At 37.9% G+C, this 72,089-nt stretch overlaps 1 protein-coding gene across 1 annotated transcript; it reads left to right on the top strand.

The window, feature by feature from the left end:
- Positions 1-24,904: 24,904 nt before the first annotated feature.
- On the top strand, positions 24,905-53,482 carry TNFRSF11B (TNF receptor superfamily member 11b). The gene is made up of 5 exons (XM_033202868.1): positions 24,905-25,489; positions 43,858-44,227; positions 48,225-48,416; positions 50,418-50,642; positions 52,278-53,482. The coding sequence occupies exons 1-5, from the start codon at positions 25,379-25,381 to the stop codon at positions 52,664-52,666; spliced, it is 1,287 nt and encodes a 428-aa protein (XP_033058759.1). The 5' UTR covers positions 24,905-25,378; the 3' UTR covers positions 52,667-53,482.
- The last annotated feature ends 18,607 nt before the right edge of the window (positions 53,483-72,089 follow it).

Below are 72,089 nucleotides of genomic sequence, written 5' to 3'. Positions count from 1 at the left end.
GAATAAGAATGATCTTAGGAAAATATAAGCAAAAATGTCCTGGAAATTGAAAATTTTTGAGTTTGATATTTGAGACCTTTTCAAATTTGGGTTAGATATTCGAGACTTCTAATTTGACAAAATGAAGAGGTCCTTCAATGGTTGAGGAAACGTGACACCATATTGACTTACTGTAACTACCCTATTATAACTTATTTAGATAAAATTGATGTTTTGTGACATCCCTTGAAATACTTAAATTATGAAACCAGAAGTTAAAAATCATATTCAAATGTGCATTAGAATGAAAGAAACAATAAACTTGATTTTATCTTTGGCTCTGTCCTGTCAGCTTATATGAAATTGGTATGAGTCTCCTCCATTCAATCCATTTTGTAATTTGTAAAATCAGTGTGGGTTAATTTTTTTTATGTCCTCCTAGTTCTTACATCTTTCTCTTAAGTACCCTAACTAGCGACTGGGGCTTTATGTTTGACCCTGGAAGGATTTGTGCAACCATAAGAGGGCAGCATTCCATTTGCACAATATCTTACACAATTTCCTGTAGATGCTCAGAACAGTGATATCACAGGAGTGTGAGACTGGTGCAGCACTTGCTAGTATTACAACCTAAGGGCTATGTTAGGAAAAGTAATTTGTATATTTTAAGTACAAGTATATAAATTTACCTCAACTACAGTCAAAGGAACGTCACATTACAATTTCTCTGGCTGTCAGATTTGCATTTATTTAGAACAAGGAGACTATTCTTTAATCCCATCAGTACTGTGGCATATTAAAACACGTATGTCAACCCAACTAAGTGAGGACATTCTAGGACTAGGATGTAGGCTTAGAAAGAGTTACTTTTTATGTATCGTGTGTAAACTACAAAGTACATGATTGCAACTAAATGTTCAACACCAGTGTTATTTTCCACATCAAAACCATATTTCAATGACTAGAGGTGAAGTGGAAAAATAAAAGAGGATAGTTATTATAATGGAACAAGAATTTATTTGGATACTATCTGGCTATCAGCACATTTTTAAAGGAGTGAAGGCTTAGAAACTGTCATTAAGGTATTTCAAACATTTAAAGAAACTGGGTATGTATTCCTGAAACAACAAAAGATAACTGATGAAAGATAGATTATCTATACAATGAGAGGGAGTCCAAATTTTTTGAATCAGTTTCCCAATTCTTAGCTAATTTTTCTACCTTAGAAGCTCAACACTTGACAAAGACAGAAGATGCCAGAAGCCTGGTCAGCTCAAGGTCACAGTAAGGAATTCGTGGTTTACAGAATTAACACCACCTTCTTTCCTTCTATTCTTAACAGTGGTTCACCATCACCTGGTCATTGTTCCTCTAGTTCAGGGTTGGAACGTTCACTTTTCTCTCTCCTTGACATTCAGTTCTTCCTTCCTAATACAATGTTGAAGTATCTTATCACTCTCTCAGGAAATAAACTCTCTCCTCTAATAGAGAGAAGGCAAGATTAATAGTTTGGAAAAGAAAAATCCAAGCCACTGGAAAACCCAGGAGACTTTACCAGTTATAGGATCTGTCCATGCCTAAAGGACAATCTGTCTCCCTATTGGCTTAAAAGAGTGTCTGAAATTCTGAAATAATTCATTTGACTCATTTCCAATAACTGAATTTCATCACATTCATTAAAATACACAGTGTCTGACAATAATGATGTGAATGACATTATGAGTTATATGCCTTTTCCTTGAAAAGAACATTTACACAAGAAACTTAGTCTGCAAAAATTGTCCATAAGATAACAAAGCAGAATTTACAAGTTGAGGGAATTTAGAAATGCTGTATAAGTTTGCACTTTAACATAAGACCACAGCAAAGCCATGCCCAAAAACAAAAAAAGTCATTTGATTACAGATGCTTTTCTAATTATACTCTGACTCCATTTAAATATTTAATATCTATTCTGATGTAGTGTTAGGATGTTAATAAAATGTAAATTGCTTTCATCCTGACCTTCTGTTTTATTGTTTCTCCTCAGATTTTATTACTGAATCATTATTGCTATGGAAATGTTAACTTCCTGTTTGTATTTCTGAAACCCTGAAGGGCATGGAAGTTGTCCAGTTTAGGCTTTATTAAGTAGCTACTTAGAGAAAAATTTCTGTAGCATTTTTGTTTTGTTTTGTGCAGTTCATCAAATGAAAATCTGTCCTTTAAAAGTAACCTTCATGGCCAATGCCACAGAAATGTCTCCCTTTTCCCCCAGCAACAAACCATAAACTTTAAGCTTATTACTTTGAAAAACCTGCAATTATTGCATTTAAACAAATATGACCTCCTTGGAATACCAGATGATAGTAATGGATAAGGTTGGATAACTTTTTTAGATGTGTTCTATGATGGCTGCCGCTTCTTCCATAAAAGATCACAGTGCAGAGTTGAGTCCTTGGCTTCTCAGATTTGGAATCTTGACTTTATAAGTTGATGTAAATTTAAGGAGAAATGCCACTATAAAGTTGAGAACAGTGAGAATGAACAACTGTAGTCATCAAAACCCTCATGCCCATACCCCTTCGTTCACAGTTGTTCCCAGAACAAGACAATTACAAAACTGAGTTAGTGACACAAAGTTGCTTGATAAGACAGCAGTAAAGGTAACTGAATGTCCTTGAATAAATTCTTATCTTAATTAAGGGAAAACACATCTCTTCCTTAGAGTCAGAGCATAGTACTTTGGTGTACCCTTTTGAATGATTACAGTATAATTATTAGAAGAAATCAGCACTCTCCTTTTTCTACTTCTTTAGTGCTTACATTTGTCCTATCATACTTCCCCTGTATTTTGACAAATAGGTCTCCATGTATTGCATGAATAAAACAGGCAGTCTTTGCTCCAGCTTTCCTTTTAGTGGTTAAAAAAAAAAAAAAAAAACCCACAGAATTAAATATGGTACATAATATTTTATGCAGTTAAAATAATAAGAATAAAAATAGAGAAGAGTAAGGAGGCAGAAAGCAAGGAAGGAATTGCTGTTTTAGATAGCATAGTCTAGAAAGGCCTCTTAGAAAGGTGACATTGGAGCAAAAGCTTGAATTAAATGAAAGACAGACCATAAATGTACATGGGGCAAGAGGGTTCCAAGTAAAGTGAATTACAGTGCAAAGGTCCTGAAATGGGACAGGGCCAGGTGGGTTTGAGGAATAAGAAGAAAGTCAGTACTTCCAGACCAAAGTGAGTATCAGAAGAGTAATATAAGTTGAGATGGGGATGATGCAAGGATATTGTGAAAAATTTGGAGTCTATTGTGAGTTAAATATGTAATAGCTGGAAGGTTTGGAATATATGTATGGCATGACCTGACTCATGCTTTAAAGGATTTCTCCAACTGCGACATGAACAAGAAAGAGTAAGAGAATGTAGCAGGCAATGATTCCTGTTTCTTGCTACTCATGCTCTTGTTTAATGCCTTCCACTTGAGTGTGAGCAAGATCTATGACTTGCTTATAACCAATAAAATGTAGAAAATGTAATGGGATGTTGCTTCTGTGATTAGGTTGCATAAGACTGTAACTTCTGTCTTGCTAGTAGATTCTCTTGTCTTTTTGACTTGTGTACTTTGATGAAGCAAGAAGCCATAGTGGAGAAATGTACATGTCAAAGAAGTGAGGGTAGCCTCTGACCAACAGCCAAAAAGGAACTGAGACCCGTTCAGGCCAACAGCCTTTGAGGAAGTGAATCTTTCCCCAGTCATACCTTCAGATAAAACCTTAGCCCCAGGTTGCACTTTGATTGCAGTCTTATAGGAGACCCTGAGAGAAGCTGTGCCAAGACTCCTGACCCATAGAAGTTATAAGATAATAAATGAATGCTATTTTAAGTTGCTAATATTGTGGTGAACTATTATGCATTAATACATAACTAAAACGAAATAAAGGCAGAAGCTGAGAGAACAGTTAAGAAGCTCAAGCCATGATTCTGGTGAGAAGTATCAGTTACCTGGTGATATGGTCTAGCTATGTCCTCACCCAAATCTCATCTTGAATTGTAGTTCCCACAATCCCCACATGTCATGGGAGGGATCCAGTGGGAGGTAATTGAATAATGGGGGTGGTTACCCTCATGCTGCTGTTCTCCTGATAGTGAGTGAGTTCTCACGAGATCTGATGGCTTTAAAAGGGGCTTTTCTCTCTTTTGCTCAGCACTTCTTGCTGACGTCATGTGAAGAAAAATATGTTAGCTTCCCTTTCTGCCATGGTTGTAAGTTTCTTGAGGCCTCTCTAGCCATGCTGAACTGTGAGTCATTTAAGCCTCTTTCCTTTATAAATTACCCAGTCTCAGGTATGTCTTTATCAGCAGTGTGAAGACGAACTAATACACCTGGAGTAGGGGTACAATAATGATTATACTAGAAGGCAGACGGATTTTAAAGGCATAGCTCATAGTTTTGCGGATGTATTGAATGTGGACTATGGGAGAAAGTAAGAAGTCAGGGGTAGTGTTGAGCTTCTTAGCCACAGCAACTCAGGTTACCAGGGAAGACTAGGAGAAAATTTTGTCAGTTTGTTTTACTTTTTAGGGAGAGGTGAGGGTACAGGTTGGAAATTGGCGTTCTACCTTGGATTGCCACATTTGAGACTCCTATCAGGCATTCCCAAGTAGACATTACATCTAGAGTTCAGGTGGAAAGCCCAGGTTGGATATACAAATTTAGAAATCACATGATTTACTCTCACCTTCTCCCTGGGAGATGGTAAGAGCAGGTACCCCCAGACCTAGAGGACAAAGGAGAAAGAAGAACATGGAAGTAGCTCTTTATTTGACTCTCTCAGAGCCAAGAATGGAGTAAAACCAGAAGTTGTTACATGTAAGCCCTGAAATTCCATTGCTCCGGGTCTCTGCTTCCTTCTAGAGACCTGGGCTTGTGGAAATGAAGTTAAACAAATAAATGAATTGCAGGATCAGAAAACTGGTTATAAGCCTAACATAACTTTTTCTACTCAAGGCACATATGACCATCAAGAGAAAAATTAGAGTTTTCAAATCACACTAGGTGCTATTTTTTAAGAAAAAACTTAGGAAGGAGCCACATACGTGTTAGCAGCAAACAAATTCATTCAGTTTGACTCTAGTAAGGGGATGAGCTTGGAGTAGGAGTGGGAAGCAGTAAAGTACGGATTAATCTTAAAATGATAGAGGTTAGAAGTCTGATTGCAGATGGGAGTGTGGCGCAGAGCTGTCAAAAGCTCCTGATACAATTCTCCTGATGCTACTGAAATAAAAAGAATTTAAGCAAACTGGGATCAAATAGTTAGCAGATGGTAAAACTGAGATTTTTAGCCAAGTGATCTGACACCACTACTCTCACTATATTATCTTCTGCTACCTCTGAAATCCAACTAGACTCCTTTATGAGGTTGTGTATTAAATATTCCTTACAATGTCCACGTAACCAGACTTCAACATTTTTTATGTATAAGGAAAACCAAATTAAAATGACTGCATAGGATACCCTTGAAAGAGAAAACAGTCATAAAAGGACACTGTGCAATTGAGGACTTTGATTTGGAGACAAGAAAAGAAACTGATATAAACAGCCATTATCTACCTAGGGTAGGTCTTCTTAGAACGATTTGGAGCTACCTATTTTATCACTCATGTTCCCATTTAAAAAGTAGGCTAAATTGAGGAAGATTTAATAAGCTATTGTTTACAATGGTGTGTGGTACCCTGAGTGTGTTACCACTCCTAATTCCCCCTGCCACCTTCCAAAAATTGAGATGATATGGTTATTGGAACCCAGAAAAAGAGAGTCATGCCTTAAACCCACCTATGACTTTCAGCATAGAAATTCAATCATCCAGAGATGACCTAGAAAGAAAGAGTGTAGTCTATGCCAACTAGCATGCCAAGGGTGGGGGTGGAGTTTGGGAGTGAAGGATGAAATGATAGCAAGCACAGTTTGTTGTTTTGTTTTGTTTTTCTCCTTTTGGTTGCTTGTCTGAAACCCTACCAAGATGAAAACATGGTTTCCCACTCCTACAGAATAAAGAGGCCACACTCAAACTAACACTAACCCAACTCCCCCTTCCTTGGTGAAGATTCAGCATACCTAGGGTTGACCTTAAGTCATGTGTTTTTACTGAGTGAAAATAGGAAGACTACTAGACAGAGATAGTCCTAACCTGGCTTGATCTTTGGCCATTACAAAGTCAGGCTCCCTTCAAATTTCAAAGAAAAAGCATGGACGGTGAAATGAAGGGGCTCTGAGTTCAATGACTTGAATGCAAGCCATATTTGTGACAAGTATTATGCTCGTACTCATTGATCAAGTTGCCTAATCTCTTTGAGCCTCGTTTTCCTTATCTATAAAATGGACATAATTATAGTACTTACTCATTATATTATTGGTATGATGAAAAAGTATGATGTGTGTGAAAGGGTATTATATCATTCAAAGAGTCACAATGCTTTCTAATGATCTCCCAGAGATACAAAAGCAAAAGCATGTATTTAGTCACACTTGCATTTGAAAAAAAAAAAAGGCAAAAACATATATTGAGATTCCACTATGCATCAGACACTGCTAAATACTTGACAGCTATTATCTCATTTGATTCTTTGAACACCACCTAGAAAATAGATGTTAATATTACCATTTACAGTTAAGTTGATCAAGGAAGTCAAATAGTGGAACCTGGATTCAGTTTTAATCTTTTAACCAACCTGTTGAATCTTGCTACTATCAGAGACTGTCAAAGTCAGAAAGGGGGAGACAGAGTAAAGTCTCAAGTGTGTCTGGAACTACAGTCATCAAGAGACTATTTGCAGAGTCATTGGATGTACCCCCACAGACCTGTGCCCATACAGGCAGTGGCTCTGCTCTCTGATTTGTCCTTTCTCCTCCCTACAATAACTTGCTACTCCTTAAATAGGATTATGGCTACTTATTAAACTCAAGATATATCTGCCATCACACCTTTCTTGGCTATTTTTAAAACTTATCCAATAAAAACAACCTTCTTATTTGTAGATGACAGGTAATGCTTACTGAAATTATTGAGAAATTCATATTTATAATGAAATGATTCTATCCACAACACATTTTAGCAGCTCAGACATCAGAGGATTGCAAATGCAGTCTGTGGCTCACATTCTTCTTTCCACATAGACAGAGAAAAATATTTCCCAAATGCTGAGATGAGGGTGTGGTCTTGGTTTGCTGGGGATGACAACATCAGTTGGTTAGTGACCTGCCAATTATTTCTGTGGAATAAAATGCCCTTTGTAAAAAGAAATCATTGATCTAAACCTCTCATAAACCTTTGAAGTGATCAGAGGACACCATTAACTGATTATTTAGATAATTTTCTACAGTGAGTATAATAAATACAGAGATCTACTCTATCCAACTTGCATAAATGAAGGAATTTATTATAAGGAGCTGAAGAAAAGAAAAGAAAAGAAAGAAACCAATTATCCAGCCTCTGGAGGGAATGGAAAGAGTACAGCTCTGGGGATTGGGTGAACCATCATTACAATCCATCAGCTCCAAACATCTTGCTTCTGGGGGACTCTCCATTCCAGATTCTAATTCCCAGGGTCCTGAGAGAAAGATTCAGAAAAAGGCATAGTATAGATCAGATGTTTACTGCTAACAGTGCCTGGCAGATGTTAGCAACTGAATAAATTATTGAATGAGTGAATAAATGCACACCCAAACTCTCTGGACCTTATATCACTTAATCAAAAATGAGTAGATTGAATGTGATGATCCATGAGTCTCCATTAGTTGCCTATGTTTGCTGCAATATTATCACACATTTAGTGGCTTAAAGAAACACGAATTTATTATCATTCTGGAGGCCACAAGTTCAAAATAAGTCTTATGGGTCTACAATCAAAATACTGTAAGTGCTGGTTCCTTCTGGAGACTTCAGGGGAAAATCTGTTCCTTCCTTTATTCGCTTCCAGAGGTTGCTGGCTTGGCTCTTGGCCCCATCACTCCAAACTCTATTTCCATTGTCATAATTCCTTCTACTGACTGATCCTGTTGCCTTCCTCTTATAGAGATCCTTGTCATTGAATCGGGCCTGCCAGATAATTCAGGATAATTCCCCTAACTCAAGATCCTTAATGTAATCAAATTTGTGAAACTTCTTTTGCTATGTAAGTTAACACATTCACAGTTTCTGGGTATTAGAATGTGGACATCTTTGAGGGAACAGTATTCGTTCGAAACCATCATTCTCAGGAAACTAACACAAGAGTAGAAAACCAAACACCGCATGTTCTCACTCATAAGTGGGAGTTGAACAATGAGAACACATGGACACAGGGAGGCGAACATGACACACTGGTGCTTGTTGGGGGTGGGGGGCTAGGGGAGGGAGAGCATTAGGAGAAATACCTAATACAGATGACGGGTTGATGGATGCAGTAAACCACCATGGCACATGTACACCTTTGTAACAAACCTGCACGCATTCTGCACATGTACTCCAGAATTTAAAGTGTGTGTGTATACACACACACACACACACACACACACACACACACACAAAGACTCCTTTGATTCTGAAATGTGGGATGTTCCCACTGCTGATGTGGAGCCTAGGGACCATGGAGAGTGCCTGGTCCTGTTGCTGTGGAGCTTACAATCTATTATGAAGTTAGTAAAGGAGTTCTATGGCAAATCAGAGTTGCTGAAAGAGAATTTTTGTGAGGCGACTCCTGTCTATTGTATAACCAGATGGTTTAGCATCTATGCCATATATTTAGGGATAAGAGCAAAGATTTTAATTACAGAGTTTCTACTAACTCCACTCCCAAATGACATCACTGCAAGAAAACACTGTCTAAAGAAATTACTTACACGGAATTCACACTCAGAATTCCTAGAAGTGAATCTGACTCAGGCCCAGACTAAAAGCTATCAGAGACCCCCAAGAACTGAAAAAACATTTTGTGTCCTACTCTTATTTGTATTTTAAAAAAAAAAGACCTCTAAACACAAAGTAAATATAAATAGCTAACACAAATATCTAATTTTATTTTAATGACTAATTAAATGCATTTCTGAAACATCTATATTGAATAATTTCATTTAAATAACTGTCATTTTCTTGTCACGTCCTCTTCTTGCACTAAATGCATTCTTAATCTTCTTATTGGATAATCCAATCCAAAATACCCCTAGCCTGCAGGAAATAACACCGTCCTTAATTATCCACCCCAGTAATTTCTATCACGTTGTGATACTTTAGGGTTTTACTAATGCCATTAAAGGGGACTGCTCTGGCATTCTCAATGCTAATATGATTATTTTAATGAAAATATGGACTTAACATTTATACCAAGGACCTAAAACAAAATCCCATGTGGATCTTAGGTTTTTAAATGTTCCAGCTACTAAACAAAATTTCTTTGTTTACAATTATTTATGTTTTTATTTTCTAATAAAACATATTATTAACTTCCAATCTGAGCCTCTGAGCAGCCTGAAATAACAATTGACATTGTTTGAGCAATTAATTTATGCCGGTCAGAAGGTACTTTATAAGTATTTAATCTTATACATGATATATAACTTAATTTCAAAATTACTTCAGACATTATTATTGTACTTATTATACAAGTAAGTAAACGAAGGCATAGAACAGCTACAAGTTTACTTTGATTCAGGTGACAAAGCAGAGCAGAAATTTGAATCTAGGGCATTTGTGTCCTCAGCATGATACTGTGTCAATTTTCAGTATTACCATACTATGAAGGTGGCATATTAGAGGCAAGAGCTCCCTATGCAGACTTTGGTTTTTCTTTCCATTTTTTTCTTTTCTTTTTTGATGGTAAATTTATTACTTCAAATATGCCAATGTCTCTGAACCAGACTTGTACAACAGAATAAATCAAACAAGTGTTTCCAAACACTGTTGCCAGACCTCTACCCTAGAGATTTTAATTTGGCATGCCAAGCCAAGTAGACCCTGTATAGATAGAAAATCTCCCTGTGTTATTGTAATATGGATTCCTGGGGTAAAACCATTTTCCTGTGTCTTATTAAATACTGAAAGTGGTACAGAAACCGCATCATTACCTTTAAAGAATTGGAGGAATCTAAGGACTCCAAGTGGTGTTTAAAAAGTTGACCAACAAAAGTATATAATAACTCCAAAAAGATTGTGAATCTAGTCTGGGTGGAAAGACTGATTTATAATAGAAATATGGTACCTGGCTTGACACATCACAGCAGATGCTATGCAATTAGAAAAGCTTAAACATAAGCCAACCTCCTATGATCCGTTGTGGCCCCTTTTCCTGTGTTTAAATGCCTTGGCATTCAATAAGAAGAAAGACAGGATGAAGTGGAGCTGAAGAGTAAAATTCCAAATTAAGAAACCACAGAAAATACATTATGGTTGCAGTTAAATAGTCCCAGTCATTTAAAAAACCATGGAACAATTTCATCCAAGAAAGAGCAGTGGAAAATAATCTATATCTTTTTTTCATCTGTATTGTTTTCAATTCTTTAGGCAAGCTCTCACAATTCTGCAAAAGGATTTGACAGGCTTAAAAGACATGAAGAAAAGATATTTCAAAGGATCAGTGTGCTACAACAAGTTCATATTGATACTGAAATCTCCCTGCATTACTTCATACAAATTATTTAAAATAATTCACCCCTTCCAAAAGAATGACTCGTTTCTTCTTTCTGAATGTAATATTCTTTTCGTTGTTGTTACAGTAGGAAAAAACTTCACAGCTTTCTGTTTTTTCTGTAGTTGTGGAAAAGGCAAAGGCAATTTTTCCAAAAAATATTAGTGTCTGCTTTGTATATAGTTGTTTTTTTTAAAAAAAGAACTAATGTGGTGTCCTCTTTTGCTTCCTTCTTGTGAGTTTCCATGTATAGTCAACAAACAATCCTTTCTAAGGACCTACTAAATTTTTTCCATATTCCTGGGATCATTTTAAACTCTATTGTTTCCATTAAAACCCTCCACATGGTGTTTTCAGTAAACTTTCATCTGCTAGGATCTGGTCTTTTTCCATTTAACTTAGATTTTCCCCTGATTTGCTTTTAGTTTATTAAACCATTGCCAAATTAGACATGGTTTAAGAAAATGCCACCACTACCTCTCTTGATGTTGAATTAGTATTTCAGTTTAACCCCTCACTAGAAATATCAACAGCCATCCTTTCAAATAACAGAATTAATTTTCTGTCATCTAGTCATGGCCTGGAAAGAATAATTAATTTAACTACTCACTTGCCTGACCTGACATTGATTTTCTATTTCCATGATAATGATTCCAAAATCAAAAAATATCAATTGAATGCCTGCAATGCAGAAAGCAAAGCACCGTGCCAGATCCTGAACATGAAATCCATGAATAACTCCCCTTTTCTTCTCTTCTTGTTTTGAAAGACTGTGTTGGAGGCCCACCCAGCAATCACTCAACTTACTTCTTCCCTGCTTTTTATCCACACTTCTTCCTAGCAGACAGAATTTGCCATCTCACATGGAGACTGGAAATGCCAGGTACACACTTTCCCAACCTCCTTTGCATTTAGAGCATGGGTATGTGGCTCAGCCTGGTCACCAGAATCTACCAGGAATCTTGTTGAGACTGGGGTGAGAAATGAGGAAAATGGAGCAAGAGCATGGTTATTATTTTTGGTAAAGAGAACTTTGAGAAAAGTTGCCACCTTTGAGCCTTTTAAAAAATAAAGTATAAAAGTATTATGCCAAGAGACTTGACAGTCATCTTGCAACCACTAGGGAAAAACTTAATAAAACCCAGCATTCCTAGGAAAGGTAGAAAGAGCCTGAGTTTTCTACGATATTTTGAGTTATTTAGATTCCATTTGAGCTTGGAATTTCCCCGCCTCTGTATCTTACAATACAGAGAATTTCCCTGCCTCTGTATCTTATAATAGTAGAATAGTCTTAAATAATAGAATAGTCACTGCACTTCTTATCAAATCCACCTTTAGATGGGTAGTCTGTATTTTGAAGTTGAAAGCATCCCAAGAAAGATACCTGATTAATCCCTTCTCTTCCCTTAACATTCAGCTGAGACATCAGTGCCCTATGATGTCTCTCTCTTTGACCTCTCTACAGCACTGCCACCTTCACCTAGGTAGAACAAGGTGACCCTTTGCTTTCAATTCCCATGGTACCCTGGCTTATACTTATTTTCCTACAAATAACTTAGGTTATCAGACCTGCCTCTCATCCATTAGTTCTAAAACTTAATGCAACAGTATCTAGTCGATGCGACCACTTGTACCATTTGTTGGTGGCAAGCAGAGTTAAATGCCTTTACTTAGAAGTTCAGGGTACAGGGCTGACTTTGGTCACTCCTTGAAAAGACAATTATAATAGTTGAAAATTCAGAAGCAGAGGAGATTCTGTGCTACATTATATTGAAGTCATCAAAGTATCAGTATCCTTCTCAAGATCATAAGCACCTTAAATAAACAGATCATATCTTTCTTTTTATTTCATCTTAATTTCTTCAGTGCCCTACAGAAAGTTTACCAGCTTAGTACATAGTAGTTCCTCAAAACTGTTTGTTAAAGTGGACTAATAATACCGAATTTAAATGTTAACGCTCATTGACACCTTAGAGATTCTCTAATATAACCTAATTGTACAGGCAAGATACTGAGGACCAGAGAGTTTATCTAACTTCCTCAATTTGTAAAGGAGGGGCAAAGTTGGAACTACCACCCAGACCTACTGTCTTCTAATGTAGTGCTCTATTCTGTGAGAAGGGATCGATGTATTTGTAATCTAGGAGGATGAAAGGACATCTGCAAAAATATAACTAAAAGTGCATGCAGATACAAGTATCAGACATTGTGGCAAGAAGGGAGAAAATATTTTGGACTAGGATGATCAAGATTGGCTATTAGGTGTGCCAGGCAACAAAACAGTCTGGCTTCCTAGACTTATTACTTTCATCCCTCTGGTGTCAGCTTTGATGTCATTTCCTTAAAGAGGTCCTCCTTGACTTTTTAATCAAAATTTGGAAAACACCTCAGTCCCCATTTATTTGCTCCATAGCACTTTCAATGTTTTCACTTTTTCCATCTCCCCACATAAAATTGCACATTGGTGTATGCATTCATTTGTTTGTCTGTTTGTTCAACGTGCATCCCCCACAGGAGGGCAAGGCTCATATCCATTTCATTGCTCGCTCCATGTCCAGCATCTCACACAGTGTCCAACATGTAGTAGGCACTCTGTGTCTATCCAGTTATTAATTTGTTCAACAACATTCCAATCAATAGGGAATGCAAAGGTGAAAAAGGCAGACAAAAACCCTAACCTCTTGGAGCTTATACTCTACTGGGGAAAGAAAGAAAAAAAAGCAATATAACATAAATAAAATGCTACATATTTGAGGAATTTTAGAGCTATCAATTCAAGCATGCTGTTTTTATGTGTAGACTATGAAAAGGATATCTCAAACTCTTCTATGCCATTGATGTCTTAATGCATCCTAACTTCAGAGATGTAAAAATATGAAAAATGGGCATCTTAGAATTGATGAAATAGGATATTTCACGTTAGATGATGACAAGTGCTAAAGTGAAATATAAAAGTAGACAGGTTGTGTCAAGAGAGAACTCCCTGAGCCGAATGAAGCTGGAATTAGGTATGGAGGGAGAGTGTAATATCAAACAAGTGACTAGTCATAAAGAATAGAAATATTAGTCAAGAACCAAGTGTGTATTCACATGTTATGTAGTAATGCTAGTGGCAGATATATCCTAACCTCAGCCCTGATAATTTTTTGTTGAGTAAACTTGAGCAAGTTGCTGAGTCTCAATTTCCTAATTTGGAAAATGGGTGACGTATGCAAAGACTAAAGTTAATGGATATTCTATAAATGGTAGTTGTTATTACCTTTAACACTTTATTTGGTAACTCCTGAACTGAACTTTAGCTGATTTATTGTTTAATTGTTTGTTGTAACTGTCAGAGCTTCCACCCTGACTTGCCAGACCCCGGCTCCCTGCCCCCTCTGCATACTTCCATGGCACTCTGTGTTTTTCTTTTACACGCTCAGTTTCAACTTATCACTAATCTGTCTCCCCAAGTACATTATTAATCCCTTGAACATGAAAACCCAGATTTACTCATATCCAGTGCCTGGCACCAAGAATGTTCTTACAATATTTGTTGACTGAATATGAGAATGAATTGGGGCAAGCCAGTCACAGGAAAACAAATATTGAAGATTCCACTCTTATGAGATATCTATAATAGTCAAAATCATAAAAGCAGAGAATACAATAGCATTTGCTGAGGGCTGAGGGGTGTGGAAAATGGGAAGGCGTTGTTCAATTTGTCTTAAGTTCTAATTATGCCAGATTAATAAATTCTAGAAATTTACTGTATAACACAGTATTTATAATTAAAAATATTATAAATTCAAATAAGCTCAAAATTTCTTAAGAGACTAAATCTCATGTTAAGTGTTCTTGCCTCAAAAACAAAAAGAAATGAAGGAATGGTTGGGAGGTATTGATTATGCCTATTACCTTGATTGTGGTGATGGTACCACAGGTGTTCACATATGTCCAAAGTCATCAAATTGTACAGCTTACATATTTATTGTTCATTGAATATGAATTTTTTTCAGTCTTCCACCTTGGCACCCACCCACAGGTTTCAAATACATCAGACATAGGAAAGAAAGAATTCTACTAATAGTCGAAAATACCAGTTAGCCCGTTGAAGCTTACTGTCAAATAAATAATGGATAATGGTTTGAATTGAATTAAACAGAAACAGCTGACAAAATATGATGAACCATGGGATTTTTGAAAGAATGTAGAGTTCAAGTTCTTGCTTTAATTTTGATTCTATCCCTTTCTTATAAAGAGATACACTTTATTGATACAGCTCAATAAAGCTGTGAAAAATAAAGTATTTGCTGGATAAAGGACCTTCCAGGTAAAGGGAATGGTTTCATTAAAGCCTTGGTGATGAATACACTAGATATTTATCTATGCACTCAACAAAACTTCTTAAAACACTAACTGGCAATAGTTTCAGAGAACACTACTGCTCCCTGGAATACACAGGAATAGTCTGTAGAACGCATAGGTTGATACTCACCTTGGACTTTCCTCATCATACTAATAAACCTCTACCACAGTCAGTTATTCCTCTCAGTTGGACTTCAACGTGCTGCCCCAGCAGACCATGGTATGCTGTTTACCTTACAAGATTCTAAAGAGACTGCAAATGTTTCTCAACATTTTTGTATGGGTGCCAGAAATTACATCCACCACTGCCCCGTGGGAGTGTTGGCTTTTAGGTCACATAAAACAACAGGAGGGTGATTGGTTTCCCTGACTCATTTAGACAAGTAGGTCTTGGAGAACATGAGCTCAGCTGCAGGCCCACTAGCTGACATGCCAACTTGCAAAATACTTCTGTGAAAGCCTCTTTTAATTTCTTCGGAACAGAGTAGGGCATTAAAAAATATCCAAAACCAAAATTCCCATTGAAATCTTAAGGTCTTTCTAAGCAAAAATAACCTTCCTTGACTTCAAAGGTCAAGAAACCATTAGAAAGAAAGAATAACTGCCCAAGAATGGTCTCCAATCCAGCCACCCAGGCGCCAAAGCCAACACCACTTTGACGCAGATGGGTAGCTGGCCAGAAAAGGTAGGGCTCCAGTGTCAGACTCTCCCTGCTCCTCTGGCCTGAGTGAAAGGAGTAAGAGATGGGAGGAGGGAGGCAGGCCAAGAAATCAGCAAAGTGCAGCATGTCTCATAGCAAGGTCAGCGTGGCAGTGTCCCTTGGTGCTGCTGACCAGTTTCTGCCTCATCAGAGAGGGCCAGCACCTGAATCTGAGCCACTTGTAGTCTTCCATCTTGGCACCCACCCACAGGTTTCAAATACATCAGGCATAGCAAAGAAAGAAATCTACTAATAGTCAAAAATACCCGTTAGCCTGCTGGAGCTTACTATCAAATAAATAATGGATAATGGTTTGAGTTGCATTAAACAGAAACAGCTAACAAAATATAATGAACCTTGGGAGTTTTGAAAGAATGTAGAGTTCAAGTTCTTGCTTTAATTTTGATTCTGTCTCTTTCTAACTGGACCACCTTGGACTGGTCACTAGTCCTCTCTGAGTTTTAGTTTCCTTATCACTATAGTAGGAATATTAATCACATTTTAGCCTATCTACATTTTAGTTATTGGGAAGGTCAAATAAAGGATCAAATAATGTTTTGTTGGTTAAAAGCACCATACAAATGTTATATTTTGTTGTATGACTTAAAATATAATTGATAATGCCTATTTAAAGATATCATGACATGATAATATATATGTTTTATGAATAAAGACATTATTCTTATTTAAACTTTTGTCACAGTTTGGAACAGAAGCAGATTCTGTTTCCAAACAAGTAGTTCTGCAGAGTGGAAGAAGTCCTGGTTCGCAGGTGATCCACATTGTCTGGTCTCCTTCCTCCTAATCCTTCTCCTGCATGTGAACAGCACAAATTTTTTTTTTTTTTTTTAACAGTCTTGCTTTGTTCCCCCAGGCTGGAGTGCTGTGGCATGATCTCGGCTCACTGCAACCTCCACCCCCCAGATTCAAGCGATTCTCCTGCCTCAGCCTCCTGAGTAGCTGGGACTACAGGCACATGCCACCACACTGGGCTAATTTTTTGTATTTTTGGTAGAGATGGGGCTTCACTGTGTTAGCCAGGATGGTCTCGATCTCCTGACCTGGTGATCCGCCTGCCTCAGCCCCCCAAAAGTGCTGGGATTACAGCACAATCTCTTGATCATTCTGCTTTATGAGCAATGAGTATGACACAGCTAGGTAAAATGAGACTTATGATGGCTCCCTTACACATTGCATAACCTTGCTCTCAGGACAAAATGAAATGAAGTATGCAAAAGTATTTTAAAGAAAATAAGTACAAAAGAAGCTTAGCTCTGATCATGCTCAAAAATCTCTCAGCCTTTACTGCCTGTAAAACAATAGCACATGGAATTCAAAATTATCCATGCTTTTTCTTAGCCCTTTCCTTCTCTGCAGCTTTAGCACTGGGACTAGGTCCTCTCTTACCGTCGCTGCCCAGATTCCCTCTGCTGGAGCCACACATGCTATAGTATCCATTCTACCACTACCATCAACATCCCCATCCCCCACTCTTATCCACCTCTGGGTCTTCAGTAGCGTTGTTTCTCCTATCTGGAATCCATTCCCTTCTCACATCTGCATCTCAAAGCACTGCTAATGTTTGAAACACCTTCTCTTTCAAGAAGCCTTTCCAAATACCATTACATCTCTTTTCAAATATATCCTTCCTATCTCTAAACTTCTAAGGACTTCATATCACACTCACATCATTATGCCTTCTGACCTTCTGCGTCACTTCTTTACTGAAGCTTTTTAAAATCCATGTGAAAAAGTATAGAACAAGCTTTGATCAAGAGACTAGATAGAAGTCAAGGAAGATGCATGGATAGCCAATTTCAGTAGGTTTCATAGTGTCTGGTATGGGGCTGAACACATTGTGAGAACTTGGGGACACATGTCCCAGCTGACATGATTGCCAGGTTTTCAGTTTTGTATACTAGTTTACAGTTTCAAATAGGTAGTAGCAGTAGCATGAACATTCTTTAAAATTATAAAATCTCCTCGTGCAATGACCTAATAGCTGTCTCCACACAGCACAAGGTACAATCACTCTCAAGTAACTCAGCAGTGAATTTGATTGCAAATAGGAGCTAATATTTGTGGTGAGTTGATGGCTTGCCAGGCATTGTTCTAAGTGCCTTGTATATATTTTCTCATTGAATACTCAGAACAATCCTAGGAGGTGGATACTATTATATGGTTCTTTATTGCCTAGAGAAACTGAGGCACAGAGCAATGAAAAGACAAAACTAGCAAATGAATAAGGATTCAAATACAAGAGTCTAGCCTCAGAGCCTGAGCTCTAATCACTGTGCTCTATTGTTTTCAGTCTACAAGGGCCCCGAATGACTTGACCACATTTGCTACTGAACTTCCAGATCTTCATCCTATGCTCTCTAAGCCTTATCTGACACTGGTATTTTTTGTTGTTCTTTTAAAAGACCGTGAAAAGAAATCCCCTCTTTCACACTTCCCACTGTGCTTGCCTGTTGGAACTTCTGCTTTTGTCTACCTTTCATCTCCCTACATCTAACAACCACTAAAGAAGGGGCAGAGCTTCCTTCAAATGTAAACTGTGGTAAGTACCAGGTTGTTTGGAAGTCAAGGAGCTACTGAATCAGTCTCTGTTTGCTGTTCCCTCCAACAAATATCTCTTTGAGATTCTAGAATGACTCAATCTCACATCCCACACCTGCCAGGCAGAATCAGCTGCCTTGAGATCTGAGCTGTTGAGGGTACCTAATTTCAAAGGACAAGCCCATTTATAGACTTGGTTAGTATAATGATGCACTAGTGAGGAGAAAACCCTCATTTATGTAACCCTCATTGAAAATTCAGAATTGGTATCCTAGTCAAGAACCCTGGAAAGATAAATATTGAAATATGACAAATGATGATACAACAATATTATTATTAACGAAGGTACAAACATCTTTTTGAAACTGAGCAGCGAAAGGTCTCATCGTATTCCAAATCAATTTCCCCACTGGAGCCATAGGCCTTGAACTTTTTGAAATTGAATGCTAAATTTGTGTAAACCTAGATACACTTTTTTTTTTTTTTTTTTTTTTTCCTGGGCAGAAGACCCATAGTGTTCATGAATTTGAAAGCTTCAGCCATGAGGCTTTTTCTTGCCAAGGAGGCATTCCTGCCATACACTTACTGGAGTTAGAACAAGTAAGTCATCATTTCTAGATGCAGCCTCTGGTGCCACTGTGCAAAACTCTATTAAGTGGTCTGGTTTATAAATGCAAGTGTGCCTTAGGCTTTAGTGGAACTCCTCCCAGCAGAAGCAGTATGTCTTTGGAGAAAAGAACCTAAAGCACAGACAACATCTTTCCGACCCAAACCAAAAGGATGACTTCGACTGTTTTCAAGTTCCACTGCTCTCACCTCCCTAAGTCTCACCAAATGCTATGTGGAGCGTACAGAAATATGAACCCTTAAAGGCCATTTCACGCACCTGAGAAGAAACTGCAGTGATGAAAGTAGGGCTGCTTTTTGTTTATGCATTGTTCATATTCCTCTGGAGCAAAGTCCTATTCTTTCTCTCCCACTGTCGTCTGAGCTATCCCCTGCCCACAACTCTTTCCTCCGCCTACTCGCTTGCTCTGGATTGCTGTTATTATATCTGTAATTTATTTCAAAATACTTCAGCACAGGCAGCGTGACCTTATGTACACATTCTTCAGGTTGAGCTACTCTCTCCAGGCAGACAATTGACTTTACTGGGATTCCCACTTCCCGGGAGAGGAACTAGTATTTCATTAGAAGTTTCCCATTCCAGGGATTCAACCCTGTCCATCTCTCAGCAACACCAGAGGCTTTGTTACCTAACATAATGGTGGTAAAAGAAGCTCCTGTGGGTGAAATTTTGGTTATGCAAGGTGCAAGATTGACTAGAGAATTCATTCTTAATGTATTCTAAGCATTCAGTGATGATTGTCCTGGAGACAATGACCCAGTGTTCCTCCTGCTTCCACTCTAGCCACATTATCTGTTAGCATATATGTCAAATCACTTCACTCACATTTAAGACATGCCATGACTTCCTACTGTCCATAGATTCAACTGACAAGTCCTTACCCTGACCCTCTAGACACTGCATGGACTGGCGCTGTTCACCTCTCTGGACACATAAGGTGTATCTCTCTCCAGTTCCCTTGGCCCTAGCCTCATTGACTTTTCTCCCTTGGGCCACCTCATGTGCTCTTTTCTCTACTTCCATTGTCTGATCAAAAGGGGCTTCTTCAGAAAGCCCTTACCTAAAAAGTTCAGCTAAAGTAGGCCTTCATAGCCAGTCACCATTACATTAACTTGTGTCATAGACATCACCACTCTAAAATTGACCTATCACCATCCAAAGAGTTTATTTCTAGGTTTAGCTGGTGACTCTTTCTCTCCAGCTTGATTGTAAGCTTCAGAAGTATGGGGACTTTTGATTTGTATCAGGGTACTTAACACAGTGCTTGTCACTAGTAGATACGAAGTAAATCTTGGCTGAATAAATGAATATGTTTTTGGTGCTGAGACACATTTTCTTTCCTGATTTGTTAATGGTATCCCTTCGTTAAATGTTAAGGCACTTAACTCCCCTCTTTGGTTTAATATTTATTTGAAAAGGTTCCTTTAGGGTAAGGCTTTTACAGGCAAACCCTTTTTTCAGGAAGCAATTCACTCTTGCAGGCTAGTTTCTCTGAAAACTATCTCATCAAAACCTCTGTTTCTAAAAATTTATTTTAGTTCCAGGTCGGGACTTTCTCAGATAGAAGCATTTTATTGACTATTAAGAAAATCATTTTAAGAGTTTTTATCTAACGAAGACATCTCCATTTGCCAGGTACAGACAAATTGCATGGGCATCAGGGAAGTGGGGAGCATTTCTGAATTAATGCTAGAGATGACCAAATTCCATCAATACTTTTTGAGAAGGAACCCTGAGTAGGTGTACAGTATTCTTTACTACTCTGTTGATATAAACATCTATTTGTTCAGAAGCCATCTGATGAGTGGTTACTTGGAATATGCATCAGTTAACTAAGAAACTGCTTTCTTAGGACTGAGTAGGCACTAGATGACTATCTGAGTTTCTGGAAACTCCAGTTGAAGTGACTGGAGTGGACTGGCAAAAGTTTATAAGCAAGAGGTTGTATCTCTTCCTTGAGCTGATCACAACAACAGATCCCTGTTATGGACTGTTGAGGTCATTGTTCCTTATTTCCCAACTTCCCTACCCAGAGGTGTCATCAATTTGACTGTGATTTGCAGTTTAAGAGAGTTTTCTCTTACATGTCTATATTTGTATTTATGGCCATGAGCAGGGTGAGGTTCAGAGAATTACACCCTTCAGCACCTTAAATGATCATGTCATTTTGTTATGGACTGAATGTTGCATTCCTCAGACATTCAGATGTTGAAATCCTAACCCTCAAGGTGATGCTATTAGGAGAGGGGGCCTTTGGGTGGTGATTAGGCCATGCAGGTGGAGCCTTAACGAATAGGATTAGTACCCTTATAAAATAGACCCAAGAGAACTCTCTAACCCTTTCTGCCATGTGAGGTTGCAAGACAAAGTTGGCAGTCTGCAAACCAGAAGAAGGCCCTCATCAGAACTCAATCATGCTGGTTTCTGGACCTCCAACTTCCAGCCTCCAAAACTGTGAGAAATAAATTTTTGTTGCTTAAATTTGCCACTCAGTTTATGGTATTTTGTTGTAATAGTCCAAAGTGATTAAGACACACTCCTATGCTTAAAACTCTCTAGTACTTTGTATGGTTCTTTGAAGAAAGACTGGAAACACTTCCACCTGCAACCTGGCCACTGTCCACTTACCTCTTCAGCCTCTCCTGATCCACACAATGCCTTGCTCTCCATGCAGCAACCATACTGGAATATTTCTAGTTCCTTGAAATCCCACCTTGCTTCCTCCCACTGGGAGACCTACTGACACCCTGTCCTCCTTGCCCAAAGGCTCTCCCTCCCCATCTCTTCACCATGTGTTCATCATCTGTTAATATACGCAGTTTTCAGAGTTCTTGTTAAAAGTCACACCGGGTCAGGTCCTTCTATTGCCACTTATTTCTTTTCATGTAATACACAGTCTTGTTTATATTTCTATATTTGTGTGATTGATTAAGGCCAATTTTCAAAGAAAGGGCTATGTTAATGCACGGCTAGCAATGCCAGAATCACATTATAGGTGAGTAGTGAACCATAAGTAGCAACTACTGACCCCTAGTCCAACTCGTTGAGGCAAACTCTTGAGCTACTGGTGACTTGCTTCATCAGAAAGTAAGTCAGCTGGATAACTTTACCTTTACCTTTCTGTACATTATTTTTTAAATATATATGTTTTAAAACATAGTCTAGACCTATAAAGGTAAATAGTTTGTGTCTCAAATATTAATATGGTTAAAATTGTGTTTTTGAAGGAGGAAATTGACAAACATTAATAAAATAAATCAATGGGCTATCTGCTGTTTTTCTCCTCCTTTTTCTCTGTTCCTTTTATAAAATAAGAATAAAAATTCTTTTTAATAACAATGAAATAACAAGGAATTTGTTCTTGTTCTTCAAGTTAATATCCTTTTGTCTACATAACCAGAACTATTATTTACAATTTTCAGGTGAGGAAGCATAGGCACAAGATGTTTTAGACGTTAGGGCTGTGTGGCTTGTCTCCCAAATCACCTAAGTCAATTGCTTTCCTGAGTCTCAAGTATTTCCATTATGATGATGATTATAAATGACCATCTGGATCAGGGCCTGTGCTACTGTGCTAGAGATAAAGTGTTTTCCCTGTAGGAACTCCTAATATTCAGGTACCATTTCTCTAAGCTTTAGAAGTGGCTGAAATGGGGTTTTGGGGGAGTAGACAGTATGTCATTGGGGGCCAATCCAAAATCTGTTCAACATGGGACCTAACTCAGAAGAGTTTAGGATATAAGAGATGAGGAATATCTGATGAGGTATCCCCTAGAAAGTCAGCATCACATATATCTGGTGCCTAGAAACAGAAGGTTAAATTTATGGAACATTCTATTTAATGTCACTGATGGCCTCTGTCAATGAGCAATCTGTCACAGGAAGATGAATGTAGTCTTCCAGTTACTGTTCGAATGTCCCCCTTTGGGTTCAGCCTAGAATCCCTGGGTCCATTCCAATTAAATCTTAAAATGAACTCTAGCTCAGAGTGTTCAGAGCCTGCAGCCCACAGTAGTGGATTACTCAGGAATACCCTAGGGGATGGGCCAGATTGCTCCAAGAATATAACAAATGAAATGACTGGTAACTCACGGTCTCTGTCAGTTTCCTGTCAGTGGGCGATGAATAAAAGGCCCACAGTTAGACCCTGAAATGAAATGCACAATCAATACACAGTCTACTTTGTGATTCTAGATAAATGGTGCCCCAACCTGTCTCCAGATTACACCTAATTACCAATCCCCTGAATCCCCAAATCACCACCATCGCTCCTTTACAGGGAGAGCCAGAATTTGAGCTAAAAGCTTCAGTGAATACCATGGAAAAATATGTAGTTCCTGCCCTCAGGAGCTTACAATCTAGATTTGCCTTGTGCTCATACAAATGTCCACATGAGAACCTCAGATAATAACACTCAATGAGCACTCACTATGTGCTGGACACTATTTTTAGTGTTTTACATATTTTATCTAATTCCATCTTTACAATAACCTTTATGATACTTTGAGGTAGATGTGATTATTATCCTCATTATAGGAATAAAAAAAAGTGGAAACACAAATAGGTTAGGCAACCAGTCTGAGGTCACAGAGCTAGGAAAAACTGGAGTTGGGGCTCAAATCTAGGTTACAAAGGCCAGTATCTTAGGTATCGCCCTAGAATAATCATAACTATAGGAAATAATTCCTATGGGCCAGGCATTGTGCTGAGTTATTTTACATGCATTACTTTATTTAATGCTCATAATTAGTGATCACCATCATTTATATAATTGTTTTTTAAATGCTTCCATTTGCTTTCTCTTACATTTCTGCAATATCAGCATTTTTTTTATCTTATAGATGAGGCTTAGGGAGACATAAACGTTTCCCAGGGTTAACACTGAAGGACTCAATTCTTGATTAGTTTTCTCTATGGTCTGACACCCACATATTGGCATCATTTTATGTTCTGAGAAAAACAGCTTCAAATAATATCCTAGACAAATATTACTCTAACAAAAACAATAATACTGCTATTTATATAGTGCTTCACTACTAACACTTGGATTGACCTTAGTCCCGTGGCAAGTCTAAGTGTTGATATCTCAGGTTATAGATGTCAAAACTACGATTCAAAATATGAGGAGTGATTTGGAGTCATACAACTTTATCCACACTCACTGAGCTACATTTATTCACTAGTTCACTTAAGAAACCAGCATGCTGTTATATTCTGGCCCTTGAGGAACAAAGCTGAATGACACCCCCATCTTCTGTAATTTGCAGCATGGAACAGTCTATGGATCCACTTTGAACTCGTGGTGGAAGGATGTCCATTGGAAGGGGCAGATGCTCTGATCCCGGTGGGCCATCCTTGCTCCCCGGGGGTCCCCTCTCCTGATTCTTCACCTTCCTTTCCTTGAATCTGGTGAAAGGCAGTATTTGCCCTTCTCTGGAGGCCTATAACTTGAACACTTGGCCCTGATGGGGAAGCAGCTCTGCAGGGACTTTTTCAGCCATCTGCAAACAGTTTCAGTGGCAACCCCAGAACTGTAATCCATGAATAGAACTAGCTTTACAAGTCATCAAGTCTAACTTCCAGACTAGGGAATTGATGGAGACAGCGAACCCCAGAGCAAAGTGCCAAACTTCTGTCAATAGCTTAAGGCTAGTGGAAAGACCTCCAGGAGACAACTCCAGAAGTTCAGCACCTAGTAAGCTCTGGCACCAATAGCCCTTTCATGATGATGGTGTTGGTGAAGGAAATAGTGCTCCGCAAGGCTCTCCCTGCCCTAGGCAGTTGAATTTTCACTCCGCAGGATTCTCTCTGGCTGTAACTACCCCAGATAACAAGGAGTGAATGCAGAATAGCACGGGCTCTAGGGCCAATCAGACATGAGTTAGAAAAATTCCTACTACATGGTTTATGTAAACTTGAAGATGAATAATTGCGAACTCCCCGAACAGGGCTCGGACAATGCCATGCATAAAGAGGGGCCCTGTAATTTGAGGTTTCAGAACCAGAAGTGAAGGGGTCAGGCAGCCGGGAACGGCGGAAATTCACAGCTTTCGCCCAGCAAGGGGACAAAGGTCTGGGACACACTCCAGCTGCGTCCGGATCTTGGCTGAATCGGACGCTCAGGGTGGAGGAGACACAAGCACGGCAGCTGCCCAGCGTGTGCCCAGCCCTCCCACTGCTGATCCGGTCTGCCAGGAGGCTGGCCGCTGGCGGGAAGGGGCCGGGAAACCTCAGAGCCCCGCAGAGACAGCAGCCGCCTTGTTCCTCAGCCCGGTGGCTTTTTTTCCCCTGCTCTCCCAGGGGCCAGACACCGCCGCCCCACCCCTCAGGCCCCACCTCCCTGGGGGATCCTTTCCTCCCCAGCCCTGAAAGCGTTAACCCTGGAGTTTTCTGCACACCCCCCGACGGCTCCCGCCCAAGCTTCCTAAAAAAGAAAGGTGCAAAGTTTGGTCCAGGATAGAAAAATGACTGATCAAAGGCATGCGATACTTCCTGTTGCTGGGACGCTATATATAACGTGATGAGCGCACGGGCTGCGGAGACGCACCGGAGCGCTCGCCCAGCCGCCTCCTCCAAGCGCCTGAGGTTTCCTGGGACCACAATGAACAAGTTGCTGTGCTGCGCACTCGTGGTAAGTCCCTGGGCCAGCCGACGGGTGCCCGGCGCCTGGGGAGGCTGCTGCCACCTGGTCTCCCGACCTCCCAGCGGACCGGCGGGGAGAAGGCTCCACTCGTTCCCTCCCAGGAGAGGCTTGGGGTCAGGCTGGAGCAGGAAACCGCTTTTAAGTTATGCCATGCTTCCCCTAGGGTGTCTTTTTACGCTGCAAAGTTCCTGCTGACTTTATGGAAGACAGACAGCGAGAGAGAGAGACAGACAGCGCGTGAGAGAGAGACAGAGAGAGAGAAAGACAGAGAGAAACAGAGAGAGAGAGAGAAGAGAACAAAAGAGAGAGAAATTTTTGTTTGAAGGTTTTTTTAGCCTTTAAGCTTTTGTCTTCATCTCAGAATATTAACGCCCTCATGTAGTACATACTATCTTTGCTTAATGAACTTGGACTTTTATTATTATTAGTGGCAAAGAAGTGGTCCCTTAGATTCAGAGTAAGTTGGAAGAAGACGTTGATCTTCTTAAAACCATTATAATTAGAATATAATTTGGATACATTGAATATGACATGATAGATTATTAGATTTTTCTAATGCAAATATGGGATATTTAGAATAATTTGGAGAAAAGATCTCTTTCACATACACACACTTAACTGTGCAATTTAATGTTTTAATAAAATTTTATTGTTAAAATTACTTCACTTCTCAACTTCAATATAATGTGGAAAATATTGGCAGTATGTTATGTTCTAAAATATATCTAAATAATTGAAATTCCCTAAATAGGGCTAAAAATTGTTTTTAAAATGTTATTTGGAAAAGAAAGGAATCTCTGTAACATAGATTTTTTTTTTTTTAAAGCTTAGGTTTTGATCAAGTTAATAAGATTTGCATGTAAGTTTTTCTAAGACCAATGACTTATTTTCTTTATGTCACTAGAGTGTAGAGTACATCAAGATATGAGTCAGACATTTATGCAAGGCTAGGAAAAGCCATATTTAAGCCACATATGTGTTTTGGATGTGTTTGAGTAAATGTTTGAATTTCAACCTCCAACCCACAAATAATGAATAGAAGGCTAGGTAGTCTTCCACTTAGTTCCTAGGATACAGAAACATAAATAAGTAAATAAATAGCAAAGACACTAAGAACAGGTAAGTTGGATAGGAATCTACCTATAAGTATGTTAAAATACATATGTATGTGTGTGTGTGTATGTATAGCTTCATCACTATAGATACTATGGAGAGCTTTTAAAAAAGTGAACCTTTATTGAAATATAACACATAGAGAATTGTGCAAGTCGTAAGTGCCTAATGCAGTTTTTCTAAGTGAGCACTTGTGAGCTAGCACACAGATTAAGAAATATATTATCAGCACCTCAGGAACTCCCATCACTACCATGTCCACGGCAAGAACAATCAGTATTCTGATTGTAACACCATAGATGAATTTTGCTTGTATTTGAACTTTCTATAAATGGAATTTATTCAATTTTTTGCATTTGACTTCTTTCACTCAAAGTTCTGTTGTGAGATTCATCTCTACTATAGGATATATAATAATTTGTCCATTTTCACTGCTGTATAGTATTCCATTGCATGGACACACCATGATTGATTTAATCATCCTAGTTTTGGGCTAGTATAAATAATGCTGCTGTTAATATGGGGACACTTTTATTCTTCCTAGCCCTTTTTATTGTTTCAAAGACTTAATTAATAATAAAAATACTAGCAATGAGTTAAATTTCAGGATTTCCACTAAATAATATAGGTTTCTACTTAGAAGTATCCATAAATGATAGTAAAATATTTTTATATGTGGTCTGTACAGGAAGATAGACATAATACTAATTTTAGATGATACAGCATTATCAGAAGAGAAGACTTTTTGTTGGGAACACAGTAAATACTTTATATAGGAAGAATTTTGCTTCCCCTTTAGCTTCTGAGTTACTTTATTTTGAAAATGATTGCAAATGGACACTGTATTTACACATAGAGTCCAGATGCCCTTTTGTAAAACCAAGGTGCCATTGTAGGAACTAGAAGCACCACAGATATTTATTTCTTTATAATGGGCATTCCACTAGCAGTAGGCATCAGGACAGTGTGAAAAGCAAATGGACACTATTCCTGTCACCATGGACCCATAGTGTAATGGAGAAAGCAGATATTGTGCAAGTGATTGTGTATATAGAGTTGCAAAACAGAAACTAATGGGTGACTTGGCAATATAAAAGATTCTGCCTATAGCATCTTATAAGGGAAGTTCCTAGTGCAGTGTTATCATGTGGACCAAGATTCAAATACCAGTACCACCACTTACCTGAGAAATGACTGTGGCCAAGTTACTTCTTTCTTGAATTTTAGTTTTGTATTTTATAAAATGATAATAATGATATACATATATCCAAGATACCCACGTAAAGTTTCTGCTGCATATCAACACTAGCTTCTAGCATGATGCTCACAGATAACTAACTATAAGACAATCTAGAGCCAAGTGAATTATGTAAACGAAGTGCTGATGATACTCAGAGGAGGGAGAGATAGCCATCTACTGTCATCCTGGAGGACGGGTATGACGTTTCATTGTTGGAGATTTAAAATCAGGCATCCTGGACCAAAGAAGTGAGAAAAGGCAAGATTGTGTAGCAAAATAAAATTCTAGATTCTTTTTCTGAGAGCAGAGGATATGCTGGTAGGTAAGCAGAGAAGGAGGTAGGAATGGGATGTTGTCATTAGTACTAATGTCACAGACATGGTTTTTCCTGGAATGTTCCTTAATGCAGTAAAGCAGAGGCCTTCTCTGCTTCACTCAGGCTTAGGTTTTAACTAATGGCTGAAACTTCCCATCATTTAGTATCAGAACTATCCATTGAACTTCTCAAAGCTAAGTTCTGAATTAATGTTATGATACTAGGAGTTGGGGTGGAGAAGTGGGCAGGGAGGGAATAGATTTATTTTTTTCTCAGGAAAAATGTCTGGTCTGTTTTCCTGTAGGATAATGTTTTTGGGGGCTTTTTGTTGTTTTATAGTTGTTATTTTGGTTTCCTCTCCCTCCCCCTAGTGGTTTTTTTTTGTTGTTTGTTTGTTTGTATTTTTTTGTTTTGTTTTAAGAGAACGAATACCCTGTAGTTTCTAGGAAAATCTGACAAACCCTCAATCCAAAACAGTCCTGATCCCTGTCCATAGCAACGTTCCTGGCCTGGGTCACCTAGCAACCTCCAGCACAATTTCTCATTTCAATCTAGTTTCAAATTTTACTTCTTAAGCTGAAACTACAGCTGTCAAATTCCATTGATCGGGGAAGTAAGGGTTCTGCACCAGATGGTTTATCCGGTTAGTTCTAGAAGGACAGCTATGGCAGTGTTGATCAAAGGGAACTAAACACATACTCAGGTATTTTTGCTCTCCTAGCCACTAACTTGCCTGCTGGGTTTTGCTCTTGGCAACCCTCAGCCCCCTGCTGGCATGTTCCCTTTGTGTGAAAGCTTTTTGTAAAAAGCATTATTTTCTCTAGCATCTCATTAACCAACAACATTTCCTTTAGTTTGAGTTTCTCCTTTGCAGCCAAAAAAGAAAAAGAAAAAAAAAAAAGACTGGGGAATATTTTGAAGGGAAACAGTAATCTTACAAAAATGTATGTTTGCATGAAAGACTTGACTGATGATGCCTAGCTGCTCCTTCTGTTGCTACAATGGAGTGGAGATGCCAAAATTATCAGGATATTTGTGTGGTTTACCCTGTAGGGCAGTAGTTCTCAATTATATCAGATTTCTTCCATGCACTTTTACAATAAATCCTTTGTAACAACCTCCTTGCTCTCCTGAAATGAAATTCAGAGTGCATATATTTTACCTGCACATATAATTTTTAAAAATCAATATATTGGCAATAACTATACTATAAAGAGTAAGAAAAGGAAAGTAATTTATAATAAAATAGGCTTCACTAGAAGACATAAAGAAGTAGTGATGTGCTAGCATCTTTTTGTAAAATTGCCATGGACACATCACTAGGAATAAAGACTGGGGAACGTGTATAATATTGGTGACTCAAAAACATGGTCAGCATTGGCTTTGGTACTGTGATTTTCTGAAATGGTGAACAAATGTTGCTAGAGTTTTAAACAGAACAAATTTTAATAATCTTCTATCACATTTTATCTTGTTAAATTCCTGAAAAATTATGGATAACAATCATGCAATAAACACTTTGTGTGTATATAAAATGGAGTTCTGAGTTCTGATCTAGACTCGGATAATAATAAATAGGTTTTTAAATTTAGATTACTTATATCAGGGTCAATAGGACATGAACGTGTGTGGGATATGGGATTATCTTCATTGTTCAGGATGTCCAGCAACATACAGTCATTATGACCAGAGAAATGGCCCCACAGATTCCTAGAACTTCTCCTAAGGGATAGCATCACCTCTGTGGCAAAGGATGAGCTCTTTGCAAGCACAGATTTTCATCTTGTTCATTTGTAGCCCCAAGGTCACCATAGTGCATGACACTAAGGTGTGTTTCCTGAGTCAAAGGAGCTATAAAGAGATCTGCTAGGGTGTTGGATAATCTACTAGCAATTTCCATGGATGTTCTAACAGAATTTAGCTTACTGCCAGATAGTTCACTTCTAATGTTGACTTTGATCTTTTTGAAAAGACACACATAACATCCTACCCACCTGACCAATATTTTAAATACATTTGTACATTCCTACTATAAAGGTTCATATCAATACCTTCACGAAAGCCCATTCTTAAGCAAGTAACAAAAATGAACCAGATTCATATATTGATATTTGGAGTGCAATCTAAGCCTGGCAGGACTGGTTTTCTGGTCTTCCCATCCAGCCGGGACTGTGTGCTATCTACTGAATAGAGAATACAGGTATACACAGCTATTGAGTGGAGAACAAATGGTGGTGGGTTTGGACATCAACTGTTCATTTTTGGTTTGATAAATTTTATGTTTGTAACATGTCTCAGTAGAGATGTCAAGTAGGCATTTAGACATAAAATATTTCAGAGTGCAGGAGAAGGCTGGGCTGGAGATTAAAAAAAAATGTGTCTCATCAGCCTAGAGAAGACTTTTGGAGCCCTAGAGAAGGATGACTTCACATGCCAAGACAGAAGAGTATGAGGCTGCCCCCAGAGCACAATTCTGATATTGATAGTCTGGTAAACAAAATGCAAATATGAACAGCAGTAGCAGCCATGTTTAGAAAAGAAAACAAGAATCAAAATAAAACTTAGCAACCCACAATAGCAGGAACTAGTGAATCGGAAATCCTAGGAACATCCGAAAACTATCTACGCGAGAAGAAAGAGTGAGGTATGGCCAACTTGAAATAGATACAAGGACGGTGTTTTTATGTGACATGTAATTAGTTTTTGGAACTCACTACCACAGAATATTTTGGGGTAACTAGCATAGAAAGTCTAAAAAAAGAATCATTTTAGACAGTTGTAAGGGATAAAAATAGTGTTACAACACATTAGGTAAGAAACTGAGTGGTACCCACTCTCTCTCACATTTACCTGGCCTCTCTAAATGAATGATCCGAGGCTAGAACAGTCTACAGACACACTAAAATGGTTCTTTCCAGCTACAAGTTGACATACTTTCCGAGGGGCTTGAGTAGTTTTTTTTTCACCCCAATTTTTCAGAAGCACCTGAGTCAGCCAGACCATAACTGGATAGAGGATGCAAGAAGAAATGAAATGTAATTCCTAAAGCCCTTCCAAAAAAAGTAATGTGCTGATAATGGCTTTGATTTACCACTTTATTGTTGTGATTTTTTAAAAAATTCACCTCTCTAGATTTATAGTCTTAATACTTATTAAAATATTTAATTTCCTTGAAGCCATCTTCTTTAAAAATAAAATGAATAGCTTTAAGATTTGTACTCCAATTCAGACTGGACCTTTTCTATAACAACCTCTTCAATAATCACCAATAAAATAGGAAAATAGGTGTCAAGATGAATTTAGATTCAAGACAAGACAGTGACTCATCTAAGCTTTGTGGCTGCCTTTAGTAAATCCAATTTTCTTCTCTGGTCTTTGATCCAGAAACCTCAGTTCTCTTGCCGTGTAATACTACTTTCTTGTTCCAAAAAATGATTTCTTTTATTCTTAGAAATATGAATATCAGCACTCTATTCCTTAAAAAATTCTCCTGACCATCAATTTGCATCAATTTCACCACCACCACCATCACCAAAGAATGTAATTTAACAATTCAGTCGTGGGTCATGGTGACAATACTTTTGCAATGGCAGTGGTGAGAGGCAAGAGTTTCTCATTCTGAGACACATTCTTCTTGTCTTTTAGCCAACATGCATAGAAGTTATGAATGTGTGTATTTTTCATATTCCAATTAGTTAAAAGCCAGGTTCCAAATTTCTCAGTTCTATTTAGTCTCTGAACTCTAATGGGTGACACCACTTCTATGGGTCTTACTTCCAGCATCGCTAAAATAGAGGTGTTAGAATAGGTGATATGTGGAAGGTCTGATGTAAAGATTTGCCATCTGAATTAAACACACACACACACACACACGATTGTGCATTATTTCCTGCTCAAAACATGCAAATATCAAACGGACTTGTCTATAAAAAACATTATAGGAGTGTTTTAAAATATTCTATTTTGTTGCCTTTGTCAAAGTTTACTCTGCCCCATTGGTTCATGTATAAGAAATCCTATTTAAATCAGTGAGACCACAAGATGAAGCAGCTTTTGAAATGTTACCTACTGTTAGGTAGTATTACTTATATATTTTAGAGTCACAAATTATTCTTTTAAGCCAAAAAATATCTTCTCATTCTGAGACACATTCTTCTTGTCTTTAGCCAGTATGCATAGAAGTTATGAATGTGCATATTTTTCATATCCCATTTAGTTAAAAGCAGGTTCAAGACATCCCCCCAGGACTTACTGAAGAGATGTAATTATGGCCACTTGCAGTCTCCTTAGATGCATTGAGTGGAATTTTCTTTGAATTTGTATTCACAAGGAAGTACTTGACAACTGCACACCGTTCTTTGGAATAAATGTCAAACCCTCAGGCAGAATAAGCATGATAATGGGTATGTTGGCATAACCATTAACAACTACACTTGAATAATATACCAGGCTGATGGACAGAAACCTCTGCACCCACGCTCTGTTTCCTGTCTCTTCTTTTAATATCCAGTAAAAATGTAAAAAAAAAAAAAAAAAAAAAAAAAAAAAAACAACCAACAACTAGATTGTGCTAAAATAAATGCCAATAGATCCCCATGAGCAATGTTTATGAGGATGGTGTATTTGTAAGTGCTCTTTGCCAGTTGTTCCTGGTTCTTCTGCCTTCCAGAAGCTTGGTGGGATTGTGTATCCTAGTTTCCTGATAAGGATGGGGTCGAGGAGAACGTGAATAGCTCTGGCCAGTAATTCATGAGTTAAAATGATGTAAGTCACTTCCAAATTAGAGCACTTAATAGTTGATGTATACAGCCCTCCCAAAGATTTTTGTTTTTTCCCTTTTCCTCCTTGACAGCAAATCGGCAATATTTCAGGTGTTGGTTGCTATATCATCCTAGGTCCTGGACAGAAGACAATGTTAAGAGTCTTCAGTAGACCAACTAGGGACTTTACTGTGTCTGAGAAATAAACCTTTGTTGTTTTTAAGCCAGTGAGATGGTTGAAGTTGTTTATTGGCCTGACATAAGACCCAACCATCCTTGACTTATTCAGTAGCCAAATCCCAGTTATACCTGACCATTGGGGGTAAGCAACTGCAAAGAACATTTACATAACCCAAAAGACTAAATCTGTGATTTTAGATTCTCCAACCCCTTCTTCATCAAAGCTATTGTTAGAAGGATTCATGAAGAAGGATCTCTTTTGCCTTCTGCTGCTGAAAATTCAAAAATTCAAAATTTAGATTACATAAAGGGTTAGCTGGGCTGCAAAGTGGGAAGGTCAACAGACACTTAACAATAGACTCGAAATCAAACACCCTATTATGTGACAGTAAGCAAACAGGGATCCTGCTTTTCCTTGCTTCCAGTTGACCCTTCCTTTGTAGAAGTTCAGTTATCTTCATCTACAACTTCTACCCATTTAAGCCAAGACAAAAGGAGGAAGCCATAAAATAGAAAGACGCTAATCATTTTTAGAATAGGTACTGTATTTGGACCTTATATACCATATTTCACTTAATTTTCACAAAAAGCCTATGATGCAGAGATTAGTATCTCTGTCTCAAAGATAAGGAAATTGAGGTTCAGAGAAGTTATGTAACTTTCCCTAATGTTACCCAGCTGAGAAATTTTTCTGCTCTATACTAGTGTATATATATTAGCTGAGTCCAGTAAAAAATATCCATTAATTAGAGGAAACCCTCTGTGGATACCCTGAACTCAGAGTTTTCCACAGGGGTTAAGAATGCCCAGGATGGGGTTCATGAGGGTCAAATCCTTGGGTGAAGTGATTTTAGTATATTTCTCATCCTTTTTTCAGCTCCTTCTTCAAGCTTCAGGTGTTTACCATATTTCTTTTCTTCAGCAATTAAACGCCCTAGCCTTAGTGGACATGAGTCTAAGCCCAGATTCCCTAGGTAACAGAACGTAAAACAAAAAACTTTGAGTACCTTTTAGAAAGTGCAGTCCTGGGGAAGCAGGAGTAAGTGTATGATGAGTAATGTAGAAAAGGAAGGAGAACAAGGGAACAAATTACTGAGAAGCTATTGCTTAGTATAAATTGCAACCGATTACTCAATCTCATAGGACTGTCTTCCAGAGAGGTTGTGTAAAGTACTGTATTTTAGGACAAAAGAAGAAGGGAGAAGCATTTATTCACCAGTATGAGTAGATAGGTGGATGGATGAATAGGTGGGTGGGTGGATGGATGGATGAATGGTCAAATAGGTAGGTAGGTAGGTAGATGTATAGATAGTAAATCATATTGAATTTTGTGTTGTAGCTGGTCATTTATATGTCTGTCTTCTTCATAACTGCTAGTTCCCAGAGGGAAAAGTCAGTTGTTAAAGGCTTAGGTTCAGACAGGATAGGATTTAAATCCTACCTTGAATGTGTGCTAGTTCTGATACCTTTGAAAAGTCACTCAACTTCTTTGAGATTCGGTTTCTTTATATGTAAAATGGGGATAATCATATCTCATTAGAGATTGCTGCAGGGGATGACGGTAATAGCATGTGAAAAAAGGGCTGAGTATAGAGCCCACTATACAATAATGTAGTATACTAAGTTATTAATATTTGCCGTATCACCCAGGGCTTCTAATATGATGTTTCGCTCATCATAGACATGCAGTCAATATCTGCAGGTTTAGCTTGGATTCTGTTTTAGTCCATCTCTTCTTCTAGTTTCTGTTCCATTTCATCATCACATGGCTTTTCATATCTAATTTTCACCAGCTGTCCATTGTCATATACTGATTGGGCTTTAATATAGGTCATTAAAAACCAAAAGGGATTCATAAGGTAATGTGAGCAATGCATTATCTTCAAAGAAAAGCAACTGTAGAAATAAAATGGAACTTAAAAATTGATGCTCAAAAATCTCAACATATAAAAATATTTTTCCAGTTCTGAGCCAGAATGCCAGGGATTGTAGCTGGAAGACCCTGAGGTAGTGGTGCTACCCTTGTGCTTGTCAGGTGGGCCTGAATGAGATAATTACAATGAAAAATTCAGCCATGCCTGCTGTTGAATTGGCTTTACAAAATTGATGCTAATTCTCAAATCTGATGATTAACAGAAGCCCAAAGGAAGAAATATTAAGATCTATGAGATAAAAATATGTGCGATTTCTGTATATCTTCTTGGGAAAGTTTTAAGCATATCCCTGCATTACAAGTTCTCTTTTCTCAGGTTTTTTGTTGTTTTTGTTTGTTTGCCTTCATTTATCTATCAAATATTGTCTATAACACTCTCCTTGAAGAAGCAAAAAAACATCATAAGCAAATTCAACCTAACAATTATGATTGATTCCAAATACAAACAAGGTATTACTAATTAATTTAAAAGCCTTCAGACAACTAAAGGAAACTTCTGGAGGGAATAAAAATTACACTGAAAGTTAAATTTTACCTGAAGACAGTTCTTCAGCCTCAAGGGAAGCAAAATCATGTGGAATCTGGCCCAGTGACTCATCTAATAAATCATAATTGTTTGTGTTTATTTTCCCCTGTTCACCTAGGAAAGCAGTTGGAAGCAAATCAGGTCTGTATAGATGAACAGATTTAATTCATTTGCCCTTCCTGCCTTACCCAGAGACATAACCCTTGGCCAAACAACTGGCTATTGTGAAAACTATTAAGCAGTGGTAGACTCTCAGGTGGGGAACTGGCAGCAGTAGATAAACCTCTCCCATGAGTCATCTGCTCTTTTCACACATTTACCTTTAAAATGGAAGTTAAGAACAAAGGGAACAGTACATACAAAACACCATGTGAGATTAAAGATGCTTTAAAAAAATCTCTTCCTTTAGGCACTTTCGGTCATCACTATCATTTTACAGATGAGAAAATTGCAGGCTTTGTGCTTGTCCTTGCGAATGTATCCTTTACATGGTGAATATTTATTGGCATCTGTATAATTCCAATGATCCTAATGATACATAGTAGATAATCTATATGTCTATTGATTTGAAAAAAGTTAGATATATTGAATACTTGCCATGTGTAAGACACCATGCTAAGCATTTAAGAAATACGAGACATTCTCTTATTAAGAAATTCTCTTATTAAGAAATAAGAGACAAATTATTTTCTAGCTGAGTTTTCTAAACAAAGTCATGGCACTGCCTTGAATCATTTGTTTTACACCAAGAAAATGATGCCAATTGGGAAGATACTGAAACTAATTTTATCAACAAATCCAAGGTGCTTTTTTTCTGGAGACAAGAATAGAGTAGATAATGAACTTATGGCACAATTTAGGTGCATTACTTCATACAGAACAAGAACCTTCAAAATGTCTCCAGAAATGAGTCTGATTTGAAATGTCTTCTACTTCCTACCTCCTGTGTAATTAGTATGTGTAATAATGTCTCATGATAGTCTGACCCATATTTCTTACCAAGTTTGTGTCCCTTCGTTGATTTGAAATATAACAATTGTACTGAGGTAGGTAAAAATAAGGCTTATTTTTATTGTAGAGGTGAGATCATGGTTACTAAGTAGTGGTAGAGCTCAATTTGGAATTATGGTACGCAGAGTTTAAATGCAGGTGTCCCAGCTGAAAGTGCTTTTGTTAATTGATTGATCAAATTGCCAAGTTGTGCACTTTTTAAGAACTTACCCATTTAGCACCTTTTTTTTTTCTTTAATACTTCAAGATCTAGGGTGCATGTGTACAACATGCAGGTTTGTTACATAGGTATACATGTGACATGTTGGTTTGCTACACCCATCAATTCATTTACATTAGGTATTTCTCCTAATGCTCTCCCTCCCCCAACCCCCCCAGCCCCCAACAGGCCCTGGTGTGTGATGTTTCCCGCCCCGTGTCCAAGTGATCTCATTGTTCAATTCCCACCTGTGAGTAAGAACATGGAGTGTTTGGTTTTCTGTCCTTGTGATAGTTTGCTGAAAATGATGGTTTCCAGCTTCATCCATGTCCCTGCAAAGGACATGAACTTATCCTTTTTTATGGCTTGCATAGTATTCCATAGTGTATATAGATTTAGCACCCTTTTAAAAATTCTCTGTGCTATCTTTTTTTTTTATCCTTCCCTTTTTCATCCTACCTCACCAAATGTTTATAAGTCTCAAGGGTTAACACTTTTGTCCTTTTTGGCTTGTACACAATTTCCTTGGGTAATGTCACTCCAGTCTCTCTGTTTCTAGAGCAATGTATGTGCTCATAACCATGAAAGTGTCTTCAGCTGCTTTTCTGTCCTGAGTTCCCAATACATACTTCTAATTGTCTACCAGACATCATCACTTGAGTCTCCTATAGAAGGCAGATAAGATGTTCCAAATCAAATTCATTTTCTTTCTCCATAATTGTTGGCTCTTCCTGCTGTCAGTAATTAATGGCAGCACCACATACCTACTGGCCAGAATTCATGGATGTGCTCTTCAATTGCTTCTTAGCACCAACCCCTCCCAATGCGACCAGCCAACATGTCATACCTATTCCTTCCTCTCCTTCTCCATTACCAGTACCTCTTACAGTTTCCAACCTCTTTCTCTATTGAGTCTTTTCTTGCTCTTCTTTCTCCCCTTTTATTCCTCCAATTGTTTTGCAGTGATTTGTGAGTATTTTATATCAGAATGGGCTTTTGGATGCATGCTAACATTAAGTTATTCAACTCCACTTAGCCATATTCTCAGAACATAGCAATTGTTTCAGTAAGTGCTTGTTGAATGAATAAATGAATTATTTGAGGAATGGAGGAAAAGGGGAGAGGAGGTGTAATATAAGACTATAAAAAATCAAATAAACTGACATTCACAGGAAGATGGTTTTTGATAACTTTCATGAATTATACTACAAGAGATCTTTAGTAAATTCACTATAGTATACATCCTGGATGTTTCCTTTCTTGGCTAAGATGAACTGTAAACTGACATGGTTTTCAAACTGACCAGAAGTTTAGCTAACTCTGGGTAGTCCTCAAATAGTTTTTTGTGGCAAAGATCATGACGAGGGATCACAAAAGGAACTCCCAAACCAACTGGTTATTTCAGACTTTGTGTGGGCTTCTTTTAATGAATTTCCCTAAATGGAAACCCACTGTGTCACTCATGGTTCTGCATACAGAGAGCAAGCCCAGTAGTATGGGACTGGCTACATTGCATAATGCAAAAATAAACTTGCTGGATCAAGTGTATTCTTTTGTTTTTTTAGGAAGACGCATACACCAGTAGAATTCTCTAGTCAAATCAATTGTGATCTGAGAAATTTTCAACTCAGTAGCTTTGGACAAGAGCTAGTCTTAGCACAAAGAAAAGTCAAGGTCAGTTTATCTGGACTTCAGGAAGGTTGTGATTGATCTCCTAACATTGGTGATCTTCTAACTCTATGCCCTTGAGACTGAATGAAAACTAAGCACTTTAGGGCTTACTTTTGGACTATGTATGAAGGAAATAGTGTAAGGGAAAGCATTTGGTAAATGTTAAAGGATTTGACCAAAAAATTCATTTTATATGACACATGCTCTAAGTTTGAATTCTGCCTGCACTAATTACTATGATGTGAAACAAGTTAATTACCCTGACTTATTTTTATAGTTGGTGAAGACTTAATGATAACAACAATGATTAAACATTCTAAGTAGGTGCAAACCAAAATATTATATACATTGTTTATTCTTCCACTGTCTGGCACAGAGTTGCTTTAATACATGTATGCTTGAATGAAACAGACAAAACAGGCCAGCCATAGTGGCTCACATCTATATTCTCAGCACTTTGGAAGGCTGAAGCAGGCAGATTGCTTGAGCCCAGGAGTTCAAGACCAGCCTGGGCAACATAGCGAGACTCCATCTCAAAAAAAATAAAATAAAATTGATATAGACAAAATAAAATTCCATGTTCAAAATACTTATTTTTTTCTTCTTGCATATACCATTATGATACTTTCCTACTTCTTAAATATGGGGAATTATCATTAGAAATTTATATATTTATGACCAACAGCTGAATGATTAATTGCAAAATCAGAGCATTTAATAAAAATTATATACATATATCTTAAATATTTTATTTTGACTTAAAACATTTAAGTAAACATTCATTCCTCTGTATTTTGAGATACAACTAACCTCCTTCTTAGAGACGGTGTTTGCTAAGTCTCATGCTGCCTTTCTTACAAAACCCCCTTCTGTAAGTATTACCCATTCATTCAGCTTTGGGACTTAAAGCTATTTATGAAACTAATTGATTAAATGATCCTTCTAGATGTTTTCCCTGTCTTAACAGTTATCTCACCTATTCCAAATTCTGCAGTAGGTTGTTTTTTGTGGGTTTTATTTTGAGGGTAAAGGAAAGGCTTCATTTTTCTCAAGTTATTCCAAAGCATTCCATTTACTTTTCATAGAAAAATGTTTTTCACACTCATGTTTGTTGGTTTACATAATATTTAATTGAATTTCCTAATTATAGTTACAACTAGCATAAACAGATTCAGAAATGACTTTTGTTAAGCATACAACTCCACTGGTAGGATCAAACATGAGCTGGCTTGCTAGAGGAAAGGCATAACTGATAAGCTGGGAAATCTGGTGATTTTACAGGCGGAATAGAAGGCATGGGGGAATCTGAGAAGGGGAGGTTGGTAAAGAGTTCTGTTATGAAGAGGGGTTTCACAAATAAAACAAGGTGGGACAAGAAGCATGAAGGGGATTAGAGCAAGACATTTTTTCCAAGTTTACTGGGTAATTAAACTATGAAACCAAAGGATAACACGATGATAGAGCTAGAAAAGGCATTAGAGAACAGCTAATTCAATTTGCCCACCATCTTCACCCACTACCATCGTCTGCTAGCGTTTGATATATGAGAAAAGATGCTTAAGCTTAAAATGGAAAATTCTTTAACATTGCTCAACATTAAAAATGGAAGGCAAGGAGAGGGACAAAGTCAGCTGAGATGGAACCTTAACTGTCCTTTGAAAAAAAGGAATGGAGGCTTCAGGAAGAAATTCTGGACTGATGAGAAGCACTAGATTAGAAGACTTTCAGGTTCTCTTCAAGCATAAGTGGTCTATACCAAAGGATGGGTAGCCAGGGAATGGGAGGAGGATGAAAGAAAGAACACAGAAAAAAATCATTTCTTTTTTAAAAGTCAAGCATAAAACACAAAAAAACAGAGTAGCCTTTTGTTTTGTTTTTGTTTTGAGACAGAGTCTCGCTCTGTCGCCAGGCTGGAGTGCAGTGGCACCATCTCGGAGTAGCTTCTTCTATAGACAGCACCTCATGCTTCAGCAGACACTCCTATGCATGTGTCCCAGCTTGGGCAGATGCTCACCAGGGGTCTGCATTTTACACAGAAATGAATTTTTAAGGTCTAATTAGGTTTTAAATATTATCAAGTGGCAAAGGGGCTGTATCCAATGTTAAGGTGATCTGTCCTGGGGCATCTTTTTCATTGCTTTTCCAGGAAATAAGCAGAAGAAACCGAGAGAAAGGACTGAAATGAAGAGCTCTATTAATCTTGCCCATCCTCTGTCCAGTAACTGAGTCCAGAAATTCTGTGTGGGAATTGGGGCTAACCAAAGATTGAGACCTAAACATCCAATTTTGGCCACACAGAGCCTGTCTTTTTACCAAAGTGGAAAAATCTTCAACTAAAACACAGAGGCCCAACTGACCTTGCTGAAAACAAGTTTGTAATTTCTCAAGGCTTTCCGAGTTTTAAAAATGTGTATGATTATTCCACGTGATAGCCTTGGAGACATTACCTTCATTAACATACTCTCTAATTCTTAAGTTGACCTTATTTCTTCATTTTCTCTGTGGGTTCCCTTCATCTCAACCTCCCTGTATCTTTAAGAAAGAGCAACAAATTTCTGAAGTATGGTTTTTGGAAACCAACAATATTATGTCCAAATACCTAGAAAAATATAAATTGCATCAGTGTTCTTGGTCATATCTGTATTTATATGGCTTCTTGTAATGAAGATCACAAGCACCATCTGTGGAGTTTTCCCCTCCTGTTCTCATTTTTTGGCAAGGAAGGAGAGTCCGTGTGTTGATGAACAAATGGGCACACCTGAACCATGTTGAAATGGGAAAGGGAAACCAGTGAGAAGTTCTGCTGGGGAAACTTCAGGACTCCTACCTACCAGGATGTGACTCACTTAGCAGTGGCACTCAAGATAAAGGAATCCCTCCGGATCTCTATGCCAGGCCTCTTGAAAGCAAACACAACTCTCAAAAGTGGCTTTCCAGGAAACTGAATGTGAACAGCAAGAGAAAATAGTATTTCTCATTACTTTCACATGTTTTTGCAAGTTGAATCAGGAAATCTCATTTTATAATATTGAGAATTGTTTATACTATAGGACCCCTGAATTACATATCATATATAATTCTTCTATATATTATAGGAGGATTAGTTATATCATAGGAGCCCTGAAAGATGTTCCAGTATATATTCAAATGACAAACTAGCAAGAAAGTCAGACATGTCATCTTGCTTTCTTGCATTACTTTGATCATTATTTGCAATTATTTGCTGTAATTATTTCTTATTATTGTCTGCATGCTCACTCAACTGTAAATTTGAAGGCAAGGACCATTTGTGTTTTATTCTTGCCACATGCTAAGTTCCCTCCATGATGCTTGGTACATAGTGAATGCTCAATGAGTGTGTGTTGAATGAAGAAATAGGTTCCATCTATTTCTGAAAGATTCAGAACAAACCAGGGCTGCCACTCACTACTGGTCCATTTCTTTAATCTAGTGTCAACCCACTCCACCTGAGACAATTAAAAGCCCCAGGAAAATTCAAGAAGATGCTTTCACTAGAAACTCTCAGGTCAAGGGAGTGTCCGGAAAAGACCACTGAAGCACCTCTGAGCTTGCACTGAATTTTGCTTATTGTTGGTTGGGAGTTCCTTACATTATAGCACTCCCTCTCTTTGAAAATTGTCTCTGTGAAGAGTACAGTGACTCTGGATGAGATGTTTCATTCTTCTCTTCTGGTTTATCAACTCATATTAGGTCAAATCAGCCCAGACACTTGCCATGTTTCTGTAAGAAGTGAATGAAGTTACTTTAGTTAAAATGTTCCAATGCTTATGAAAAGGGCCATTCTTTATCTTTGCCACCCCTAATTCAAAAGGGTGTGCTGTTTCCCTAGCTTGGCATGCTTTTTCCAGGTCAGGGGGTTCCTGTGAGATTTCCTGAATTCTGCAAAGAGAGTTTGGAAAAAAATATTGTTTGGTTTACCACCTCCCAAAAGCCTGAAAATAGTCAGTGTTGATCCCTGTACCAAAAACAAATAAACCACCCCCTACACACAAATAACACAGTTTCTTCTGAGCGTGTGATTCCTGTAATTAGTGTGAAGAACTACTTCAGTGCTCCCTGGAAGACCTTTGGGGATCTAAATACAAGATAGAATACCCAGTTGAAACTGTCCTTCCAAGTGGCACCCTTGTCCATGAAATCCTCTTTCCCCTACTGCACAGGCCTCTTCCTGCCATTATGTATGGAAACTTCTGAACCCTGCCTGCTCCCTGAAATTTATCCCAGTACACCTGAAGAGATGTGGTCGTTTAATTTACTTAATATTTTCTTAGATGTCATTCACCTATGAGAGTCAAGACTGCTGATCAATATGATGTTTAGAGAAAATACCAACCTTACATTCGAGGAAACTTTTCCATGAATTGCAAGCTTATGGGAACAGGGGTCATGTCTGACTCACCAGCATATTTCTGGTGCTTGACACCTGGAAGGCATCCAACATATATCTGTTGCATGAATGATGATAGGGATGACTGTTGTAATCATATACCTTCACATATCACCAACTCTTCAGTATTTTCTTGGAATCAAAAAGTCTTAGAATAGGAAAACCAAAAGAGGTATCCTTTCCGAAAGAGGTATCCTTTAGTCCCCAATATGAACACCCTACTTAGAAATGTTAATCTCTCTGTTTCCCCCTCCATGTTTCCAGGCTTCTTTACCTACTCTCTCTCCTTTTTTTTAAAACAATACTTGCATAATTTAGTATAATGTATTATTTTTACTCCTCTAATTGGATTAACTCCATAAGGTCATGATTTCTTGCTTCTTTTATTCCGAGTTGTATCCCAAGTGCCCAGAACAAAGCCTGGCACATACTAAGGACTCAGTAATTATCTGTCAAATGAATAAATGAAAAGATAAATTTTTAGTATGCATCCCAGGCGTCAGAAGCACTGCAGGTGTTTTAAATCCCCAGGCCCAATCCCACATCAGTGGAATAAGAATACTTAAGGATATGAACCCCAGGAATCTACATTTTTAACAGGTGATTTTGGTGTAGCTGTTCTGAGAACAACCAGTTAATCCAACTCACTCACCTAGAGATAATCCTGAAACCCAAGAAGACAGTATCTTTCAGGTCACATGGTAATTCAGCAGTACACCTAAGTGTTATAGTTCTATTTTGACGGGCTTTCTACTCCAGTTGTCTTTGAGCCTGGATTTTACTTAATATGTAAAATCCAGCAGACAGCACTGCTATCTGCATTCCTGGTCTTTGAGATTAAGCTCCTGGAGGCAAAAATTATGGCTTCTAAGCTAACTTTGTGGTAAATCTCATTAGGCTTAAGGTAATACAGGACTTTTTGAGTTAAATGATACTATTGCACATAAGAACAACCCTATTTTCATGCTAAGATGCCACTGTGTTCCTTTCTCCTTCTAGTTTCTGGACATCTCCATTAAGTGGACCACCCAGGAAACATTTCCTCCAAAGTACCTTCATTATGACCAAGAAACTTCTCATCAGCTGTTGTGTGACAAATGTCCTCCTGGTACCTACCTAAAACAACACTGTACAGCGAAATGGAAGACCGTGTGCGCCCCTTGCCCTGACCACTACTACACAGACAGCTGGCACACCAGTGATGAGTGTCTATACTGCAGCCCTGTGTGCAAGGAGCTGCAGTACGTCAAGCAGGAGTGCAATCGCACCCACAACCGTGTGTGCGAATGCAAGGAAGGGCGCTACCTTGAGATAGAGTTCTGCTTGAAACATAGGAGCTGCCCTCCTGGATTTGGAGTGGTGCAAGCTGGTACGTGTCAATGTGCAGCAAAATTAATTAGGATCGTGCAAAGTCAAATAATTGTGACAGTTTAGGAGAACACTTTTCTTCTGATGACATTCTAGGATAGCAAATTGCAAAGGTAATGGAATCTGCCAGGTAGGTACTATCTGTCTGGAGTGCTTCCAAACGACCATTGCTCAGAGGAATACTTTGCCACTACAGGGCAATTTAGTGACAAATCTCAAATGCAGCAAATTATTCTCTCATGAGATGCATGATGGATTGTTTGTTTTTTGAAGAAACCAACTCGAGTTGCACTGCTGATAGTTGATCTATACCTGTGTTTCACTTCAGCATGGACACCTTCAAACTGCAGTGCTTTTTGACAAACATCAGAAATGTTAATTTATACCAAGAGAGTAATTATGCTGATATTAATGAGACTCTGGAGTGCTAACAATAAGCAGTTATAATTAATTATGTAAAAATGAGAATGGTGAGGGGAATTGCATTTCATTATTAAAAACAAGGCTAGTTCTTCCTTTAGCATGGGAGCTTAGTGTCTGGGAGGATAAAGACTATAGCAGCATCTCTTCAATGAGCTTATTCTTTATCTTAGACAAAACAGATTGTCAAGCCAGGAGCAAGCACTTGTCTATAAACAAAATGCTTTCTCTTTTGCATCTTGAACAGCATAGGGTAGGGCTCATGTGTATTGAATCTTTTAAACCAGTAACCCACATTTTTTTTCTACCACATTTGTGAAGCTTCAGTGCAGTCTATAACTTTTCATAGCTTGAGAAAATTAAGAGTATCCACTTACTTAGATGGAGGAAGTAATCAGTATAGATTCTGATGACTCAATTTGAAGCAGTGTTTCTCAACTTCAGCCCTACTGATATTTTAAGAAATATCTGGATTCCTGGGCTGGGCTCCCTTTTGTGGATAGCTGTCCTGTGCATTGTAGAATTTTAGCAGCATCCCTGGACTCTAGCCACTAGATACCAATAACAGCCATCTTTCCCCCATGCAACAACCAAAAATGTCTTCAGACATTGTCAAATGTTGTCAGGTGGCAAAATCGCTCCTGGTTGAGCAGAGTCATCAATGCTAAGTATATGTAACTATTTTAACTCTCAAAACTTGTGATATACAAAGTCTAAATTATTAGATGACCAATATTTTAGGTTTAAAGGCATACAAATGAAACATATTCAAATATCAAAATCTATTCAGTTTCTCAAATAGTGAATCTTATAAAGTTAATCACAGAAGATGCAAATTGCATCAGAGTCTCTTAAAATTTCTCTTGGTATGAGTATTTGAGGGAGAAATTGGTGTTATTTCCTACTTTTTATTGGATGGTACTTTGGGACTCAAAAGCTAAGCTAAATCGTGTGTGTGTTGTGGGAGTGTGGAATCCCATCCGATAAAAGCAAATCCATGTAATTCATTCAGTAAGTTGCATATGTAGAAAAATTAAATGTGGGCTATGCAGCTTGGAAACTAGAAAATTTTGAAAAAAAATGGAAATAACAAGAATCTTTCTTAAATAAGTATGAAAATCTGTTTGTAGAATAAAGCAAGCAGGCAGCCAGAAGACTCAGAACAAAAGTACACATTTTACTCTGTGTACACTGGCACCACAGTGGGATTTATTTACCTCTCCCTCCCTAAAAACCCACACAGTGGTTCCTCTTGGGAAATAAGAGGTTTCCAGCCCAAAGAGAAGGAAAGACTATGCGGTGTTACTCTAAAAAGTATTTAATAACCGTTTTGTTGTTGCTGTTGCTGTTTTGAAATCAGATTGTCTCCTCTCCATATTTTATTTACTTCATTCTGTTAATTCCTGTGGAATTACTTATAGCAACCATGGTGAATTCTCAACTGTAAAGCCAAATTTCCCATCATTATAATTTCACATTTTGCCTGCCAGGTTATAATTTTTATATTTCCACTGATAGTAATAAGGTAAAATCATTGCTTAGATGGATAGATCTTTTTCATAAAAAGTACCATCAGTTATAAAGAGGGAAGTCATGTTCAGGAAGGTCATTAGATAAAGCTTCTGAATATATTATGAAACATTAGTTCTGTCATTCTTAGATTCTTTTTGTTAAATAACTTTAAAAGCTAACTTACCTAAAAGAAATCTCTGACACATATGAACTTTTCATTAGGATGCATGACAGGTATGTATCTGAAGAATGACAAGATTCTTAGGCTCGGCACAGTGGCTCACACCTGTAATCTAAACACTTTGAGAGGCCAAGGCGGGCAGATCACCTGAGCTCAGGAGTTCAAGACCAGCCTGACCAACATGATGAAACCCTGTCTCTGCTAAAAATACAAAAATTAGCCGGGCATGGTGGTGCACGCCTGTAATCCTAGCTACTCAGGAGGCTGAGACAGGAGAATTGCTTAGAACCCTGGGGCCGGAGGTTGTCGTGAGCTGAGATCCCACTACTACACTCCAGTCTGGGTGACAGAGATGAAACTCTGTCCCCACTGCGGTCCCCCCTCCCTTTCCTTCCCAAAAAGATTATTCTTCATGCAGAACATATGGCAGTCAACAAAGGGAGACCAGGGTCCAGGTGTTCAAGTCACTTATTTCCAGTAAATTAACAATGAAAGAACACCATGGAATCCCTGCCCAAATACCTCTGCTTATGATATGGTAGAATTCGGTGTAGAGTTGGATCCCATTTAAGGAGTAGGATGTAGCAGGAAAGTACTAAAAACAAACACACAAACAAAAAACCTCTCTTTGCTTTGTAAGGTGGTTCCTAAGATAATGCCAGTGTAATGCTGGAAATAACATTTAATATGTGAAGGTTTTAGGCTGTGGTTTCCCCTCCTGTTCTTTTTTCCTGCCAGCCCTTTGTCATTTTTACAGGTCAATGAATCATGCAGAAAGGAAAGAGACAGGAGATGAAACTAGAACCAATCCATTTTGCCCCCTTTTTATTTTCTGGTTTTGGTAAAAGATACAATGAGGTAGGAGGTTGACATTTTTTATAAATGAAGTTTAATAACTTTCTGTAGCTTTGATTTGTCTCTTTCATATTTGTTATCTTGCATAAGCCAGAATTGGCCTGTAAAATCTACATTTGAATATTGAAGTCTAAATCTGTTCAACTAGCTTACACTAGATGGAGATATTTTCATGTTCAGATACACTGGAATGTATGATCTAGCCATGTGTAATAGACTCAAGTGCTTGAAAGTATTTATTTTTAATAGCATCTTTAGTTGTTGACTGGTTCAAGTTTTTCTGCCAATGATTTCTTCAAATTTATCAAATATCTTTCCATCATGAAGTAAAATGCCCTTGCAGTCACCCTTCCTGAAGTTTTAACGACTCTGCTCTTTCAAACAGTTTAAGCAAATAGTATATCATCTTCCGTTTACTATGTAACTTAACTGTAGGCTTACGCTTTTGAGTCAGCGGCCAACTTTATTGCCACCTTCAAAAGTTTATTATAATGTTGTAAATTTTTACTTCTCAAGGTTAGCATACTTATGAGTTGCTTCACAATTAGGATTCAGGAAAGAAAGAACTTCAGTAGGAACTGATTGGAATTTAATGACGCAGCATTCAATGGGTACTAATTTCGAAGAATGATATTACAGCAGACACACAGCAGTTATCTTGATGATTTTCTAGGAATAATTGTATGAATAATATGGCTGACAACAAGCCCTTACTGCCACTCAGCAGAGGCTGGACTAATGAACACCCTACCCTTCTTTCCTTTCCTCTAACATTTCATGAGTGTTTTGTAGGTAACGAGAAAACTGACTTGCATTTGTATTACAAGGAGAAGAAACTGCCAAAGGGGATGACAGTGGAAGTTTTGTTCTCTGTCTAATGAAGTGAAAAATGAAAATGCCTAGAGTTTTGTGCAACATAATAGTAGCAGTAAAAACCAAGTGAAAAGTCTTTCCAAAACTGTGTTAAAGAGGGCATCTGCTGGGAAAGGATTTGAGGAGAAGGTACTAAATTGCTTGGTATTTTCTGTAGGAACCCCAGAGCGAAATACAGTTTGCAAAAGATGTCCAGATGGATTCTTCTCAAATGAGACGTCATCTAAAGCACCCTGTAGAAAACACACAAATTGCAGTGTCTTTGGTCTCCTGCTAACTCAGAAAGGAAATGCAACACACGACAATATATGTTCTGGAAACAGTGAATCAACTCAAAAGTGTGGAATAGGTAATTACATTCCAAAATATGTCTTAGTACGATTTTGTATATCATCTCTCTCTGAATTGAACACAAGGCCTCCGACCACATTCTTGGTCAAACTCACATTTTCCCTTTCTTGAACCTTAACCAGCTAAGGCTATTCTTGATGGATCACTGCTAAAGCTACAAATCAGAATCTCTCAAAAAGTCATCTTCTCACAGATAACACCTCAAAGCTTGACTTTCTCTCCTTTCACACTGAAATCAAATCTTACCCATGAGCGACGGGCAGTGTCAAGTTTGCCACTGAGATGGAATTAGGAGAGTCCAAATTGTAGAATTCAAGTTATATGTTATTACTTTCAAGAATGTCTGTATTATTAGCTAAAGTATAAATTGGCAACTAAGAAGCAAAGTGATATAAAAATGATGACAAATCAGGCCAGGCGTGGTGGCTCATGCCTGTAATCTCAACACTTTTGGGGGCCAAGGTGGGCAGATCACTTGAGGTCAGGAGTTCAAGACCAGCCTGACCAACATGGTAAAACCCCATTTCTACTAAAAATACAAAAATTAGCTGGGCATGATGGCAGGCACCTGTAGTACCAGCTACTCGGGGCTGAGGCAGTAGAATCGCTTGAACCCAGGAGGTGGAGGTTGCAGTGAGCTCAGATTGTACCATTGCACTCCAGTCTGGGCAAGAGAGTGAGATTTCATCTCAAAAAAAAAAAAAAAAAAAAAGACAAATTAGAAATGTGTACTTGGCTTTGTTACCTACGGTATTAGTATATCAATTGCATGGAAGTTTCAAGGTACTCTGGTTGTGTTAAGCTCTTCACTGGGTACAGGTCACTAGTATTAAGCTCAGGTTATTTGAATGCATTCCACGGTAGTGATGACAATTCTTCAGGCTAGTGTGTGTGTTCACCTTGTCACTCCCACTGCTAGACTAATCTCAGACCTTCACTCAAAGACGCATCACGCTAAAGATTATTTGCTTTTTTGTGTTTAATTAAGCAATGGTATAAACCAGCTTGACTCTCCCCAAACAGTTTTTTTGTACTACAAAGAAGTTTATGAAGCATAGGAACGTGAATTGATATATATATGAGATTCTAACCTAGTTCCAACATTTTTTCATTGTGTAATTGAAATCATACACAAGCCATTTAGCCTGTTTTCTTATCTAAAAAAAAAAAAAAATGAAGGAAGGGGTATTAAAAGGAGTGATCAAATTTTAACATTCTCTTTAATTCATTTTTAATTTTACTTTTTTCATGTATTGCACACTTACTATGTGGTACTGTGCTATAGAGGCTTTAATATTTACAAAAACACTGTGGACGTTGCTTCAGATGAATATAGGTAGTGGAACGGCAGAACTAGTATTCAAAGCCAGGTCTGATGAATCCAAAAACAAACCCCCATTACTCCCGTTTTCTGGGATATACTTACTCTACCCAGATGCTCTGGCTTTTGTAATGGCTATGTAAATAACATAGTTTTATGTTTGGTTACTTTCCTATGTAATGTCTACTTATATATCTGTATCTATCTCTTGCCTTATTTCCAAAGGTAAACTATATGTCTAGATGTGGGCATAAATAACCTACTATTCCAAATTACTGTTCAAATTTCTTTAAGTCAGTGATAATATTTGTTTGGACATTAATCGTGAAGTTCCCTGTGGGTAGTAGGTAAACCTTTAACAGAATGTTAATATTTGTATTCTTTATAAGAATTTTTGGCTGTTACTTATTTACAGCAATATGTCATTCTAATTAGACATTTACTAAACTTTCTCTTGAAAATGATGCCCAACAAAGAACATTAGAAGGCACATAAGCTTAGCTGGTCTCTGCCACTAAGACCAGCCAACAGAAGCTTGATTTATTCAAACTTTGCATTTTAGCATATTTTATCTTGGAAAATTCAATTGTGTTGTTTTTTTGTTTTTGTTGGTATTGAATAGACTTTCAGAAATCCAATTGTTGAGTAAATCTTCTTGATTTTCTAACCTTTCTTTAGATGTTACCCTGTGTGAGGAGGCATTCTTCAGGTTTGCTGTTCCTACAAAGTTTACACCTAACTGGCTTAGTGTCTTGGTAGACAATTTGCCTGGCACCAAAGTAAATGCAGAGAGTGTAGAGAGGATAAAACGGCGACACAGCTCACAGGAACAGACTTTCCAGCTGCTGAAGTTGTGGAAACATCAAAACAAAGACCAAGATATAGTCAAGAAGATCATCCAAGGTATGATAATCTAAAATAAAAAGATCAATCTGAAAAAGTTTCCACCAACTGATAATGTAGATGTGATTCCAAAAATAGTTATACAAGGTTTTGTTCTCACCCCTGCTCCTCAGTTTCCTTGTAAAGTATGTTGAACACTCTAAGAGAAGAGAAATGCATTTGAAGGCAGGACTATATCTCAGGGAATCTGCTTTCAGATCCCTTAACTCTTCTGTAAGCCGTCCCTCTAGACTACCAAGGAGAAGTTCTATAACAACTTTGAATCTTACATTGCATCTCTACCAAGCAGCTCAGTCGTATTCACTTGGTAATTTTCTCCAGGTAGGCTCTAGGTAGCTTGCAAATATCCTCTTATTAATCCTCATGATATGGCCTGTATTAAAATTATTTTAATAGCATATGTTATGAGAATTAATGAGATAAAGTCTGAAAGATGAGACTCTTGTAGGAAAAAGCTAGTTAAAGCAAAACATTCTCACATTTTATAGGTTTATATAAAGATTCTCCTTTAGAAATGGTGAGAGAGAGAAATAAAGAGAGATAGGGAGAGAAGTGGGAAAGAATCTGAAGAAAAGCAGTTTCATCCAGTGTGGACTGTAAGTTTTAGGACACATGACGGAAAGAGTTCTAACTTCAGTAAGCACTGGGAGGACATGCTAGAAGAAAAAGGAGGGAGGGTTTCCATAATGCAGACAGGGTCAATGAGAAATTCATTCTGGTCCTCACCGGTAGTTAAGTGACTGTATAGTCTTGCACTACCCTACAAAACTTCAAGTGTCTGAAACCGAGGTAACAGATTTCAGGATACCAACATCTTTGAGAGCTGAATGCTTTTGTTTATGCAAAGAGTAAATTTTTATTGTTTTAGGCCAACCAAAAGAATTCTTTGAACGTATAATTAGCCCTGAAGCCAAAAGAAAAGAGAAAATCAGAGACTGTTTGAATTGGAAGCGACCAAATTCCCTATTATATAAATGAGGACATTTTAACCCAGAAAGATGAACTGATTTGCCTTAGGGCTCACAGATACTAAATGACTCACGTCATTAATAGAAATGTTAGTTCCTCCCTCTTAGGTTTGTACCCTAGCTTATTACTGAAATATTCTCTAGGCTGTGTGTCTCCTTTAGTTCCTTGACCTCATGTCTTTGGGTTTTCAGATATCCTCCTCATGGAGGTAGTCTTCTGGTGCTATGTGTATTCTTTAAGGATTAGTTAGAGCAATGAACTTATCAACTAGCGCCTACGAATGAAACTTTATATTACGAAGTAGCTAACTTGAATACTTTCCTTTTTTTCTGAAATGTTATGGTTTTAATTTCTCAAACTTTTTCTTAGAAAACTGAGAGTGATGTATCTTATTTTCTACTGTTAATTTTCAAACTCAGGGGCTTCTTCCAAAGTTTCATTGGATGCCAAGAATATATAGCATATTATCCTATTATAACAAAAAATATTTATCTCAGTTCTTAGAAATAAATGGTGTCACTTAACCCCCTCTCAAAAAAAGAAAAGGTTATCATTAAAATATAATTATGAGATTCTGTGAGAAACTTTTGCCTCAGGCTGGTTTTATGATGGCATTGGATGAATATAAATGATGTGAGTACTTCTTTGGGCTTTTGCTTTATGCAGATATTGACCTCTGTGAAAACAGTGTGCAGCGGCACATTGGACATGCTAACCTCACCTTCGAGCAGCTTCGTAGCTTGATGGAAAGCTTACCTGGAAAGAAAGTGGGAGCAGAAGACATCGAAAAAACAACAAAGGCATGCAAACCCAGTGACCAGATCCTGAAGCTGCTCAGCTTGTGGAGAATAAAAAATGGCGACCAAGACACCTTGAAGGGCCTAATGCACGCACTAAAGCACTCGAAGACGTACCACTTTCCCAAAACTGTCACTCAGAGTCTGAAGAAGACCATCCGGTTCCTTCACAGCTTCACAATGTACAAATTGTATCAGAAGTTATTTTTAGAAATGATAGGGAACCAGGTCCAATCAGTAAAAATAAGCTGCTTATAACTGGAAATGGCCAGTGAGCTGTTTCCTCACAATTGGCCAGATCCCATAGATGAGTAAACCGTTTCTCAGGCACTTGAGGCGTTCGGTGATATCTTTCTCATTACCAATGACTAATTTTGCCACAGGGTACTAAAAGAAACTATGATGTGGAGAAAGAACTAACATCTCCTCCAATAACCCCCAAATGGTTAATCCAACTGTCAGATCTGGTCCGTTATCTACTGACTATATTTTGCCTTATTACTGCTTGCAGTAATTCAACTGGAAATTAAAAAAAAAAAAAACTAGACTCCATTGTGCCTTACTAAATATGGGAATGTCTAACTTAAATAGCTTTGAGAGTTCAGCTATGCTAGAGGCTTTTATTAGAAAGCCATATTTTTTTTTCCGTAAAAGTTACTAATATATCTGTAACACTATTACAGTATTGCTATTTATATTCATTCAGATACAAGATTTGTACATATCCTATAAAGAAATGGTATGACTTAATTTTAGAAAGAAAAAATTATATTCTGTTTATTATGACAAATGAAAGAGATAAAAAATATATTTTTAATGGAAAGTTTGTAGCATTTTTCTAATAGGTACTGCCATTTTTTTCTGTGTGGAGTATTTTTATAATTTTATCTGTATAAGCTGTAATATCATTTTATAGAAAATGCATTATTTAGTCAATTGTTTAATGTTAGAAAACATATGAAATATAAATTATCTGAATATTAGATGCTCTGAGAAATTGAATGTACCTTATTTAAAAGATTTTATGGTTTTATAACTATATAAATGACATTATTAAAGTTTTCAAATTATTTTTTACTGCTTTTTCTATTGCTTTTATTTGAATGGGACATTAATGGGTCTGAGCTTTCATAATATCCCTGTTATCACCAGGAACATCTGGGAAGTGTTAAACATGCAGATTCCTGGACCAATTTGTTGAAAAACTCTGGCAATGAGAACAGAAACTTGCATTTTTAACAAGTTCCAAAGTAATTCGTATTACAATAAAATTGGAGTACTTCTGAAGTCAGCCTTAGATTACAGATAGTGCAAGCCACTTATAACTGCTGCCACTAACCCTGAGACACCAAGCTATGTAAGCTATTTTGGTAGCAAATAAGAGAAACTAGCACTATTAAGTTTAAGAAAAAAAAATAATAATTGGAAGAGTAGTATATTGACTGAGTTGAATGGTGGTCGCCCAAAAGATATTTTCAAAATTCGCAGAAGCTGTGAACATTTCCTTATTTAGAACAAGTGTCATTGTAATTAAGTTGAAGATCTTTAGATGAAGAAAGCATTTTGGGTTATTCAGGTGGGCCATAAATCCAATGACAAGTGTCTTTATGAGACACACAGAGTAGACAAACAGAAGAGAAGATGAAGTGAAGACAGAGGCGGAGGTGGAAGTCATATAGCTGTAAGTCAAGGAAGCTAACAGCAGCCAGTAACGGGCTGCCCTCACTCTGCTGGAGCCTCTGTAGGGAGTGGGGTTCTGCTGACATCTGGATTTTGCAATTCTGGCCACCAGAACTGTCAGATAATAACTTTCTATTGTTTGAAACCATGTGGTCTGTGGTAATTTGCTGCAGCAGCCACAGGACACTAACAAAGATGGCATCCAAGCTTTAAAAAGAGCAGAATCAATTTTTGTGTGTGGCAGGGGGCCGGGGCATGTTGGCTCAAAATTTTTTACTTTCAGAGCTGGCAACAGTTGCTTAGCAATGCTAGCTAAGCTGATACAATCTGAAGGCCATCCCACCTTTATCTTTAGGCATTTGGCCAGCAGATCCTCTTGCAAACAAGATCACAGACCATTTGGGATCTGTCTCAAGAAGTGTGTGGGAAGAGGTCCTCTCCCCCATATACTTTTCCAAACAAGATTGCTTTATAGCCAAATGCAACTCAAACCCATAATATAGCAATTAGTCATCTTCAATATCACCGGTTCCCCCTACCCCTAGAAGAGGAAGTTGAAGTAAGAGGGGAGAGACTGTTATAAGAAAAACCTAGCTATGCCTCAATGAGGCAATGATGGTAAGGAGGCTGGCACCAGAGGATGGAGACGAGTAGGTGCAAAACAGGCCTCTCTAGAACTCTGGGTCCTTTGGGGCAGAAGGTCCAACTCTTCCTCCTAGTCAAACATCTTTGTATCTTTTAGTTCCAAATTTCCCAGGAAGGAGACTCTAACAATCTTAGGTTGATTGATGTAAAGACATGGCCATTGAGTGTCTGTCATTTATCAGTTGTACTTCCCGAGAAGAAGATATCATTGTGAATGGGGCCCAGAAATTACTTCCTATCCATTCCTAGTGTATTATCGCCTTCCTCACTTTACTATGACTTAGAATTTAGAGTTGACACAGACCATCCCTGTGAAAGCAGATTTGTGAAATTAGATCAGTTATGGCCACCTTGATAGAAGAGTATGTCTAGGTAAATATCACAGACTCATAAACCTGGAAAACTTAAAAGTGAAAGTGAAGTCAAGAGGCTCCAACCTGGGTAACAGGCCTCCCAATGTTGCAATACTGGACATGACAAAAGTGGTGGAAATTACATGCTGATAGTAGAAGCAGAAGGCCAAGAGTTAACTATTAGGCCTCATTTTCCCTTCAGCAGCTCTAGTTCTTCCCTCAAAGTTCTTTGCAGAAAATGAAATGGCCTACGCAACTCCACAAAGTTTAAGAAAAGTTTGAAAATTCATGGCATCAAGGCTAAATTATTCAAATGCTTATTTGATCAGCCTCCCTGGCTGCTCCTTTGGGTTCAGTTTACCTTCAACTTCTCTTCCTAGGGAGATAAAATTTGTAAATATCATACCAGTGCTTTTTTTTTTTGAGATAGAGTCTTGTTCTGTCACCAGGTTGGAGTGCAGTAGCACGATCTTGGCTCACTTCAACTTCCGCCTCCCAGGTTCAAGTGATTCTCCTGCCTCAGCCTCCTGAGTAGCTGGGACTACAGGCACGTGCAACCACACCTGGCTAATTTCTTGTATTTTAGTAGAGACGGGGTTTCACCACGTTGGCCAGGATGGTCTCGATCTCCTGACCTCGTGATTTGTCCGCCTCGGCCTCCCAAAGTGCTGGGATTATAGGCGTGAGTCACCATGCCGGGCCTCTATCTTTTTTTTTTAATTTAATTCTGGATTCATTTTGGATTTACAGAATGACTGAAAAGATACTAAGTAGTTTTCTAGTATATGCTTCACCTGGCCTCCTCTAAAATTATCATTTTTCATAACCATTATTCACTTATTAAAAAAAAATCTTAGTCTGATACTATTAACTAAACTGCTAACTTTACTGAGATTTTCCCAGTGTTTCCAGTGGTGTTCGTCTTCTGTTTTAAGACCAAATAAAGAGCCCATGTTGCATTTCGTTATCATCTCTTCTTAGTCTCCTGTGATCTGTGACAGTTTTTCAGTCCATGTTGTCTTTCCTCAACTTGGCACTTTTTGAAGAGAAGCGGTCAGTTCTTTTGTAAAATATCCTTCAATTTTTGTTTGTGTGTGTGTGTGTGTGTGTGTGTTTTTATTTCCTGATTTTATTTTATTTTATTTTTTAAAATTTTTTTATTATACTTTAAGTTCTAGGGTACATGTGCATAACGTGCAGGTTTGTTACATATGTATACTTGTGCCATGTTGGTGTGCTGCACCCATCAACTCGTCAGCACCCATCAATTCCTCATTTATATCAGGTATAACTCCCAGTGCAATCCCTCCCCCCTCCCCCCTCCCCATGATAGGCCCCGATGTGTGATGTTCCCCTTCCCGAGTCCAAGTGATCTCATTGTTCAGTTCCCACCTATGAGTGAGAACATGTGGTGTTTGGTTTTCTGTTCTTGTGATAGTTTGCTAAGAATGATGGTTTCCAGCTGCATCCACGTTCCTACAAAGGACGCAAACTCATCCTTTTTTATGGCTGCATAGTATTCCATGGTGTATATGGGCCACATTTTCTTAATCCAGTCTGTCACAGATGGACATTTGGGTTGATTCCAAGACTTTGCTATCGTAAATAGTGCCGCAATAAACATACATGTGCATGTGTCTTTATAGCAGCATGATTTATAATCCTTTGGGTATATACCCAGTAGTGGGATGGCTGGGTCATATGGTACATCTAGTTCTAGATCCTTGAGGAATCACCATACTGCTTTCCATAATGGTTGAACTAGTTTACAATCCCACCAACAGTGTAAAAGTGTTCCTATTTCTCCACATCCTCTCCAGCACCTGTTGTTTCCTGACTTCTTAATGATTGCCATTCTAACTGGTGTGAGATGGTATCTCATTGTGGTTTTGATTTGCATTTCTCTGATGGCCAGTGATGATGAGCATTTTTTCATGTGTCTGTTGGCTGTATGAATGTCTTCTTTTGAGAAATGTCTGTTCATGTCCTTTGCCCACTTTTTGATGGGGTTGTTTGTTTTTTCTTGTAAATTTGTTTGAGTTCTTTGTAGATTCTGGATATTAGCCCTTTGTCAGATGAGTAGATTGCAAAAATGTTCTCCCATTCTGTAGGTTGCCTGTGCACTCTGATGGTAGTTTCTTTTGCTGTGCAGAAGCTCTTTAGTTTAATTAGATCCCATTTGTCAATTTTGGCTTTTGCTGCCGTTGTTTTTGGTGTTTTAGACATGAAGTCCTTGCCCACGCCTATGTCCTGAATGGTGCTACCTAGGTTTTCTTCTAGGGTTTTTATGGTATTAGGTCTAACATTCATGAATAGATTGAGATTATGAGTTTGGGAAAGAATATTTTGAAATCCATAACTCTTCTCATTGCATCCGATCAGGGGCCGATCGTATCAGCATGACTAATTACTGTTAATGTGAATTTAAACGTGATGACTTGGTTAAAATGGCTTTGCCAGGTTTTTCCACTGTAAAGTTACTATTTTTCCCTTTGTATACTCTATTCATTAGAATTATTTGTTAGATCATTAGATCTAGCCCACACTCAAGGAAAGGAGAATTAAACTCTTCATGTTGGAGAAAGAGATATCAAGGAATTTGCGTTAATGTATTGAAACTACCACAGATTTAGTCACTTTAGGGAAGAGAGTCTTGGAGGCTCTGAAAATACCATTTCTCCTTAAAGATTCTTCTACTAATTTTAGCATTCATCAATCAATCTTGCCTGCAGCAACTGTTATTGTGAATTTCTAATGGGGATTTTCTTATTTCCCTCATGCCCCCTACATTTAAGTGCTTTCATTCTCTTCCTCCTATTTGTGTCAATCATTTATTTATATGCTTATGGACTCAAGAATATTAATGTTATTCTTTGGATTACATTCCAATAATATCACTATTTATGTTGCTCAAATTGTTTCAGCTTTGGCCATTGACTCTTGTGCCCTTTCAACATGGCCCTCCCCATCCTTATTTTCTTGGGCATTTCGTGTTTTCTGACACTAGTAGATTCTCCATGCTTATCTTGCACTTCTTCTTCCCCAACTCTAGAACCAGACATTTTTCTTTTCATTCTAAAATGGTATTTAAAAAACCACAATCCAGGTGCTAGGTGTGCTCTTTGCTACTGAGGTATCACTGCTTCTAGGCCATCTCAGTAGACAGAGCTAATAAATAATATATATGTTAACCCATGTATGTTTACACATACTTATTTCTATATCTATATACATATATATTCTATGTAATACACACAGCTATATAAGTCACTGGGTTCATTCCAGCCTTCACTCTCCTTCCCCCTGATATTTTGTGACATCCTTCTGAGAGTGAGTAACATGGCTCACATTATATGTAATTTATTTATTTGTTAACCACAGATGCATGTAAAGTATATTCAGATTTTCTAGCAGGTATCTCTGTGAGAAACAAATTTATCAACTAGAAAACAGTATTATTTTACAGTTCTTTTCATCTTCAGCATGACAGTATGCATTCAAAACGTTTTTCAAAGTCACTTGGACCAGCTCTTTTGTCCTCACCCCTTCTGTGAAGTTATGTCATATATTGAAATAGTTATACTTAATTCTTACAGTCTACATTCTATCCTGGAGAATCCACCTATAACCTGAATGATTTTTTAAATTTGCATACAATTAAATACTTTTTGTGGCAAACCAATGGTTTTGACAACAGCATAAAATTATGTATTCTCCAACATATTGCCATACATCACAGTTCCATTACCCTAACAAGGTCTCTGGGTAGTTCCTTTGTAGTTAGTCTGTGCCCCCCTATCAACTTCTAGCAACCACTGAACTGTTTCCCATTCTTATAATTTTGCCTTTTCTAAAATGTTACATAAACTGGATCATACAATATATTGCCTTTTTTTGTGACTGTTTTCACATAGCAAAATGCATTAGAGATTCCATTTATATTGCTATGTGAATTAATAGTTTGCTCTTTTGTCTTTCTGAGTAACATTCCATTAGATGACCATTGTTTTCGAACCTCATTTTGTCAGGTTTTATTATTTATTTTTTAGCCATTCTTACATTGTTTCGTGGGATCTTATTGTGCTCCTAATTTGCATCTGTCTAATGACTAATTGAATTAGTTTACTGGGGCTGCCATAATAAAATGCCACAGACTGGGTGCGAAACAACAGAAATTTACTTCCCACATTTCTGGAGGCCAGAAGTTCAAGGTCAAGTTTCCTTTAGGCTTGGTTTCTGGCAGAGCCTCTTTTCCTGGTTTATAGATGGCTGCCTTTGCATTGTGTCTGCCCATGGCCTTTCCTCTGTGCACATGCAGAGGGAGATCTGTCATGTCTCTTTCTTGTAAGAGCACCAGTACTATGTGATTAGGATCTCACCCTTATGACTTTGCTTAAAATTAATTATCTCCATATAACCTCCATCTCCAAATACATGATGAGGGTTAGGGCTTTAACATATAAATATTGAGGACAGTTTATTATATAATACTAATAATGTTGAGCATCTTTCCATGTTTATTTGCCATCTATATATCTTCTTTGGTGAAATGTCAGTCAAGATCTTTTGCCCATTTTTTAAGTTATATTGTTTATTTTCTTCTAATTGTTGAGTTTTAAGAGTACTTTGCATATTCTGGGTACAAGACCTTTTTCAAGTGTGCAATTAACAAACACAGTTGCTTAATCTGGGGCTTACCTTTTAATACTCTTACTGTGTGTTCTACAGAGCAAAAGTTTTAGATGTTGGTACAGTTGATCTTTCTCTTTTAATGAATTGTGCTTTTGGTGTCATATATACATACTCATCAGCAGACCCACAGATTTCCTTCTGTTTTTTCATAGCTTCACATTTCAAATATAGGTATAGCATCTTTTTTGAGTTAATTTTTGTACAATATATGTTGAAATTCTTCTCTTTTCTTTTTGCACATGGATGGCCCATTGTTCCAGTGTGATTTGTTGAAAAGGTTAGCATTTCTTCTTTGAATTACCTTTGCATTTTTGTCAAAAATTGGTTGAAATGTTTGTGCGGGTATATTTCTGGGTTTTGTATTCCATTAACTTAGTAAGTCTATATTTTTCACCAATGCCACACTATCTTAATGACACTTGCTTTATAGTAAGTCTTGAAGGTATTTAGTGGTTGCTTGGTTACTTGGGAATGTGTTGTTTTTTCTTGCCTTTTAGTATGCCTCATAATTTTGTTGTTGTTGTTGTTAAAAGTTTGGCAGGTTAGGAAAGTCTGGGAGATGTTTTTTATACCTGGCAATGGGCATGCCTTTCTTTCCTCCTTCTAGAACCTTAATGGAGGGCTTTGCCTTAATCCAAGTGAAAATTGGACAGGTTTTATGATTTTGTTGTTGTTGCTATGGTTATACTCAGTGAACTACAGATTTCAAATTCCTATACACAACTTATTTCTAGGGCGGTGGATATATACCAGAGCAATGTTTGCTTGATTCTGAGTTTTAGGTCTACCTTTGAACTGTGCATCAGAGGTTCTCTTTGTACATTCTTGTTCTTCTATCCCTCTCTCAATGGCATTATGCTGTTACTTGTTATTTGAAGCTTCTTAACTTCACAGTAAAGGGTGTTAGGTACAGTCTCTGTTGTTCTCATTAAGGTTAAGTATATCTGTTTCCCTGGGGTGCGTGGCCTTTTCAGCTCTCCTGCCTTTCTCTTGGCTATATTTGTGGGCTCCGCACTTAATCTAGCCGCTCTTCCTAGGAATACACTTCTATTTCCTCCATCCTGTTCCCTTTCCTCAGCTGCAATGAGTGGTCACCAATATCCTAAAGTCAGTAGTTTGCTTTCCCTCCAGAAACACTTTCGAGTGATATTTGTTGCTCTCATGCAGGGTGACTGCTCTCCAAGACTGCATGACTCTTTCTGATCTTTATTTTGAGTGCTTAATGGGTTAATGGAGAAAGATCCCGCAAAAGGCTACAGATTCCCACATTTTTTCTAATACCCAGGGATATCTATGCTGTTCCACCAACCCATACTAGGTCTATATTGATTTTTCAGCTAGTCTACTGAATTCTTCCTACTGGTGTCAAGTTGTATCAACCTCAGATAGGTACACATTTTTACCTCCTCTCTCCCCAGAGTCACTGTCCCATAGATTTGGGGCCTGTTATTTGTTCTGTGACCTCAGTTCTCCAATGAGTTTTTGAAAGTCATGATTTTGAACTTGAATTTGATTTTTTCTGTCATTAGTTTTGGAACATCACTAATATTTGCTGTCTACGCTTTCCAGTTTTATACATACCAGGGTGGGAGCCAGAACTTATCAAGTCAATTTCATTGTTTAAAGACTTGATGTAAAAGATTGATTTGGAGTTAAAATTATTTCCATGAGTCCAGATCTACTGTGTCCTCTTGTTCATCTAGAAACCTATGCAAGTTGTGAAATATTTTGTGGATTAATATTACAGTCTAAAATATCAAAACTAAGAAACAATATTGAAGTCTTTCTTCTAGATGTGTTAGCAAAACATTTTATGAAGTCCACTATTTTTATTTGTTATTTTCATTATCTTATTCAATAGACTATCTTCAGTTTTTGATTCATACATTGAAAATCTCATTTGTTAATTATTGAAAAGAAAAGGTTTTTTGAGTATTCAAGACAATATAGTTCTAAGCAAGAGATACAGTTGCAAACCACTACTACATTCAAGAGCATTGAGTTTTAGGTTGCTTTAATTTGTAATGTGTAAAATTATTCTCAAACAGAAGTTATTTACAAATGGGTATAGAGATGATTTTGTGTGTGTGAGAGCGAGAGAGTGAGTGCTCTGATAGGAGAGAATTCTAAGACCTTCTTTACCAATGTGGAGCTCGATAGCCCTGGAAATATCTCCTTTCTAAAATACTTAGTACCTTCAGAGTTGTTTCCTGAATTAATACCTAAACTCAATCTGAGGGACAAACTTGTACTATTCTCTTACCTTGATCAAGGGTTCCCAATGGCTACTATTTGTTCAATTAGTGTAATTCCAATTGTTCGTGTTGAATACAACTATGCTCCAATTTTTATGGCTTCCTTGCTGTTATGTTTCAAATTTCTCTTTCCTAAACTAGGAAATTATAAAACAGGGATTTAACCTTAATAATAGCCAGCAGTAATTCTCTCTCTACCTGAGTTTAAATATATCTGTTCTGAAGATGGTTATAATCTAGCTGGGGAAACAGGATATACACATGAGAGAATGTTTACTAATACCAGATGGTATGTGCTTAGTGCCAATTGAGTTGTATAAACAGGGCACAGTCATCAAATGTCATCTCTGAACCTTAGGACAGACCAAGAAGCAGTAACTTCAGCTAGGTTTTGTAGGAAAAATATATATAACATGTTGGGGAAACACTGGTTAGATCCATGTGGTTTGTGTAAAAATTCAATAAGGGCTGGGTGCAGTGGCTCACGTCTGTAATCCCAGCACTTTGGGAAGCCGAGATGGGTGGATCACGAGGTCAGGAGTTGGAAACCAGCCTGGCCAACATGGTGAAACCCCGTCTCTACTAAAAATACAAAAATTGGCTGGGCGTGGTGGTAGGTGCCTGTAATCCCAGCTACTTGGGAGTCTGAGGCAGGATAATCACTTGAACCCAGGAGGCGGAAGTTGCAGTTAGCCGAGATCACACCATTGTACTCCAGCCTGGGCGACAAGAGCAAAACTCTGTCTCAAAAAGAAAAAAAAAAAAAAATTCAATGACTAGTATAAAATAAGCTTGTAGAAGCTGATTGATAATACACTGCGGGTTGTAGTAGATAAAAGTAATTTCTTTATCTATCCAGAAACCTTCATTTCTGTTTGCTAAATACCTTTGTCTTTTAATAAACTGCTCTCTCACATCCTTTCAACTTAACCATATATTTCCAATGGGGACTGATAATTCTCAACTTTTCCCCAACTCTAACCCAAGATATTCAATCAGAGACCTTTCTTAGGATCTGTACATTTGGAATTACTTAAAAATGATTTTTTTTCTGTTTAATGAAAAGATGTAAAGATGTTCAACCTAAAGATGCCAGAGCCAAAGAGAGAGAAATCTGAAACTAGGGAGAAGAGACAGGCAAAGAATCCTAATGTTCAGGCCCTTGGTTCTAGCCATATCTTTTCTTCCACATTTTTAGTTTTGTGAATCATTTTGAATTTGCCTTTTTACCCAAGATGATTTCTGTCCCTCTCTTGTAAACAAGAGTCTTGACTAATATACGGAGTACATAAGAAGGCCTTGAATGTCAGACACAGATCTTTGGGTTTGAGGAGTTAACTGTCATGATTTGTGAGGTGCTATCCACCTGAGAATCTTTAATTCTATAATATTTATCTATAAACACAATGGGAACTATTGAAGTTGATATTAGTTGTAAAGCAGCTTTTCTGAAAGATTTTTTTGGCACAGGGGTGGCGAAGGATCGGAGCAGAAATAAGCTGGAGACAATTAAAACAGGTGGTTGACTATTAGAGCTGTCATGAGTAAACAGACAACTCAGACTGGAGGTGGAAGCACAGAGTGGAAAGGAAGGGTCAGATTAAACAGCCATTAATCTTTCCAGAAGAGTCATAAGAGGAGCAATTTCATCACTGGGCATTTGGTTGTGACTAATGGATTGAGACTTCTGTCTTTTTCCAAGTATTTAATAGAAAATAAATCTTCCATTTCCTTGTGTTTTCTTGAGTCTTTTCCCAGGGAAATATACCTCATCTTTTGAAACACAAAGGCTTAAGTCATATTTCCACAAAAATCCTTCTAACTAAAACAAAGATGTCTTCCAAATTGACATTTCTATAGCAATTTTGGTCTTTTATGACTCATTGACTTCAGACATTTCAAGGTAAACAGGGCAAATCATGCATAAAACCTGTATCATTTTCATGGAATCATAGGTTTCTAAGAGATAATGAGGTCATCTGTTCATTTCTCCTACTTTGCTCCAGCCATACCCAAAACCATCTTGGAGGGTGGTAACTTTGGATTTAACAATTTTAAATATCTTATTACTATATTGATTCCATACACACACACACAAGCACATAGATGTGCACAGAGAGAGAGACAGACAGAGAGAGAGAAACAGCGTGTGTGCTGGTGGAACCCATAGCTCTTACTCTGGAATTGGGACTGGGAGAAAATGGCTTCCTAACTAGCAAAAACTTCCACTCTCTTGAAATTTTACAGTATGGCAGGGGAGATGTTAGCCCAGTTCTAGGTAAAACTAGCCCAGTGTTTTTCAAACTTAACTGATCATATGAACCATTTGGGATGTTTGTTCAAGAGGTTACTAATTTGTCTTCCAAGCTGATTTTGATTCTGTGGGTCAGAAGTGGGTTGCTGGGATTCTCACTGGGCAATTTCAGGAACTATCATTTTGCATTATCTTTAAGGATCCAGATAAATCTGCAAGAAATTAAATTACACATCTAGCAGTAGAACTTAGAACCCATTAGTCCAACTAAGATTCACTTAACTCTGCATTTCTCTTAATAAAGGTGGTGAAAAACTAGTCTTTCCTATTTGGGTGTATGCATCTATTGTTGCACTTTATAATCTGACATTGTACTTATCAGTTTACCTGATACTATGTTATTTCCATTACCATACTTTTGGTATTTAACCAAAAGTTAAATATACCAACAGTATATGGTATATAACTTTGATTAAATGCCAAGGTTACCACTGGTATATAACCATTATCATACTTTTGGTATGGTAATGAAAATAATCATCATCACATCATTTATTCAATGCTTTCCTTGTAGCCCCATATTCTGGGCCCAGCTAGATTCCTAGAAAGCAATGTTTTATAAAGTCAAAAAATAAGAGATTACCGATTCATCTTGTACTGATTTGCTATTGCTCCCTCATTGACTTTGGTACTCACAGTAAATGTCATTTATTGAGAACTTGCAAGGAGCACAGCCCTACACTTAAGACAATTATAGACATCATCTCATTAAATCTCAATGACCCAATTAGCTGACTCTCCCTGACCTCCACTGCTCATTTATTACATCATTATCACTTCATTAAATCCTAACAGCTTCAGCAGCTGACTTCCCCTGACATCCACCACCCATTTATTGGGACTTGTACACCTGTTTACTGCTTAGACTGGGCACATTTGCCTAATCTCTTAGTCTCAACCATCTCAAGTTTTATACATACTACCAATTAACTATTTTGATTATACCTTTGGATTTAAGCTTCAGAAATCAAGTATAACCCCTGAAATGTGAAGACATCAAGAGTCAAAAGAGAAAAAGTAAAAATTCTGAAAAACAGAAATCTACTAGCCAGGAATCCAGGAGTAATGGTTTTAAATGTAATATAAATTTGCTATTTGTGGGGTCTGGGTCAGATTTTTCTCTCTAGCCAAAAGAATATATCACTCAAAAGGATATGCCTTGGATGGTGACAAGACGTTCTCTGCCATTAAGCACTTGTGGCAAGGAAAGTCTCCAGGATTTGCTTATTAAGAGGAGATGGCAAAAGAAGCAAATCTTGCTGAAACCTCCAGAATAAATTTCAGTTAAACCCAAACCCTGAATTTGAAACTAGGTATTAAACAGCAACAACAACAACAAAAAACCTTAAAGCCAGCAGACTGGCACTTTGGTGTATCTAGTACTATATTATTTACAAACAATTTGAAAATAAGCTCTGTTGACTAAGCTATATTTAAAGAATAAAAAATGTCATAATAAATTGTCTAGAAAAAATAAAATCGGATAGAGTCTGAGAATAAAAAGAAAACAGGAGCAGATTCCACCTAGAAATAAGTTACAGTCTTTCAAAAACGGCTTCAGAGTAAGACATTTGATTTCAAATCCTGTCTCTTAACTAGTACGGCTTGGGCAGGTCACTTGATTACTTTGGGGCTCAGTCTCCCTATCTGCCTAATAGGTGGAATAAAACCTCAAAAGCCTATTTGGACATTCCCTACAAGTTTCTATCACAGTATTTTATAGTTAAAGCATGTATTAACATTTCTTCATGAGAGATAAATTCACAAAAGAGATGGTGCCCAACCATTTCATGTAATCATTTTGAGGGTGATGATTCAGGAACATTCCTCAAGATAACTATGCCAGTTATTTGGTTCACAGCTGTAACCACCTCACCACAAAGTGGAAGAAAGGCAAGTAAGGAGAGGAAAGCTGAGGATACAAGGACAAATCCAAGGGCCTGGCTGTCGTTCTGGGCTTCAGACTTGTTTGGTCTCTTTGGAGAAATCACTTACGTATATAGTATGACTCTTGCAATGGTGCCATTGAGATCATTCACAAAACACCTGTAGCTCAGCTAGTCAGTAACAAATGTGGTGCCAAGCTGATACAGGAACTGCAGAGATGTTTTCTCTTCACATGCATGGCAGAGATTACAAATTCTTCAATTATTGTAAAACTCTTCTTAGAACAAAATTCTCTAACAGCCACCGACTTTTGAGAGGATGAGTTAGCATATCCCCCAAAGTCAGAGAGTTCACTGAAAGCTCAGTGAAGCCACATCAATCACTTTGACTCCCTTCTGATAAATCTGGATAAAAGAATCTCTCTCAGAAAGAACCATTGCAATTGGAAATAATCTTAAAGGACAGCAGAAAATAACATTCTTTGTGCATCTCTTATGTACCAAGAGCTTAACTTTTTATGTTCATCCTCTTAACAGCTTTACAAATTAGGCATTAATATTCCCATTTTAGGATAAGTGGCTACGATCCAAAAAGAATAAGTTATATGCCCGCTATTTCACAGCAAGTAACTGACAAAGAATCTGAACTCAATTCTGTCTTTTAAACCCCTGATATTTCATTCCATCACACTGGGCCAAAAAGTCATTGGGGAAGTCAGAGAGAGGTCAATCAGAAATCAAGAAGTGAATATTTAAAAGTTGCATTTAATTTTCTCTGATTTTTTTTGCCTCAGTATTAAGTGGAAACTGGTTTCACATAACTGTATTTTGCCCACAGACAGGAATTAACGTCATCTTAACGTCCACCTATTCTGTTTGCACCCCGAAGTGAGTGAACTAAAATTTAATTGACAGTAACTAGTCAGAGTATGCGCAGATCTCCCAGGTAAGGGCAAAATTCTTCACAGGACTGCCCGCACTTCAGATGCCAGCCACAGGTTTCAGAAGGTCCCCTGGCCACCACAGTTTTGACTGGCCACAAATTGGGGGTTCTCACAATTCCATCAGGTTTGATAATTCATGAGAACGACTTACAGACTTCAGAACAGCATTATACTTGTGATTACAATTCTATTATAAAGGATATCCATAGCGGTAAGATCCGGGAGGCTCCCAAATGTAAAGCTTCCAAAACCTATTCCTATAGAATCAGCATATTACCTCCACAGCACAGCAATAATGTGTGCACCAACCAGGAAGCTACACCTTTTAGTTATTATTGGAGTTTCATTACATGAGCATGATTAACTCATTGACCACATGATTGAATTCAATTTCCAGTCCTCTCTTTCCTCAGAAGTCAGGCCAACTCAGAGTTCCAATATTCTAATCAACATCATTGGTCTTTCTGCTGACCAGTCCCTGTTCAAAATCATCTACCAGTCTATCATAAGTTATCTTACTAGCATAACAAAGACACTCTTCATCACCTGGGATGGTCCAAGGATTTAGAGTCTCCCTGCCAGAAACCAGGGACAGAGGCCAGGCAAACCTTTTATTATGTAATACCACCTTACACCACCTGACCCACTCAAACTTCTTACCTTCTCCAACACTCCCAGTTCTGTCAGGGACACCACCAAACATCTTTTCATCTTGCCAGACTTGAAAACCTGGAAATGTCTTTGACTATGCCATTCTTTTGCCCTTCTCAAGCAGGTTATCTTCCCTTCAACTGATTTTCTTCCCAAGGTTTCCTGAATTCATCTCCTCTTCACTCCCACATCCACTGCCACTCAGAGATCAAACCCTCAGGAGTCTAAGTTATTGTCCAACTTCCTGACTGTTCTGCCTACCTCTAGCTTCACCAACTACAATCCTTCTTGCACGTAACTGTCAGGTCAATTTTCTTTAGACATCCTAGTTATCACCACTTATTTGTTCCTCTAAGAAACTTGTACAAGAACCCTTTGTCTCTGCACCATGAGGTCCTCTGTGAGATCACAGTTCCTTGCCATGTGCTTCAGGGAGATAAGAAAAATCACTAGCATTCCAAATGGTCTTAGCAAGGAGGAAAGGCACACAGTGTGGTAACTGGAATGAACACTAATTCTGGAGTCCAGAAGCCTTGAGTTTGAATCATGGTTCAGCTACAAGTTACAAATGTCTACATTGTAGAGGGATTTCATAGAGCAGATATGTAGGTGCCTAGTACATGTACGATCCACAACATAACTTGTTATTAGTAAACTCCAGTACATTTGCCTCCTCTGTTCTTATAACCACATTTTTCTGCTTAGCTATCAAGGGCTTCATGTAATTCTCCAAAATATACACTATGCTTCAACAGAAAAATCTAATCTGTAGCTAAATGCATATTTTTCATTCCCACCATATATTTTCTCTAAATTATCCCTTTTTATTAAGCCACTGTACTAATTTCCTGCTGAAACAAATTTCCACGAACAGTGGCTTTAACTACTTTTTTCTCAAAATCATTACTACCTTTATTATTTTTATTTCAACCAGTTATTCTTGATTAACACTAACAGTCTCATACAAATTCTTAAAAATACAACTTATTTTCTACACCAAATAACATCATGAAACACTACAATTTTTTTTCCCATATAATTCTGGAGGTCAGAAGCCCAAAATGGGTCTCACTGGATTAGAATCATGTTGGCCAAAACGTGTCCATTCTGGTTACTCTCTCTGGGTGATAATCTGCTTCCTGACCTTCTTCATTTTCTAGAGACCACCTGCATTCCTAGAGTCCACTTCCATTTTCAAAGTCAGCAATATTGGGCCAAGTCCTTCTGAGGCCACTGACTCTGATTCTCTCATTTCTGTCTCCCTCTTCCATTAAGGGCCCATGAGATTACATTGGGTCCACCTGGATAACCCAAGCTACTTTCCCATTTTAGGTCGGCTGATTCACAGCCTTCATTCCATCTGCAATCTTACTTCCTATTTGTCATGGAAGGTAGCATACTCAAAGGTCACAAGGATTAGGATGTGGACATCTTGGGTCAGGGAGAACATTATTCTGCCTGCCATAGGACAAGTTCTGGCAACACTTCACCCATGAAGCTTTCCCTGATGATTCTCATCTGTATTATTCTCATTCCTCTAATCCAGTAATTTTCAACCTTGATTGTAAGATGGAGTCACCTGGGGCACACTTTTAAAATGCTTGGGTCTAATTTTTTGTTTTTTTCTTTTTGAGACTGAGTCTCACTCTGTTACCCAGGCTGGAGTGCAGTAGCACAATCTCGGCTCACTGCAGGCTCTGCCTCCTGGGGTCAAGTGATTATCCTGCCTCAGCCTCCCGAGTAGCTGGGATTATAGGCGCCCGCCACCATGCCTAGCTAAGTTTTGTATTTTCAGTAGAGACAGGATTTCACCATGTTGGCCAGGCTGGTCTAGAACTCCTGACCTAGTGATTCATCTGCCTCAGCCTCCCAAGAGTCACATTCTTGAGAGATATAATATTAGTCCGTTTTCATGCTGCTAAAAACATTCCCAAGAATGGGTAATTTATACAGAAAAAGTGGTTTCATGGACTCACGGTTTCATGTGGCTGGGGAGGCCTCACAGTCATGGCAGAAGGCAAATATCATATCTTACGTGGCAGCAGGCAAGAGAAAATAAGAACCAAGTGAAAGGGGTTTCCCTTGTAAAACCATCAGATCTCGTGAGACTTATTCACTACCACCGGAACAGTATGAGAGGAACTGCCCCCGTGATTCAGTTATCTCCTACTGGGTCCCTCCCACAACACGTGGGAATTATGGGTGCTACAATTCAAGATGAGAGTTCAATGGGCACACAGCAGAACCATATCAGATATGGATTAAATTGGTTGAGCACATGACCTGAGCAAAGGATTTTTTTTTTCTCAAAACTCTCCCAACAATTCTACTATGCAGGCAAGATTGAGAACTACTGCTCTCATGAATTTTTGTAATTTTACCTTAATTGTCACAGTGTAAAGGAGATATAACATGATGATTAACAGGGAGATTCTGCAGTCTACCTGCTTGTACTCAAATCTCCCAGCTCCACTTCTAACTAGTGGTCAGGTGCTGAGCTAGTTAAGCAATTGCTTGGAACCTTTCTTTCTTCATTTGTAAACCCAGAAGAATAATAATGCCTCAGAGTTGTTGAGAGGATTAAATGAGACAATGTATGGTAAACATATTCTGCATAGCACATGACTCAGAACATACTCCCAACAAATATTAGCTGTAGAAGTGTTTTATGGCCACTTGCCTTAAATGTAGAACTCACCTGAAAGATTTGCCTGGGCATGACCAATTTTTCTTTCTGTGGTTCTCAAAAAACAAAACAAATCCATTTATTTGATGAATAGGACACAAATAAGGTGGCCAGATAACAGGATTACTGCACTTTGAGCCAAAAATCTTATTTTATTTTACTTTTAGGATAGTTTTGTCATATTTTTGCTTCCTGAGTGTCTGCAACCAGTTTACCTGCATATGTGTTAGAATCATTTTTGAAAATTTTTGAAAATACCAGGTCTAGGGCCCATCCCATCCCCCAGGAATAATGATTCCATTGGGGCCCATGGCTCAGTACCTTTTAAGCTCCCTGGATAATTACATACACAGCAAGGGGTGAGAATCTAAGACCTGGACTAACTGGCTACAACTGTTCACATTCCGAGGACTTCTAAGGAAGCTGATAATTTATATCTGGGAAGGCTATGGCAGGTCTATTGATCAAGAGAAAGTAATACGAGAAAAGAAAGGAAAAAGAAGAGATGCAAAAGGGCAAACCAGAGACAGAGGAAGCAAGGAGGGAAAGATAAAGAAGTACAGCTAAAAGGTGTCTCCTGACTCCTTGTTGGTACTCACATCATGTTCTAAATACATTGCTCCATCCCAATTAGGTCTTGAAGGGGGGATGTAAATCCTTGAAGAGAACCTCAGTAAAGAAATGGTATTCTGTGCCTTTCCCAGAGTACATACTCAAAATATATCTCAGCTGATCTGAAATACTGCAGCAGCAAATACTTTTCTGTGGCTGCTCAGGTAGTGTTAGAGGAGGCATTAAAAAAAGATGAAGCTGAATGTTTAGGGCTATTCCTTAAACAACTCCAGAGAGGAAATTCCTTGCTCATCCTGGGTAGCACCCAGGTTACAATGCAAGAAACGTGAGTCAGAAGAGTCAATTACTCAAGAAGTTGCCCAATTTCCTTCCATCTGGTGGTGGAAAGAGGCTCTAAGTAACCTCAAAATGACTCCCAGGCACCTATTACCAGCTAGTCAACAGCATTAGGCAGGTGGCCACAGCACAAAGAACTTTTCTATCTACTGCAAAAATATCCAGAACAAAAATTGTTATAACTTGCATTTGTATATATTTTTAATTCAAAAACTCCTTTCTCACTTATGATCTTACCTAATTTTTTTTCTTAGGGAAAACAAAACCCTTGTAAGACACATAGGGGCCAAATATTATCCCCTTACTTGAAATGAAGTTAAGTCTCAGGCAGTGAGTGACTGAATGATGGAAATAAAGGCTTCCGATCTTATCTCCTTTCTGGATATGCCCCTTTCCTTGAAAAAAAAAAAGTGTAATTAGTTATGGCATAGATGATTACAAAATAAACTATAAGTATTTAAAAACAACAAATTGTCAGGGTACTGAAAATCGTCATCAGCAAGACTCCATATAAGAAAACGTCTTTGAGAAATGGGAATTTAATATTAGCAGTATTCACAAGCAAAAGGAGATTATGTATACCACTATACCCATACTGTTAGAGTGAATGAGAAATATGCTAAATATTACTGTATTAAAAGTCAGATACTTTATTAATAATGGCGA

This window comes from Trachypithecus francoisi, unplaced genomic scaffold (assembly GCF_009764315.1).
Source record: "Trachypithecus francoisi isolate TF-2019V2 unplaced genomic scaffold, Tfra_2.0 Lachesis_group7, whole genome shotgun sequence".
Classification (NCBI taxonomy): domain Eukaryota; kingdom Metazoa; phylum Chordata; class Mammalia; order Primates; family Cercopithecidae; genus Trachypithecus; species Trachypithecus francoisi.
This window is presented reverse-complemented; position numbering and strand designations above follow the sequence as displayed.

Excerpts from the sequence above, each read along its gene's own strand:
- TNFRSF11B (XM_033202868.1), top strand. The coding sequence starts at position 25,379 with ATGAGCGCACGGGCTGCGGAGACGCACCGGAGCGCTCGCCCAGCCGCC. Across the intron at positions 25,490-43,857 it reads TGCTGTGCTGCGCACTCGTG|TTTCTGGACATCTCCATTAA; the intron begins GTAAGTCCCTGG and ends TTCTCCTTCTAG. Across the intron at positions 50,643-52,277 it reads AGTCAAGAAGATCATCCAAG|ATATTGACCTCTGTGAAAAC; the intron begins GTATGATAATCT and ends TGCTTTATGCAG.